This window comes from Theobroma cacao, chromosome 1 (assembly GCF_000208745.1).
Source record: "Theobroma cacao cultivar B97-61/B2 chromosome 1, Criollo_cocoa_genome_V2, whole genome shotgun sequence".
Taxonomy (NCBI): domain Eukaryota; kingdom Viridiplantae; phylum Streptophyta; class Magnoliopsida; order Malvales; family Malvaceae; genus Theobroma; species Theobroma cacao.
The window spans coordinates 6,679,207-6,748,372 of record NC_030850.1 but is presented as its reverse complement, the minus strand read 5'-3'; the positions used below and the strand labels follow the sequence as shown (position 1 = coordinate 6,748,372).

General features: G+C 32.8%; 5 protein-coding genes across 8 annotated transcripts; 3 read left to right on the top strand and 2 right to left on the bottom strand.

The window, feature by feature from the left end:
* LOC18611776 (sugar transport protein 8) lies at nucleotides 13,632-39,450 on the top strand. 4 transcript variants are annotated; one of them, XM_007048206.2, is made up of 13 exons: nucleotides 13,632-14,345; nucleotides 14,419-14,490; nucleotides 14,580-14,684; nucleotides 15,130-15,204; nucleotides 18,494-18,568; nucleotides 18,750-18,836; nucleotides 20,500-20,571; nucleotides 20,749-20,811; nucleotides 24,111-24,191; nucleotides 27,124-27,202; nucleotides 37,844-38,163; nucleotides 38,269-38,895; nucleotides 38,982-39,450. In XM_007048206.2, the coding sequence occupies exons 1-13, from the start codon at nucleotides 14,337-14,339 to the stop codon at nucleotides 39,201-39,203; spliced, it is 1,887 nt and encodes a 628-aa protein (XP_007048268.2). In that variant the 5' UTR covers nucleotides 13,632-14,336; the 3' UTR covers nucleotides 39,204-39,450. The 4 variants fall into 4 exon arrangements, with proteins under 4 accessions (XP_007048268.2, XP_017969925.1, XP_017969927.1 ...); XM_018114436.1 differs by having other exon boundaries at nucleotides 24,108-24,191; XM_018114438.1 differs by lacking the exon at nucleotides 18,494-18,568 and having other exon boundaries at nucleotides 24,108-24,191.
* LOC108661114 lies at nucleotides 46,212-48,182 on the top strand. Its single transcript, XM_018117000.1, has 7 exons — nucleotides 46,212-46,373; nucleotides 46,473-46,559; nucleotides 46,741-46,980; nucleotides 47,094-47,261; nucleotides 47,346-47,399; nucleotides 47,507-47,656; nucleotides 47,734-48,182. Exons 1-7 carry the CDS (start codon nucleotides 46,212-46,214, stop codon nucleotides 48,112-48,114), a joined length of 1,242 nt encoding a protein of 413 aa, XP_017972489.1. The 3' UTR covers nucleotides 48,115-48,182.
* On the bottom strand, nucleotides 51,581-52,551 carry LOC18611773 (autophagy-related protein 13b). The gene is made up of 2 exons (XM_018129474.1): nucleotides 51,855-52,551; nucleotides 51,581-51,767 (listed from the first exon to the last, which is right to left on the bottom strand). The coding sequence occupies exons 1-2, from the start codon at nucleotides 52,092-52,094 to the stop codon at nucleotides 51,582-51,584; spliced, it is 426 nt and encodes a 141-aa protein (XP_017984963.1). The 5' UTR covers nucleotides 52,095-52,551; the 3' UTR covers nucleotide 51,581.
* LOC18611775 lies at nucleotides 58,706-60,671 on the top strand. The gene is made up of 7 exons (XM_018116995.1): nucleotides 58,706-58,867; nucleotides 58,967-59,053; nucleotides 59,235-59,474; nucleotides 59,565-59,732; nucleotides 59,817-59,870; nucleotides 59,960-60,109; nucleotides 60,187-60,671. The coding sequence occupies exons 1-7, from the start codon at nucleotides 58,706-58,708 to the stop codon at nucleotides 60,565-60,567; spliced, it is 1,242 nt and encodes a 413-aa protein (XP_017972484.1). The 3' UTR covers nucleotides 60,568-60,671.
* Nucleotides 60,866-67,237, bottom strand: LOC18611770 (autophagy-related protein 13b). Its single transcript, XM_007048200.2, has 4 exons — nucleotides 67,010-67,237; nucleotides 65,074-66,534; nucleotides 64,805-64,986; nucleotides 60,866-61,602 (listed from the first exon to the last, which is right to left on the bottom strand). The coding sequence occupies exons 2-4, from the start codon at nucleotides 66,445-66,447 to the stop codon at nucleotides 61,191-61,193; spliced, it is 1,968 nt and encodes a 655-aa protein (XP_007048262.2). The 5' UTR covers nucleotides 66,448-66,534; nucleotides 67,010-67,237; the 3' UTR covers nucleotides 60,866-61,190.

The window sequence follows — 69,166 nt, the reverse complement described above, 5'->3', positions numbered from 1 at the left end:
AATAGATAAAATAAAAATAATAATTAAGGAAATCTAGTGAAATTAAAATTAAAGCCCAATAGGATAACCTAAAAATGGTACCGTTCATGGAACGGGCGTCTCGAGGGTGCTAATCCTTCCCCGGGCGCAACCGTACTCCCGGACCTAGATCCAGAAAATTGTAGACCGGTTTAAGGTTCTTTTCGGTAGGCTTAAAATTAATTTAAGTTTGCATCGATTAGAATCGAGTCAATAGGTGGCCAATCACACCTAGTAAAAAAAAAAGAGATTGGTGGCGACTCCTAGTTAATTTTTTTTAGTGAGTTTTCACACCCACGTCTAGCGGTCGGATTCCCGGACCCGCACGTTACGACAATATATAAAAAATAAGCTGACTTAACTCAATTTATATTTTCTCAATTCACAAAGACTTAGGTTGAGCTGGGCTGGATCAGCCCATATTAACACCTCTAATAATAAGATGAAGTCAGACTAGTAATTATTTCCCACGTAATCCCACCTGTTGGTCAGGAATAAATGGAAGGCTCAATTATTCATCATCCTGCTGATTAATAGTATCGCACACTTGCGGCTAATGGTCGCCAGCACACTTTGCTCCACCATCACCACCACAATCTTTTTCAGTAGTATTTGATTTTCGGGTTTTCCAAGGAGGAGACTTGAGCACTAAAACCCACGTAAATGAGAACCCTAAGACCAGGGGTTTGCCCATATATAGCTTGCATTACCCCAACTTAATTTGCACTAACATAAGTATGGGAAGAAGACAAAGAGGAAATGGCACTTTTACTCTTTTAGTGGGAGCAGTAGCTGTTGCTGCTTATCTTGCTTTGATCCCAGACGCCACCCATATTCTCCACCACCATGTGAGCCTAAACCAAGTTCACCAAGACGGACTCAGAAATTTTTTTAAATAGTGTTATAATTAAAATAATAATAATAATTAAAAAAATATAAATATATTAAAATTTATAAATTAAAAGTTTTAATATTAAATTAAAGAGTATATAAATTCAGTACATTCATTTAATACAAGCAAAATATTGAAACTAATTATAATTTTTTATGATAATTTTTTATATTTTGAAAATGATACATGATAACATAAGTAGAAACATTATCAAATATATTTGTTTCAATATATATCACAAACTAATCATTCGCTCTCTCGTCACTCATTCAATATAAGATTTGAATTTTTAGATAAGAAAAGTGATAAATGCAACCAAAGAAGCGTCAATGCGGGTCTCAAGAATAGGATTGGCAAAGAGAGTAGTTTGGGTTTTGATTTTTTTTAGTAAAATCTTAAATTATAGAAGAAAATTTTATTTTATCTTTTCGTGTAATATTTAAATATTAATACATAAACTACTTGTTAATAAATTTATTTTGACTTGAAATCTTGGATCCCATTCCTTACAAAATTGTAAAAAAATTAATGGGTTCAATAATATTATTAACTATATAAAATTTAATAAAACTCTATAAAAATTATATAAAAAGTAAAAATTTTTGCTAAATCAACGATGTCATGTGACATTACTCTTTTCAAGGTGAGTCCGCTCATGATCACTGCCACAAACAGCCACACCACCTCTGCACACTGAATTGTCTCCACCACCACCACTGCCGCTGCCGCGACGTAGGTGCCCTCCTCACAATATTAGAGATAGATGCCCATGTCGTTACGATGTCGATGACTATGAGTCTATGACCACGACTACTGCCCTGTTTTGCCTCCTAGAACCACATAACAAATAATACTAAACCTTAAAGGCGAGGAAAATCAGTGCGCCTGCCACATACATGCCTTATGCTATATACATATGTGTCTATATATATGTGCTGGCTGTTTCTCCCTTGTGCCAAACTACTTGTACCCACGATAAGAAATTAAGTGCGACGAGTATGTCACTCATTAACAACAGTTGTACGCATCTTTTCGGTCGAGTCAGTGGCGTCGGAACTAACAACTTGTACAAGTGAAATCAATATAATAGTACTATTTTTTTTTCATTTATAATATTCTTTACTCAATATAACATATTTACGTAAAAATAATAAAATTTCAAGAAATTGAACAAAGAAACTCACATGAACATGGTTATAGCAAAAGAACTTACGTGAATATATTACTTACTCAAATATTTTTTTCTCTGAATCAATTTTTATTTTATTAACTATAAAAGATCACAAAGGATCAATAAGTGAATAACATTGCCTTGACCAATAAAGTCCAACAATATATGCTTACACTTAACAAAAAACACCATAAAGTAACCCAAATACTGGATCTATAAAGCAAAATAATGTAGCCCAACAAATCTTCTTACCAAAACAAGGCAGAACAATATATTTAAATAAGATATATTATACCCGAACATTTGATTTATTAATTGATGTATTATTCACCTGTCTAAAGAGTAAAATTCGAATCTCTCATTCTTTAATTATAATATATATATATATATATGACCAGTCATGCTAATCAACACTGCCCCAAACTTGTTAATGTTACCACCATACGAAGAGCATCTTTTCTTAATCAACCCCAAACTTTGTTAATGCATCCGGAATTGGCTTCCTGTAACGTGTATCTAAATTTATAGTCCCCGATCAAGCTTAGATAAACAATAATATCATTAAAAAGCTGTCAATGAGCCTAAGGCTTTTGTTGTCGCTTCCTCTCCATGATATTAATGTCACCCTCGAGTTGGATTCGATCATCAATCTTAATTTTCAAACCCAAATAAGGTGATGTTGTAAATATTTTTAATGCATGAAGGTTTCACCTACTATCCTATATCATCTGCCATTTCACAATCTTCACAAGTTCTCACCCAATACAAAAACCTCATTTTTTTCTGAATAAGAAAAAAAAAACCTTTTGTTATCACACAAGTCAAATTCTCTCGATATCCGCATTAATAACATTTTCTATCTTCATTTTTTGGATGACTAGAAACTCCACCTTATATTATAATAAAAGGCTCAGGTCTTTGATAACTATATATTATAATAAAAGGCTCATGCATTGCAATGCTTTTATAATTTTTTAAATAAGATGGACGAATATCTTTCTCTTTTTTTTTTCTATATTATGTGCATGATTTATTTTTTAAAAAAAGACAATTAAAATAAGAAATACAGATTGACCGACCCAATCATTAAAAAGAAAATGGAAACGAAACACTAAAAGAGAGGAAGCAAAATGGAGTATAAAGGGAAAGTATTAAAAAAAGTATAGATCATGTTGTTGTTCAATTTTTTTTTATTTTAACTTTAAATCCAATTTTTATGTATTTGGTTTCAACTTTTTTTAATGTTTGGCCATTTTTCTTAATTATTTTTATAGGTAAAATAAGAGAAAATATATGCTCTTGGAATTGGACAATGAAAAATGCTTAATAAATGACACATGTCAAGCGCTGGTTGAGTTGAGTCAACCAATCATGTCTTCACTTTTCATCCCATATCGCTTAAACTATTAACATTTTTTTCCATCATTATATTTAAATCTTCAAATTTTATAATAATAACATGCCATAAGAAAATTTAAATTTTTGAAACAAGTTTACCAAAATTTAAAATATACCATAAATAACGCTAGTCAATAATAACAAAATATTAAAAAATAATAAATAAAAGTTTTCGTTGAGTCAAATTAAATTTCTTCAATTTGCACCATCTTTATTTTTTACTGTGATATTTACACACCTGCAAATTTATATAAATAAGTCATTTTCATTTATGAAAATTATGAATTAATATGTACATACTGTTATGGATATCACATTAATAAGAGATAGAGTGGATCTTAGATATATAAGCATAAATTTTTTATACTTATCAAATATGTCTTTTGGGTTGAAAACGTGGGCTCGTGATTTATAAGTTTACTTAAAACTTTATTTTCAAAATTTAAGGTTGCACGAAATTGGACTTAAATTTGAATCTATGATAAGTGATATCAGAACAAACTCGAATCTTTATTGATATGGGGCTCTACGAGAGATACAAATATCGAGATAAACCTGAACTAGTATAAAAGTCTTCCTCCTCTACGAGTAAAGAACCAATACAATGAGAACGTTGCATAATTAGATAGAGTAGAATATCACAGATCCCATATCAGTAAGAAATGGAGTTTGTCTTAGGTATATAAATATGGATCTTTCACCATCTATCAGACATGTCTTTTGAGTTAAGAATATAAACCTGTGATTTATAGGCTTACTTAAACTCTATTTTTAAAATTTAAGAAGTTGGACTTAGGTGGAACCTTGGACTTAGGTGGAACCTGTGACACTTATACTAAGTGGTAACTTACCTTAATTAGTAATATCTAATTATTAGGATCAATCTTCTTATATTTTGATTGAAAATTTAAATTCAAATTAAAGTTGGGCTTAGGTTCCAACCTGTGACACTTATATTAAGTGGTAACTTACCTTAATTAGTAATATCTAATTATTAGGATCAATCTTCTTATATTTTGATAGAAAATTTAAATTCAAATTAATAAGAGCTTTTGTTAATAAAAAATTAAATAAGATCTGATATCATTTATTATGGGCTCATATTGTTAACTTAAAAAGACATACTTGTTAAATAAAAGAAGAACTTACTTATAAGATCAAGATTTACTTCATCAATTTGGTGATATCAGTTCATAACATGTGCCCTATGTACCCACATACACTTGCACAAAAATATGTTTACTTATTTTTCCCATTTTTTTAGTAACTGGGTAAATGCAGTCGTGCTAACTAGTAATTATTTACCACGTAATCCCACCAATTGGTCAGGAATAATGAAAGACTCAATTATTCGACATCCCGCTGATTAATAGTGCCGCACACACTTGCTACTAGGTTTTGTTTAAATCGATGGATGACAATTAATGGTCGCCAGCACACTTTGCTCCACCATCACCACGACTACCATTTTCAGTAGCATTATTTGATTTTCGGAATTTCCAAGTAGGAGACTTGAGCACTAAAACCCACATAAATGAGAAACCTAGGATCAGGGGTTTGCCCATATATAGGTTGCGTTACCCCAACTTAATTTGCACTACCATAAATATATATGGGAAGAAGACAAAGAGGAAATGGAACTTCTACTCTTTTAGTGCTAGCAGTAGTACTTGTTGCTGCTTATGATCTTTCTTTTATCCCAGACGCCACGGCCAGAAGCCATCCATATTCTCTACCACCATGTGAGCCTAATCCAAGATCACCGCCACCAGCACCACCAGCAGTCACACAACCTCCGCCCAGTGAGTTGTCTCCACCACCACCACCGCGACGACGGAGCCCTCCTCGCCATGGACATGGATGCCCACATCGTCGTCATGAAGACTGCCCATGTCGTCATCGTGAAGACTGCCCATGTCATTACGATGTCGATGACTACGACGACTGCCCTCCACTGCCCTGACGCTTTTATGCTTTGCCTCCTAAGACCATAACTAATTAATACTAAACCTTAGAGGCAAGGAAAATCAGTAAGTCTGCCGCATGCCTGCCTTATGCTTACTATAAATATGTGGCTATAAATATGTGTTGGATGTTTCTCCCTTGTGCCAAACTACTTCTACGCACGATAAGAAATTAAGTGGCATGGCAAAGGTACTGATTCGGATATGTTACCTAATCAAATATGGTGAATAGAGGTGTTCATGACTTAAGTCTAGCAGGGTTTAAATCAGACTTCCCTTTTTAAATCCAAGGTCAAGCTCGTTTGTTTTATTTTACTATTATTTTCTTATTGAAATAATAAAAATTATTTTTATACTAATAATTTAGGATTATAATTTAATAAAAATATAATATTTATTAATAAAATAAGTTAATCAAATTAGATTCAAGTTTCAAAAATTATGTCCAAACTCCGATCCTAAGCGGGGTAAATAATCAAAATAATATCACTTATAAATATTTGTGATTAAAATTTATTTTTCAAAATTGAATAACCAAAATAAAAATCTCAAAATATTAAATGATCAAAAAAGTAATTTAATCTAAATAACAATCAATTATAAAAATAAAACATGATAAAATTTTTTGATAGATAGATCATGTTATGACGGTCAGTTTTGATCCTCACTAAAAAAAAGTTTCTTCATTCTTTATGGATTTAGTGAGGTCACGTCCCTCATTATAAATTACATTTTACGAATTTAGTTCTGAATTCTTACCTCCTACTAAATGGATTTTCTATAGATTTGAGGTTTTTATAACTATATATTATAATAAAAGGCTCACGTATTCCAATGGTTATTAAAATTTTTTAAATAAGATAGACAAATATTTCTCTCTTTTTTTCTATATTATCTACATGATTTATAATTTTAAGAAGACAAGTAAAAAAAATACAAATTAATCGACCCGATCATTGAAAAGAAAATGGAAACGAAACACTGAAGGAGAGGAAGCAAAATGGAGGACAAAGGGAAAATATTTTACAAAGAAAAAGAATAAATGATATTATTGTTCAATTTTTTTCTTTTGATTTTTAGAGCTTTTTTAGCCTTATTTTTTTAACTTAAAAACTATTATTAATCTCTTATGAAAAATAAAAGTTTTTAAAATTAAATTAAAGCTGTTTGTTAAATTTACTTTTATAAATTCTTTTTTATAGATAAATTGTTTTGTCAAACAATTTATATAAGTTTTAATTTTAGTTAAAATTACCCTAAAAGGTATTTAATAAATAAGTTTTTATTAATTACGAAAAGTACTAAAATTAATAAATAAGTTTCTTAAGCTGTTAATTTTGTCTAATAAAATTACTAAAATACTCTCAATTTAAAGTTAGCCTATTTCTTCATATTTAAGGATATATTTGTTACTTTACTACTCAAAATTAACAACCTAATCCCTTATGGAACAGAAATTATCCACAAGATGTTAATTGAAAATAAAAATATTGAACAAGATACTAATTTAAACAAAAAAAAAAAGAAATCATAAGATGTCACTTAAAAAATTGAAATCATAGGAAAATTTGATGTAAAATTAAATTTAAAAAAATAAATAAGACAAAACAAAAGACAAGAACATGATTTTTTTTAACAATTAAAAATTGGACATTTTGCATTCGAACATTTAACTCATTAATTAATGCATAATCTCTTACCTAAAAAATAAGATTCGAATATCACTTCTTTCAATTATAAAAGTTGAATATTGATTCCAACATGCACCGCTGCTTATCAAACAAATTTTAAAGGGTCAAATTACGCACTAATCTCGACACCTAGAAGACTCGATGACTTGCTTTAAAGTGCTACTGTTACGAGCACTAGTAAATTAAATGGATGCTCCACTACCTTCTTTACATCACAGCTTGTTCAAGGAAAGCAAGAGAAGTTGCTTTCAATCAATAGCTTCGCAATAAACGTGTTAACTAGCTAGTAAGTTGTAGAGTGAAGATCAATCATTCAAAGTCAAGAGGTCGCAACTACGTAGACTTTCAAGAATTTGAAAAATGAGTTGTCAAAGGACAATGATAAATACGTTTGGTGTTAATCTTATTTAACATATATAATTGATTAACATTTATCAAAAAAGAAATACTAAAATCATCGATTTTGAATATAGTACAAGAATCGAAAATCATCAAATTATAATTAATTACCATAATATTATTTATTGAAAAAAATATTATTCGTTCCAATACTCTTATCTAATTAATTATTTATCTCATTTGATGCATATTGATCTGTGTATTTGTAAATAGTTGACATGTTTCATGTTTTCATCAATTTGTCAACTGTATATAATGGAGGCGAAATCATTTGAATCCTTAGATTTCTAGCAATCAATTACTCACACTACATATATACCGATGTCAACTTATAGCTAGTGCCATTAATATTCCTTCTTTGTGGACGTCAACTTACAGCTAGTGCCATTAATTTCCTTCTTTGTGGATGGATTTGGTGACCGGCAAAGTTTGCAGCACCACTATTGACTATTTTTCATCCTAGATTTTTTCAGTATTCCAGGAGGTTGATGTAACTAAAACCATTGATATATAAGACTCTGGGATTTGCCCTGGAACTGTAGGAAAAAAAACCAAAAGAATTGCAGTAAATTAATATGGGAAGGCAAAGAGGAAAACCAATTACCTTTAGCCTTTTGGTAGTTATTGTTTGTCTTACTTTGTTCCCAGATGCCATAGCGGCAGTGTGTCATGTACATTATCCACCTGAGAGACCCGTGCGACCACCGTGTCGGTACCACCCCAAATTGCCACCTCCACCGACTGACTTGGCTTCACCACCACCTGCTCCAAAGCTTTTACCACCACCACCACGACCATGCCTAATTTACCCTCGCCGGCCCTGCCCTCCAGTGTCGCCCAAACGTGGACGTGTTTATGCTTCTCCTCCAAAGCATAACTAATTAGTAAGCTTTATCGAGGAGCGAAACAGTAAGTCCGCTATACATGCATTTTCTCCTTAAGTTATGGAAGAACTGACAAAATTAATTTATAAGTGTAGTTTTTTAGTTTAAGTTGACAAGATTCTCAGTAAAAGATAAAAATAAAAATTTTTAATTCAAATCTATAAATTAAAAGATATTCGTAAATATTTCAAATATATAAAACTTGAAATAATTTTAATGAGTTTTATTCATGTTTTCAGTTTGAGAATAATTGATCAAATTTTTGTATACGGATAATATTTTTAATTAATTGCTTACATATTGATTTCTTACGAAACTCTACCAATATATCAATTGGGTTTTTATATTTAAACTTAATTTTTATTTTGATTTTTTTTTGAAAAGCTTATTTTGATCCTTTTTTATGAAGAATTTATGAAATTCGTTTGAAAGAACTTTATCTAAATTATGTCTTGAAGAAAATTGTCATTTAAGTTTATTATTACTATTAAATTAGATGAATTAGGTTTGATTGATACTTTTCATTACTTGTGTTTTACTAAAGAGAAATTAATAAAAGGTAAAACTAAACTTAAAATATTTACACACACAAAAAAAAAAAAAGAATTATTATATTATCCTATATTTTGGAAACTCCATAGACGGAGTTAAAAAAGGACCATATGTCTCCTTTGACTATATTTAAGGAAATTAATAAATTAATACAATAACTAAATAGACATGTGGTAATTAATATTTTATAATTATAAAGTTAAAAAAACTCCATTGTGGGTATATAATTTTAATACACTACTAATTAACTATAACCATCCATTTCATATAATTTTTGAAGGTTACTAATGAATAATTTTGATAATAGGACAAATTAAGTTGTGATTCAATATATACCAATCTTTTTAAAAAAAATTAAATGCTAATTGAGATTAATGAGCCGGCGCCTTTGATGATTTCACCAGCTTAATTAGACAAGTAGATATAAAGCCTGTGATTCATCTCTATTTATGCATGAATGCATACAAAGTGTGTAAAAGAGTCCTGCCTAATTAAACCGAACAGTAATTGGTTGGATAAACAGAATTTGAGTGTGCATTTTTGTCCTTGTCTTCTTTTTCCATGCAGGATGCGTGCAGCTAGACGATTAGAAGAAATAAAGAGAACTGTTGATGACTACGGGTAAATAAAGCCTATGTTTGGCTATTTATGGTTTGCTTAATTAACCTTGTAAACATATACAATACTATAAATATATATAAATGCAAGTCGGTGCAAATATATATATATATACGCACAGCTCACCCATCCTTATTTGGGCACCCAAATTGAGATAGTCATTAAATTGTTTTTCTCTTTGAATGCATGAGAATATATGGGAGTGCAAGCGTATATGGCGATCTTACCTAGCTAGATAATAAATTAAGTTTGATGATTGATATCTTTTGCTTAAATAGTGCAATTAAGTGGGATAAAGTATTTTGTTTTCAAGCTAATATTCTAATTACGTCCTGAGACCAAAAAAAAAATGCACACTAATAAATTAGCAAACATTTGAATCTAAAATATATTGAATAACCGGCTTCCGGTACTGTTCTTAATTTGCTTTGAAGCCATAAAACCCAAAAAAACTTAAGATATTGGGAATGTTCGAGGACCTCGGGACATATTCTCTGATTCAATATTTTCCATTCTTACCGAATAAATTAAATGATCATTTTGTAATCAATGGGAAATTATAGTTAACATTAATCTATTGACATGTTGGGAATTATATTTTGATGTAGGTGTAGTATGCATATTTTATCTATTTTTAGGAAAAAAAATGCAAAATTAGATGATTTAGAGTGAAAATAAAGTTTATCTAACTTGTGTAGAAATAAAAAAATCATTGAAATAATATAAATAAAGATACTAAAATGCCTCTTTTAAAACAATATATTAAAATGTCTACTTGTCTGAATCATCAACCAACAAGCATTCTTTTTCTTTTTCAATTATCAACCTGCTTTCATTAAATCCAAGAGAATGAATTTGTTCCCTTCTTCGAAAGCTACAGCAAGACAAAACCAACACCTATGTATCGGACGATATACAATCACAATGCAGCCAAGTCTCCCCCTCCAGTACGTACTTTTTCAAAGCATACACACCCTATCAAATTTCCTTAGGCCATCATTAGAGTCAACGCCCATAACCCAACTCCTGATTCCATGCAAAAACCATCCGAGATGTACATAAACTGAGAATGTGATATGAATTTTCAGAATTATTTTTATGTATAAAAATGTAAATTTAATATATTTTTATGTTTTTTAATGTTAATTTTTATATGATATCATTTTTAACTAAATTTTTAATTTTAAATATTTTTATTTTTATTTATTATTAAAATAAAAATTTAGTTTATATCTGATATGTAAAGTTTTCTTTAATATGTAGTTTCTAAACATGTTTTATTTTATCATTGTTTTTGAAAAAAGACAAGTATGGCAAAAGTACTTGCAATACTTGAGCTTTAAATGTCATGCTAATCCTTTATTCTTTTTTGTCTCATTTATTTATTTATGTCTTAAAATTATGTAATTTTTTTAACACTTAACAGTTTTACTTTTTAATATTTCAAATTTATTTTTCATGTTTTTCTTAATTCTTTGGTATTAAAAAGCATAGAATTCAATGGAAGAGTTGAAGGTCGATGTGCTTATTGAAATTTGTTGGTGGTCTAGGATTTCTTGACATGAGTATCTTCAATCTAGTAATGTTAGCCAAACAAGGTTGGCAATTGCAAATGTAACAACCAACTCCTGCGTATAAGATACTAAAAGCAAGATACTTTCCAAGAGTTGGTTTCATTGGAGCATCGATAGGACCCAACCCAAGCTATCTATGGAGGACCATTAGAAAAAGTCAAGTTGTCTTGGAAAAAGGTTTGATATGGAGAGTTGGCAACGGTTAAGATATAAGGGCTTTGGAGGACTCGTGGATACCATATGATACTCCAAGGTCTGCAATGGCTTATGAGGGGAATGTTAAAGCTTCAACGATGGTGTCACAATTTATAGATGAGGAAAGGGCAATGTGGGATGTCGAGAAAGTAACGAGCTGATTTCCCCCATATGAGAGCAACCTAATTCTATCAATTTCACTTAGCTGGAGGCTTGCACCGGATAGACAAGTATGGGGTGATAATAAACATGGTGAGTATACTGTTAACTCTGGATATCGCTTGTTGGTGTTGATACTGGTTTATTCAGAATCGGTACTTTGGATGGTAATTATGATGATTTTTGGAAAAAAGCTTTGGAGATTAAATATTTCGAGAAAAATTATTTTCTTTATATGGAAAGCTGTGAAAGGAGTCCTTCCTACAAGACAAGCTTTAAACTAGTGAAAGGGTAGTGTTGATAAATAATGTGCGTTCTGCCAAGTAACAGAGAAAAATGCATTTCATATCCTATGCTGCTGTCAATTTGCGAGAGCAATCTGGTTGATTTCCAAGTGAGGATTTAGAGATGTTGAAGCACACTATCATTCGGCTTTGGGCTAGCTCATTCCATTAGGAGGCATCATTAGATATTTTTAATCGATTTTAATATTAATATCGCATGCTAAATGAGTACTCTTTTTTCTTATAATCGATTTTTCCTACAGGGTTTTATGATGATAAGGTTTTTTAGTGAGGCTATTTGCATGGGGTAAGCGCCAAACTGGGTGGGGAGTCTTTTTGTGGGTTATAGTTGTTGATCAAATGGCCCCACTCTGTATGACCATTGCTAAAGTAATCAAAGGTAAATTTTTATCTCCAAAAAAAAAAAGCATAGAACTTCTTTTAAAATTAGCTAAAATACTAAAAATGCCTTCGTAATTTTTCAAATTTGATACATTAGCATTTGTTTTTCTATTGTAACCAATCGATCCTCTAAAGTATTAATTTTGTTTAATACAGCTGTAGTTAAAAATCCATTAACTTTATCTCATCAACATCAATGTGGCTTGCCATATTATTGTTCACATGACAAAATGTGAAAATTCACATGCATGTTGAGTCGAGGGTTACATGATTTACGGCATTGACTAACATGACATACCACATCAACGTTTATACAACCCTTATTTTTTTCATTTATATTCCATATCGACGTTGATGTGGTAAAGATAATGGCTACAAAGACACTAATATATCAAAGATTAAATAATAATACTACTTTAAAGACTCAATTGAATAATAGAAGAGCATAACTTTATCTAGAAATTTTTTAAAATTATTTTAGATATATTTAATATTTTAATATTAATATTTTTAATAATATTTTTTAAAATTACATTTTTCAAAATTTACTACAAAATACAATAAAATTAATAATTTTTTAAGAACTAAATACTCAATTAGAGGTTAAAATCATTGAGTTTTTGCTAATTTAGAGTCGAATATCTTAATTGTAACAATCAATGGTCAAACATTTTCGATTCTTTACAATTAAGGGCTAAGGTGAGAGATATTAGGACATGTAAAAAACGTGCATAATATGGATGTTGATTTGAAAGGGTAAGATATAGAAAGATAATTTTGTCAAAAATTTTTTTTGTCAAGTTAAAACGATTCAAATTATGACATAATGTGTAATAACTTTTTCATCATGATATATAAGAACTAAATTTTTTAACATAGTATGCAACAATTAAATGATGTGTAACAACTATATTTTTTAACATGACATGTAATAACTAAATTTTTCAATATAATGTGTAACAATTAAATTTTTAATATAATATATAACTATTACGTTTTTTAAGATAGTGTGTAATTATTTAATTTTTAATATGATGTATAATAATTATATTTTCAATGTAATTTTTTATGGCATGTGATACACACTCTATCCACATGTCAATTTAACTTTTAATTGTAAAAAATCGAAAGTGTTTAACTTTTAATTATTACAATTAAAAATATTTGATCCTTAGTACTCAAATATTTAACCCCAATTTGAACATTTAATATTTTTTTTAGTGCCTGAAAGTATATAGAAATAAAGAAAATTAGATGAAAGTGTATAATTATATAATTATGTAGAATCTTCGTTGCAATGTATATTAAATTAACATATAAATAACCAAATCATTAATTTTTAAATTGAAATATTAACTTTTTATAATTTAGAATTAAAACTTAAACCATTTTATTTTAAATTCATTTTAATTTCTTTTTATTTTCTTTTCTTTCCTATCGTTGGCCGGCCACATCATAAGGGAGCTCCGATATGCACTCCCTGTGGCTAGGCCGGATATGGCCGTGGAGTCCGAGATCGGCCACCGGAATCTGGCGAGGGAGGGCAAGATCAGGCCCTTCCCACTCCCGGATTTGACCATGGAGCGCCGGATTTGACCGAGGAGCGCCAGATCCGGCGCTTCCAGTGGCCAGATGAGACGGGAGGCGCAGGATCCGGCGCTTCCGCGGTTCGATTTGGCCGGGGAACACCAGACGGCACTTCCGCCGGCCAATTCCGACCTTGAAAATACCGATACTGCCCGACGCCGCAGCCCGCCGTCACCACCGCCTTATGCTGTCCACTGCGGTGGAGAAAATTAAGTGATAGAAGGAGAGAGACAGATGGATAGAGAAAAAGAAATTAAGAGAAATAAAATTATAACTTATGGTAATTTTTAAAATGATGGAGGATATTTCTGTCTCATAATATTTTCAGCTTCAGGATAGCCATTGCCGGGAAATGAACCAAGCATTCTGTTGCAGCAAAATACTATAAAAACTATTTCTTGTCACCTTGAAGTAATTCTATATTTGTCTTAGAAAAAGCAGGAAAAACACCTACTGCATATAGCAAAAAATAAAAATAAAAAATCAGCTATACAAATGGAAGGAGTGCTGCTAATCCATTTTGATCTACTCTTCTTTCATCATCCACGATGCTTCAGGTTTATTAGAATGTTTAATTTGTTTTGGAGGCCTTCGCTTTAATTTAAGTGTAATCCTTCTTTGTTTTTGTAGGGAGGAGGAACAGATAGAAAGGATTCCAGTCAAGATGCAGTTTGTACTTGCGGCACCTGCCCTCCACCTCGAGTAAGATGACATTTTAGATTTTTTTTTTGTTTTAATTCAAACATAAAATCTGTATTGTTTTTTCACTAAAACTTGCTTTGAACTTGTAGGTTCTCAATTATGGACGCTTTGTCAAGTTACAAAAGAAGTATGAGAAGAAAATACGGAAGAAAGAAGAACCAACTGCAGTTTGCACATGCGGCACATGTCATTTGGTAAGATACTAATGAATAATTTTGTGGATGATATTTTCCATTTCCCTTTATTTTCTTTTTAGATTTTCAGATTAGTCTGAGAGTTTCTATAAGTTTGGTTTATTTCTTGCAGTCCAAGATTTGGATATATACCTTTTCACTAATGTGGTCTAGTTGCACCGATATTGATCATAGACATTCTAATTTAAGAATTATCCTACAAATTCCTGTAACAACAATCCCTTCAAGGTTTGTGTTCATTCAGCAGTAGAGGTTGAGGTTGCTAGTAGAAGCTATGCCACTTTTAGTATAATGCCAAGGTGACAATGATCCCTGGGGGGTTATATTCATGATCAACTAAGGAATCTGTGTTTATATGCATCATGATTGTGTCTGGTTTAGTATGAGGACAAATATGCTGTTTCTAACGTGGAAGGTTGATTATTAACGCTTTTATTGCATGCAGGAGACAAGATCCAACCTAGATGTTAAGAATGATACTGGACACGGTTCAACTTCAGTTTCTGCCTCTACTTCACAGGTTAGTCACTATCTAGTTGACTCAGTTTTGCCACTATCTAGTTTGTTACTTGTGGAGAAAACTAGTTTTGAAGATCATGAAATAGTGATGGCAAAGCATTTGAGTTAGGGTCTGCTATAGGATAGGTGTTTTGCCAATAAATTCTTGCTTATCTTTTCTAAGATGCATTTTTGAAAATTTATTAACTTTAATGTCTTACAAGAAGGAGACAAATCTATTGCTCCAAGGGTCATCAAGACTAAATTGACAATAGGACCGCTTCTAGTTTTGTCAGTGCCTCTGGTTCTGCAGTAGGTGTTTTTCAATTTGTTAATTTTGAAGCAACAGACCTATAAAGATCATATATAAAAAATGTGGAAAATTCTGCATTAAATATGCTTTATTTTTTATTTTCTGTTTGGTTGAGTTGAGGGTTTTCAAATTACTGCTTTCTGTTGATTTGGTGAGGAATGATTAGGGATGGTGCAACCTATGAGAAATGTGATGATCCTTTGTTTGCTGTGTCCTTCTCACTTTTCCAAGCTAGACTTGTTTCTATAGTTGCTTTGATTGAGAAGAACCAACCTCTGTACAAGCCAGACCTAGGATTCCCAGTAATGGCCTTCATTATTCCTAGCAAATTTGGTGGGAAGGGATGGAAAAATAATTCACATCAATCTTTTGCTCCAAAGAAATGTTCAAGTTCCTAAATTATTGTGTTTTTCGCAATCCAAAAGCTCAGCATTGATGGTTCTTCCGCTTCAACACTTTAAAAGTTGAGGTCAAGGTTTTTCCAACCAGGGTAGAAGGTTGCAGATGTTGAAGAAGAAGCTTTATTGCTTTCTTAGAAGTCCTGTAAGCAATTTGGGATTTTAATTGTAAATTCTGGCCACTTTTTATAACTGGGGCAGGTTTTAAATCTCCAGTTCATATCCTAAATATTAAAGTTTGTTGAATTTAGATTAGTCCGGCAGTTTCTAGATGTTAGGTTTTATCTTCTTGCAGTCAAAGTTGGTTATTTACTTGTTTTCTAATGTTATCAGGTAATCTTTACCTGCAGTCCAAACCTTTTATTTGGGTTCTATTCTGGTTCCGACATGTGAATCTCTAATCTTTTTAAAATGGTAGCAATGTGATCTTTCTATTAATTTGGTTCATTAAATCTAACTGAATTTACAAATTTCAAAAAAAAAAAAAAAACCAAACTGAATTTACATGTTATTGCTGCATGTCAACATCCATGCGGCACTGTTCAAATGTCAAGACCTATACGGAACTTTAACTTGTGGATACTGATATCAAAAAATATTAGAGATAAAAAGAAGTGAAAAAATGAAGGAAAAATTTCTTTGATTTTCTTTTTCAAAGCAAATAAGCCTACTTTTGTTTTTCCTTTATTTTTCTCTCTACATTTTTTTATCTTTTCTTCTCTTTCTCTCTTTCTTGACCTCTCTCCTCCCACCTCTTTGGTCTCAAAACCCACTGCTGTTGAGGCAGGGGTCTCCTTGAGCCTAACAAAGCAACAAAGGACGAGAACTGACCCTTACTAGGGCCAGAACTGGTCCTAGTTGGTGTAATAGGGCCAACATGGGCTACATAGCAGGGGCAGATCCAGCCTTGGCAAGCCAGATTGGCACCAGGCAAGGCTGGATGTGGCCTCATGCCACATGACCTATAAAATACTAAAAGTGCCAGATGGTTGCTGATTTGTCTTGCTTTCAAAATCTCCTTGAATTTCTCAAGTGCTTCTTAAATTTCACAGGTTGGTGAGAGCAACAGCTAAAAGGTAATCAAAAAAGCTTCTTACTAATCATATCTTGAATGAATTGATAGCACAACTCAACTTGCTTTGATCTTACGTAAAACATTAGAGTTATTATCATTGTCATATGACCATGAAGGATTGAAGTAGGTTCCAAAACCTTTAGAGCATCATTAAGAGTTCACCTTGACCATATTGTCAAGGTAACATTCTTATTTCCTTTTCCAAAGCCATTGGTATGGGTGATGCTAACAGAGCTGAACTTTTTGATATCAAAGAAGCTCTTCTCATCTTCGTAGCCTCTAGGTGGGTCGATCATCACCTTGTCTTAGAAAGTGACTCCATTACGGCTATCAGGTGGGTTGAGCATCCTGATACTGCACCATGGAAACATAGGAAACATATTCTTCACATCATGAACCTGACTGGTAAGCTTAAAGAATGGCATATTCAACATATCCCTAGATTGGTGAATAATGTTGCGGATTCTCTTGCCAAGGCAGGGGTTGAAAGAGAGATTGATACGCTGATGATCAATCACATTAATGAAATTTCTTAACGGGTGACTTCTGTTTTTGGTCCTGCTTCCGTTTCTTTTTCTCTTGGGCTGTTTGAGGTGTGTCACCTTTTGATCTGTTTTCATTTTCTTGGTATTCTGGTGAGATTTGTTGTGATCCTGTTTTGAGTTGGGTGGATGTTTGCGCTTGCTTTTTGATTTCTCCTGCTGAGTCATTTTTGCTGAATTCATCTCGTTTGATGTGGAGTTGTGGTTGTCTTTGAGTCTTCTCTGGCCCTTTTGACTGGCGTGGTTGGTGCTCTGATTTGTGCTGATTTGCTTCTTGATGATGGAAAGGGTGGGTTTTGTGTATGGTCTCAGGGGAGGGAGTGTGTGTTTTGTTTTTTGCTCTTCTTTGTTACTTTTCCAGACAGGTGGGAATCCAGTTTATGGCTGGTTCATGTATTTTTTATTTTCCTGAGCTTTCTGCGAATTGCTCTTTGCTGTCACAAGTCTTCATCTTTCCTTGACTAAGGACTTTTTGCAGCATGTTTGTTTATTTTGGTTGATGAATATACATTTCTTGCTTTTACAAAAAAAAAAAATTGTCTCATTTGCTTCTATGTTTTTAACTTCATCTGATGTTAACGCAACACACTCTTTCTTCCTTGTCTTCAGGAGATTAGATTTGAGCCTAAGCAAAATAATGTATCATGGTCTGATCTTCCAACCATCTACTTTTACTTTAAGTGAATGTGGTCGACTTTCACCCATATTAATCATAAACATTTAAATTTAAGCTTTATCCTACAATTCCTTGTAATGATAATCCCTTCAAGGTTTGTGCTCACTCAGTAGTTGAGGTTGCAAGTAGCAGCTAGGTTACTTTTAGTACAATGCCTAAGTGACAACAATTCTTAGGGGTTATATTCATGATCAATTAAGGAATCTGTGTTGAAGATATGCATCATGATTGTGTCAGTTTTAAAATGAGGATAAATATGCTGTTTCGTATGTAGAAGGTTGAGTGTTAATGCTTTTATCGCAAGCAGGAGACAAGATGCAACCTAGATGTTAAGAATGACGTTGCACAAGGTTCAACTTCTGTTTCTGCCTCTACTTCTCACGTTAGCCATCATCTTGTTTGCTACTTGTGGAGAAAAATAGTTTTCTAGATCATGATATGGTTGATGGAAACATCTTTGAATTAGGGTCTGTTGTGGGATGCGTGTTTTGCCAAAAAGGTTCTTGCTCCTCTTTTCTAAAAAGCATATCTGAAACTTATTAACTTTTATACTTTTTAAGCAGGAGACAAGTCGATTGCTGCAAGGTTCATCAGAGATTGAAATTGACAATGGCACCGCTTCTACTTCTGCCAGTGTCTCTGGTTCTACGGTAAGTGCTTTTCAATTTGTTAATTTTGAAGAAACAGACCTACAAAGATCTTATATAAAATAACGTGGATAATTCTGCATTAATTATGCTTTATATTTATTTTTTGATTGGTTCAGTTGAGGGTTTTCAAATTGAAAATGCTAATTATTGCTTTCTGTTGATTTGGTGCGAATGATTAGGAATGGTACAACCTATGAGAAAGGTTGAAGACATGGAGGAAGAAGCTTCATTGCTTTCTTATTTATAAGTTTTCTTATAGCAATTTGGGATTTTAATTCTAAATTCTGGTATACCGGGGCAGATTTTAAATCTTCAGTTCATGTGCATAAATATGGAAGTTTGTTGAGTTTAGATTAGTCTGGGAGTTTCTAAATGTTAGGTTTTATCTTTTTGCTGTGAAAGTTGGTTATTTACTTGTTTACTGGTTAGTTATTGGGTAATTTTTACCCGCAGCAAACCTTTTATTTGGTATCTATTCTGGTTCCAAACCTTTAAATTGTTCCCTGTGAATTACTTACCTTTTTAAAATGGTAGCAATGTGATCCTTGTATTTGTTTGGTTCATTAAAACTAATGGAATTTACATGTCAGCTTCCTTGTGTAACTGTTCTAATGTCAAGACCCACGTGGAATTTTAAGTTGTGGATGTTGATTTTAAAATGTTAGAGATCAAAAAGTGAAAAAAATGGGGGGAAGAAATTCTCTGTTTTTCATTTTCAAAGCAAATAAGCCCAATTTTGTTTCCTTTTTCTTTTTTCTCTCTCTTTACATTTTTTGCTTTTTTTTTTCTCTTTCCTCCAACCTTGTTGGTGGCAAAATCCAGTGCCATTGAGCCAGGGGCCACCATCAAGCCTTGCCCAAACCAGCAAGGATGAGAACTGACCCTTTCCATGCAGTTACCTGCATGCCGCAAGGGCCAGAACTGGTCCTACTTCTCAACTCTCTGTTTTCAATCTGTTAATTTCAAAATCTTGAATTTCTCAAGCTTCTGAAAATACAGAACTTTTGTGAGAGCAACAACTTGAAGATAGTTATTTTTGATGAAATAAGTGAGGCCACTTCCTATCAATCACATCTCTAATGAGATGATGGTACAGATAAATTTGCTTTGATTTTGCATAAAGCAATAGGGGTAGTACTCATGGACTATGGTCATATTGTCTTGAAGGATTGCAGTAGGTGCTAAAGCCATTTGATGCAGATTGTTAAGAACTCCCCTGAACTATATAGCTTCATTTGCTACCATGTATTTAATTTCATCTGATGGTAATTTAATAGACTCTTGCTCGTTTGAACTCTATGAGATCAGGTTTGAGCCTAAGCAAAGAATATATTAGTGTGGTTTTCCAATCATCTGCTTTCGTTTCAGTGATTACGGTCTACTTTCTTCAATATTGATCATGAACAAACATCTATTTAGTATTATCCTACACTTTTCCTATTGACAAGGTCTGTGTTCCTTCAGCAGTAGAGGTCGCTAATATAGGTTCTGCTACTTTTAGGACAATGCCAAGGAACAACGATGCCTTAAGAGCTATTGTTTTTTTATCAACTGCAGAAACTGTCCTGAGTATATGCTTTAAGATCATCTGTGGTTTAATATATGTATGAGTATGCTGTTTCAATTGTGGAAGGTTAGGCATCAATGCTTTCATTGCATGCAGGAAACAAAATTCAACCAAGATGTTAAGGACGTTGGGCAGGGTTCTACTTCAGTTTCTGCTACTCATCCTCAGGTTGGCTGCTTTCTTGTTTGCTGTTTTAAAGAAAAGTAGGCTTAAACATAAAACAAAAGTTGGCAAATTCTTTGGGTAGGGTCAGCTTGTCTGGTTTATGTTTTGCCCAAAAATTGTTGCTTATGTTTTCTAGAATGCATCTTTGAAAATGTAGTAAGTTTTATATTTGCCAAGCAGGAGACAAACTGGTTGCTTCTAGGGACAACAGAGATTGAAATTGACAATAGCACTGGTTCTCTGGTACGTAGTTTTTAATTAGTTAATTTCTAAGAAATATACCTGTCAAGATCTTAAGTAAAAGAGTGCAGACAGTTCTGGATTAATGATGCTTGATCTTCTTTTCTTTTTGTTTTCTTGTTGAGGGTTTTCAAATTTGAAAATGTTAATTACTGCTTTCTCTTGGTTTGGTGAGTGGTGGTTATGATGTAGAAAAGGTAATCTCATACAAAACACTCAAGAAATGATATGAAAATCTCAATAAAATTCTCCAAAATCTTAAACATCAGAAGCCAACCTCTCTCACAAAACCCTATTTGTACGAACTTCATAATCCAAAATTTAAGCCTATATAAACAAAATAAAGCCCATCTAAATAAATAAAGCAAAATCAAATAAAAAAAATTCCAAACAAGCCCATATAAGAAAACCCCTATTTTCTAATTTTGCACCTACTAAATATTCTTTCAAAATTTGGAAGAAGGTCCTCTGTCAGATTAGGGATGGCACAACCTCTGAGAAAGATTGGTGATATTTTCTTTGCTTTTTTCATTTCAGTTTGTCCGCCTGTACCTTTTTTTAATAGAGTTGCTCTGGTTTAGAAGAATCAACCTCAGTTCAAGTCAAACCTAGGTTCCATAGTAGGGCCATCATTCGTAACCAATTTATTGTCAAGGAAAGAAAGAAAAGTTGCTTCATATCAATCTTGTGCTCAAGAGAGATGGTCAAGTTTCAATAACTTTTGAGTTTTTCACAATCAATATAGCAATTTAAAAACTTGATTGGTTCTTTTACTTCAACACTTTAAAGCTCAAGGTCAAGGTTTTCTTGACTGGGTGAGAACCTTGCAGCCATGGGAGAAGAGCTTTATTTTTTTGTATTTATAAATTCAATACTAGCAATTTAATTTAATTGTAAATTCTGGACTTGAGTAGGGATGGATTAAAATTTTTCATATCATTTGTCCAAATATTGAAGGTTTGTTGAGTAAAGATCAGTTAGAAGTTTTTAGAAGTTATTTTTGTCTTCTTGCAGTCAATGCTGGTTTTTTACTTGTTTACTAGTTAGTTTACTGCTAGGAATTGTTATTCTAGTAGGTTTATGAGTCATCCAAGGGTCATTATAAAATACCTTTTCAATCTTTGGGATTCAGTATGTTTTTTTTTTGGTTATTTACTTGTTTACTAGTTTGCTTACTGTTAGTAATCATGATTCTAGTAGGTTTATGAGTTCTCTAAGGATCATTACAAAATACCTTTTCAATCTTTGGGTTTCAGCGTTTTTTGTCAATGAAAAACCTCTTCCTTTAAACTAGTTTCTTCTCTTTCAAACCTAAATTATATCTCCGTTATAGTACAGTTCAATGCTCATTCTTGCTTCACATTTTCATAACTGAATTTTTAAAAATTCAGGCTACACTTAATCTAATTAGTCATGATTTGACAATTAGCTCTTTAAATTCTCTGGCACAATCATCTAAACAAGAATATTCTTGTTTAAAAGATATAACTTGTCAAGTGGATATACTGTAACTTGTTCTGAATCAGCTTACTCCTTTTAGTGCTACCTATCACTTATTTACTTGTAGAAGATCTTAGTGATAGATGACTGTTTTAAAATTGAAAGATAATCATTTAAAGCTGAATGTCAATCTGAAACAGAATAGAAATCCAAGGAACCAAAAACCTAATAGCAGAAATGAACCTTAAATAGGACCTTTAGACTCTAATTTTGCAATTTCCTGCAAATCTGGGAATTAATAGAATATCCCCGAACAATAAACTGAAGAAACCAAAAACTGATACCTCCAACCTTATTCCCTAAGAAAGATAAAAATCTGACAATGATATCTATTCTAGCGCAAGCAGCATCCTATAAAAGTCACATCAAACAAAGTCTGTATATTCAAATTTTCTTTACTTTGATTTCTTAATTGCTTTGTTTTCTGTCCAGCACTAAATTTGCAAATAAAAAAAGAAATGCCTGTGGTGAATAGTTAGTGTTTAAAATCCAATCAAGTAGCATTTTGGAAGTTACCAGTTATATGTATATGCAATTAATATATATTAGATATGACTCTTTCTTTGAAGGGTAATTTGGGTTGAAAAAGTATCTTTTTCTTTCTACAACCAAAATTACATTTACCTCCACTTTCTTTGGCTTTATATCAAAGCATATTCATGGCTTTATATCAAAACATATTCATATGAATGCTTATGACCTTTAGACTCTAATTTTGCAATTTCCAGCAAATCTGGGTATTAATAGAATACCCCCGAAAGTTAAACTGAAGAAAAGCAAAAACTGATTAATACCTCCAACCTTATTCCTTAAGAAAAAAATTTGACAATGATATCTATTCTAGCGCAAACCGCATCCTATATAAGTCACATCAGATCAAGTCTGTCATTTTTAGGTTTTCTTTATTTTGATTTCTTAATTGCTTTGTTTTCTGTCCATCACTAAATTTGCAAATATATAAAGAAATGCCTGTGGTGAATAGTTAGTGTTTAAAATCCAATCAAGTAGCATTTTGGAAGTCACCAGTTATATGTACATGCAATTAATATATATTAGATATGACTCTTTCTTTGAAGGATAATTTGGGTTGAAAAAATATCATTTTCTTTCTACAACCAAAATTACATTTACCTCCACTTTTGTTGGCTTTATATCAAAACATATTCATGGCTTTATTTCAAAACATATTCATATAAATGCTTATGCAAAAACTCCAGTGTGCATGTGAGCAACATGCTTAGAGATTAACAAACAGCCAAAACTAGCTTGACTGAACTCACAGAATTGAAACCTAAGGATTAAATAAACCTAATAAAATTTTATGAGCTTTAAAAAATGACTTTTAGACTCCAATTTTGCAATATCCGGTAATTCTGAGAGTTAACAGAATACCCTTGAACTTTAACCTGAAGAAAATAAAATATAAAATATAAAATACAATGTTCTGAAATAAAATATAGCCTCCAAAATAATATCTCATGAAACACAAAGATAAGACAATGATATCAATTCTAGGTCAAATAGGATCCTAGATAAGTCTTGCTCCAATTAAAGACTCTGATTATATGTTTTCTTTGACTTTCTTAATTGTATTGTTGTCTTTATAAGCAAGGCTGATCTTCTCTCTCTTTCTCCCTTTGGAATTTCCACAATGCCCCTACAAAATATAAGCAAAAGCATGTTTTGTTTAAAAGTTGTATAAATGTAATTGTATCTTTCCTTTGATGATCTCTGAATATTTGCTTAGTCATTCACCAATATATCTGAAATGTAGTAACTTTTTTTCTATGTATTAAAAGCAGGAGACAAATTCGTCGTTGGCACATCACTCTCTAATTGATGTTTTGGAGGGCCCTGCAACCATTGGTGCTTTTCGTTCTCGGGTTAGTCACTTTCTATTTCTTCCGAAAACATTATGGATCTCTCTTTAGCAATTGTGCATGTTCTTTAAATACATTGGAAGCTATTGAAAAATAGCCTTTTGTATCTGTAGCTTGATGTAAGGCAGCTATGTGATCGGGGTTCCATGGTAAGCTTGAATTCTTAAGAAATGGATAAAAAATTGAAGATGACAAAGAAGAAAACCGTAAGCTTAACACCTAGGATTACTCATAACTCATGCATAAGCTTGGATCTCAAAGCAAGTAATTGGGTACTCTCAATAACTGAAAAGTTTATCATGCCTAAATCTAACCAAAAGCCTTCTTTTGTGTCACGTGATTGAATAATTCACAACTGCAACAGTAATAAAATTTTTCTCATGACAATTCTATAGCTCAATAGAAACATTACATTGATAGGTATAAACTCTTAGCATTATCGTCGAATAAGTTCTTGTACTTCAAGATGGACAAGGACATTAATAAATGCTTAGGCTCTAGTTAGGAAACTAACAAACTCAACCTAAAAGAGTATTAAACAATAAGCCCATTTCAGCGAACCAGAAAATTTACAAAGAACTGCTCATGCTTAAAACTCAAGAACATGTAAAAGAACCTAAGAACTTAGCAACTAAGCTTAAGTTTAATCTGTAAAAGCAACTAATAAAGCCTTCTCAAGCTCCCATTATGCTTCTCATAATCAGGAAAATCAAGGACATGAGTATTCAGGTTAATTTTCTTGAGAATCTTGTAGTGACCTGCAGTCCTTGAATGAAGTTTCTTATATGCACCTTTAAAATACCTTTTAAGTGTGGTCCTCACCATAACCATGCCTTGTTCCTTGAGTACAGCAAGGTTTTTTCTTAAATCAGCATGTATTTCTAGCTCTTATTGCTCAAAGCTATCACTTTCCAGTTTTCATCATGTCTATCATGAATGTGCTTCGCAAAAAATCTGCTTCCCCCTCAGGACAAAATATGAGTAAAGGAACCAAATCATTATGGACAAAATATGAGTATGGCCTTCAGTGCGGAGTGTGGTGGAGTCGCTAACTTGTGATGCTGCATGAGCAAATTTAGAGGGGTCCTGATACTACTGCTGTTGTTGTTGTTGCCCCTGTGAAGGAGATTGATAATGGTAATTTTGTTGTCCTTGCAGGGGTTTAGAGCATTGATTCCTGAGGTGACCTTTTTCACCATTAATATAATGTACTCTTGGACCTCCACGACCACTCGATCCTTTTCCATTACAACCTCCTCTAAAATTGCCTCTTCCCCACTTGATCCTCCTCTATATACATTGCCAAACCCACTAGTACCCTATGAGACTATGGCAGATCGATCAGACACATCACTAGTAGTAAGAACACTTTCCTTGGTAGCACTCAGGATGGTGGTAATCACATCAAACAATGAAGAAACATCCTTGTCAGCCAAGAGCTGAGAACAAATCACGTCGTACTCTGAATCTAAACCAGATAGCCAACCAAAGACAAATAGTCTTTCACACTATACTTTCATCTTAGCCACATATGGCAGTGTAAAATCTTCATTAGCATGCTTATAATTATAGTAATAATCCATAATTGTCTGTCTAATCTGACTTGGACGACTAACCTCCCGTGATAAACCATATAAACTCTTCATATTCTTTGTAGTTGAAAAATACTCATGCAAAAACTCCCATAACTCTTTAACTATTGTAGTATGTTGCATTGAAAGAATCATCTTTCTATCAATACAAGTAACAATATGAGAAAACAATCTTCCATCATCTATCATCCATACCTTGGCAACATCTTTATTTGGACGAGGTTTTGTAAGATTTGCTTCTTTCCCAAGTCCTCTTACAACAACCTTCACTAGAAACTTTCATTCTACAAAATTAGAACCATCTCCAGCTGGCATAACATCAACTATTTTGTGATGTGAGGACACAACCTCCACACTCTTACTACTTTCTGACACCATCTCACTGACCCTTAAACACCACTATTGAAACAATCAAGTAGCACAATGCAATAGTTAATGGCAATGGATTATAGATGATACTAACAACCTAACAAAAACAAATCAACTAATTGGAACCAATGAACTGCATATTCAGCTAACAGGGCCTACCAATCTTAGTAGAACCCGATCCACATAGTTACAAAGATCTGAAAAGTACCTACTTTTTTTTAAGGGTTTTGGATAGGTAGGCTCTAATACCATTTAAACTTCTCCTTTCATATATTAGACAAAGTTAATTTCCACACTGTGGCTATTTTATTCATAATAGTTTAGAGAATATGAAAAAACTACAACAACCCTAAACCTACATAGCCCTAAACCTACATAAGCCATAACAATATATATTAGTCTTTAACAACCATAACTATATATATCAGTCTTTAACACCTTACAACAGTCTTATGCTACCCAGCTAATAAGCACATATAAATGATGGGAAGTCCCTCTTAAGCAACTCCTGATTTCTATAACTAAAGAACTTCTTAATAATGTGCATGTGCCAAAATAGGCTTGCGTATTAGAACCTTCATTAAAGTGCCTAAACAGCTTTAGAGGCAGCTGCCAGTATGCTCTATCATAATTCCTTTCTCACACTTAAATAAAAGTCTTGTGGGGCTGTTGATACATTGGACTAGCCATTGTTGGTGTTTTGCTCCTTATAAGTTAATTTGTTTATGTTTAACCATTTATTTAATTTTTTTTTTACATTGACTATATTACTCTAACCACAAAAAGAATTTATTACTCTTTGTTATTTTCCTGCGTGTCTTGTGTATTTAGGTTAAATACACCATATATACACAACCATGTACAAATACTGCAGATGTCTTTGACTACTAGTCCATTTCCCCTCCACCAAAACAACTTTCCGCTATAAGATCAAAATTCAGGGTTGTTGAATTTGAAACTTTTCTCTTGACCAGGTAACTGGAGCTATGGTTATCTGTTGGGCAGTTGTGATTTTGAGTGGATTCATCCTTGGTTATGATATTGGAGTTTCAGGTACTCCTTGAAGCTTTATTTATGACATTTTGAATTTTCAATTCTTATTTTAATTATTAGATACCCTTTATATTCATCTTTATCCATATATCTTATGCTTTCTATTTATATAACTCTAGAACAGCTAGACTGAAGTGAATTAATTTGCACGGGAAAGAAGCAAGAATTATTTGGGTTAAGGGTGGTTGATGAATAGTGGTAAGAGGTATGAAAGAACATGAATGGCATGATGACACAAATGAAGTGCTCTAGCTTCATATGTTCCCTTATCTAAAGGAAATGGGTTCATAAGACTTTCTGAAATTGAAGACTGTATCCAAATTGAGAAAAGTGTTAGAAATTTTATCATGATTCATGAAGAATAGAACAATTTTGTGTAAAAGGCATGTATGGAGCTACATAAACACAATTCATCAATATGCACAATGATTCGAATTTGTTGATGGATGAAATAAGAGCTATATAACTGAAAGGGTAAAACTTTTATATCACAAATGTAGGGTTTCAAGAAACTGATGTATGACAAATTTAGAGTCTGCTAGGGCTTGATAATTAGGAAATAGAGCTTGATCTGATTAAAATTGATCTTAAAAGAAGGCTGGAGCTGAAAGGAAAAGGTTGCTAGGAATCCGGGTAGCAGGAAGAGTCCTAGAAGCTCCTACAGCAAGCTAAACTCAACAAAAAGTTGCCCCTAGGGAACATGAATTGAAAATTAGACTTCTGACCTCATAAAGTAATTCATAAATTGCATGTACTAAAAATATAAAAATGAATGTGATAAATTTTCTTTTTCTTTGGCTGCAGTAGAAGCTCTTTCTATCAGCATTAAAACCTAGTCATATATGATACTTCCATCAAATCCTTACTATTCCATCCGGATATTGGTAGTGCCAAGTAATTTCCATTGGTATTCATCAAACGTAGAATGATTACTAATTCATCTTGTTATTCCCTCTTTGATCAGTTTCTTAGCTATGTCATGTTTGACCAAATTCGTGATTTGTCTCACAGTGATCCTTGTAGATATTTGATTTTGGTTAATAATGTTACTCTAAAGAATTATGTTACAACATAATATTATACAGAGAACAACCAAAACAAGTGAAGTGCTATTTCACGCAAAATAACTAGAACAAGTGAACTACAACATAATATTATACAGAGAAAAATCAAAACAAGTGAAGTGTTACTTCACGCAAAATAAAACCTAGTCATATATGAATCTTCCATCAAATCGTTACTATTCCATCCAGATATTGGTGGTGCCAAGTAATTTCCATTGGTATTCATCAAACGTAGAATGATTACTAATTCATCTTGTTATTCACCATTTGATCAGTTTCTTAGCTATGTCATGTTTGACCAAATTCGTGATTTGTCTCACAGTGATCCTTGTAGATATTTGATTTTGGTTAATACTGTTACTCTAAAGAATTATGTTACAACATAATATTATACAGAGAACAATCAAAACAAGTGAAGTGCTACTTCACGCAGAATAACTAGAACAAGTGAAGCGCCACTTCGCTCAAAACAACTAAAATGAGTGAAGTACTACTTAAAGCAGAACAACTAGAATAAGTAAAACACTACTCCATGGAACAATTAATACAAGTAGAACAGCTACTTCGAATATAATAACCACTTCACTTGGGTGATAGTGAAAGCGACTCGAAATAAGTGGCAGGATTCATGGGTTACTTTCATCTTGGGATATTCCAGAGAGTTTGGCTTGGTGGCTTGGTGGCTCAGATATGGAGGTAGTTAAAAGGTCTTCCTCTTAACCCTTTCCTTAAGTACAAGTGTTTCACCCTCTTATCTTGTTTTCGTATACCTATTCATGTACAGCTTCTTCTCTTGTACCTATTGTCGTACAGCTTCTTTTCTATTACCTTTTACTTGAGAACAAGTATTATTACATCCAATTACAGTAACGGTTACTCACATTAATGTTCCATAATAATGTCATTCATTAGGCGCATTAAAACCTATTCTTGAGTAACCGTCACTTTTAGCACTATATATAGAGCTTCACAAGTCATTTAGAGGGGCTTCTTTTCCCCTAAGAGCTAACACATTCTCAGCTTGAGAGCTTCTCTCTCTAATTCTTTTCTACTCTTTAGTTCTTTTCTTACTTTATTCTACCTGCCACTACACTCAGTACTTCAGGAACTGCTTCAATCTTCTTCTCCGTCACCTCCGGCGCATCTTTTTACTTGTTAATGTAATGGGTACTTAAGTTTCCTTGTAGCAAAACCATCTATATTTTCGCTGGCTAGAGCATGTATGACAGATCTGGGGGAATCTACTTACTTTGGGTTTATGGTAGGCTAGGAATAGAAAAATAGGGATTTTAAGTTTCAAAAGTATTGTATAAATCAGGTTCAGGGCTTATTTTAGATGATACTTGGTCTCATGAAAAGGCTGGAATGCAAGAAGAGGTTGTTGGAAAATTTTTGGCAGCAGCAGAATTAGATGAAAACGATTTTCTAGCCATTGTTCTTGTGCAGTGAATAGTAAGCTGAGACATCATATAAAGAGAGAAAGATGGAGGGAAAACTGAATGACAATAAGGGTCAAGCTAAAATATTTTCCGGAATTCAGAGCTTATGCTTATTTGGAGACAGAAAATTTATTTCAAATGTAAAGCATTTTACAGGTCAACCAGAAAAACATCTATTGACCACTTAAAATGTCTTACACTTTTAAGAGGCGTAAGATATTTTTCGGAAAACAGAAAAAATGCTCTTAGACTAAACCTAGTAGTATTGGTTTGATGAATATTAATATTTAACTTTAAAAAAATATTTTTAATGAAATCATTTAATGCAATTAATATTTTTATTTATAAATTGAATATATCTTACTAATAATTATAAAAAAAAAATATTTCAATGATGGTCATTTGATGAATACACATTTATAATTATAGGTTTTAAATGTTTTACACAATTGATAAATATTGATGTTATGGTAAAAAAATGATGAGATGAATTTTTTTTCGAAAATTAGAGTTTACTTTCATTACCATATGTGGTTAAATGTTTTGAAAAATATCATTATTAATTTTCTCCATTTTTATTTTCATTCTTGATTTTAATGTGAAAACCAAATGAAATCATTATTTGGTAATCAACTTCGTGCCTGTCACATGAGTAACTTGGGTTTGATCCCTGCAACGGCGGATTGTATTTTTCCCCTTCCTCCAATTAAAAAAAAAAACTCTTATTTATGATAGGTCAAAATATCATTGACAATCAACTCCTATTTAGTAATGGTCAAAATACTCGGGACAAGTGGTCTCCAAAATAATAAACTTATCATCATATCTAAACCCATACTTCTAATAATTTTTTACTTTTTTTTCTTTATTTCTTTCTTATTTTTTTCTTAAAACGACTTTTTGAAGCCTTCTTACACCCTAAAAACCCCTAGCTAGAGGAGAGAAAAAAAAAAAGAGGTAGAGAGAGAAGGGAAGGAAATAATGAGAAAAAGATCTTTTTATAGTTAGTGTTTTTAAGAGTGTACAAAGGTTACAAAACAACGTAATTTTTAAAAAAAAAATAAGAAAGAAAAAGAGTAACAAAACATGAAAGTAATAAATTATTAGTAACAATGGGTTTAAGCATAATGGTAAGCGTCTTAGTGTATTTGTTAGTGGTTTTTGGTTCGAATTTTGGTGAAAGCACATCATATTTTGGAGAAGAAGAGAGTGATGTGGCAATATCCTAACATGCTATGTGGCAGTCTCTTGGCATGCCAAATGGTAGCCTCCTAACATGCCACCTCACTTTGACATGATGTGGCAGTGCCATGTTAGTAACCTAAGCCTTAATGTTGATGTGGTAGCGCCACATCTACCCATGCTATCATGTTAACATTGACGTTATTTTATTTAACGGCTAAATTGGATGCCATTAGGGAGAGAATTAAATTGGAGAGCAATTTCCAAAATTGAGAGACTAAATTAAATAAAATGTATGAGTATAGGGATCTCTCGAGTGGTTTGATCATTTATCATTTTAACACTCAACTCCACTAGTGTTGGTGAAAAATATTTTCCATAGGATGACCCAAATAATAGAAAATGTTTTCCACCGTATCCAAATATCATAAAACATTAAATTTTTCTATAAAATATTTTACACAGAAATTTTCCCACACCAAGTTATTTTCTTATTACCAAATGGATCTTAAAAAATTCTACAAGAACTTGCAATAAATCAGATCCCCTACGATTAGGAATATGAAGAGACATAAAAAGGTTAATACTTTCTTATTGGAACTAGTATTCTATATACAATCTGATTGAACTCTCAATTAGATTGGAGACCTTTATCTCTTGATTAATGGTTGCCTCCATATTTTTCTCTCTAAAGCTAGCATTGGGTAGTTATTAGAAAGGTCCCTCTACCTCATTTGTAGCACTCCCTCTGTCTTATATATACTAGAAATGAACTTGTGCGTTGCAAATGGATACAAAAATACATGTTGTAATAGTTGTGTTTATCATATTTTTTTTAAAAAACTTTTTATAGGTATCACAACAAATCAAAGATAATTAAACAGTGGATATCAAGTAGATGTCACAACAAATCAAAGATATCAAGCATAATTATTTGAATTGTATCACAATAGATGAGGATATCAAGCATTATGCTTGGAAATGTAACACTACAAATCAATGATATAATTAAGTAGTATTAAGGATATCATTTATTATGCTTGAAATCGTAGTATCTCAAATCAAGGATATCAAACATTAGGCTTGGAAGCGTATTATTACAGATCAAGGATATCAAGCATAATGATTTGAACTATATCACTATAGATCAAGGATATCAAGCATTATGCTTGGTACCACAATACCTTATATCAAGGTTATCATCTATTATGCTTGGAACCGTAATACCTCAGATCAAAGATATCAAGCATTAGTTTTGGAAGCGTAGCACTACAAATCAAAGATATCAAGCATAATGATTTGAACTATATCACTATAGATTAAGGATATCAAGTATTATGCTTGGTACCATAATACCCTATATCAAGGATATAATTTATTATGCTTGAAATTGTAGCACCCTAGATCAAGGATATTTAGTGAATATCAAGCAGATATCATGACATAGTAAGGATATCATTTATTATACTTGATACCATAGGACCCCCAGATCAAGGATATTGAGCATTATGCTTGGAATCATTACACTATAAATCAAGGATAATTAAGCAGTGGATATCAAGTAGATCTCACGACATATCAAGGATATCAAGAATTATAATGGGAATTGTAGTACCTTAAATCAAGAATATCAAGCATTATCTTTTGAAATGTAGCACTACAAATCAAGGATATAATTAAGTAATATTAAGGATATCATCTATTATGCTTGGAACCATAGTATCCTAAATCAAAGATATCATCTATTATGCTTGGAACCATAGTACCCTAGATCAAGAATATTAAATATTAGGCTTGATAGAAGAAGAGAATGACCCCTAAAAGAAAAATCTACCAAGTGATGTTTTTCCATGTCCATCAATGAGTGAAGTATATTAAATTGAATTTCGTGTTAGACTTTGATACGGCCACGTTTCAACCAATTAAAAAACTAGGCAAACTAGACTTTGATAGTCCGATTTGTTAAACATTATAAACTTCACTGTGGAGCTTCCTTTATTTATCTTAAAGATAAAAATATGAAATTTTGACAGAATAAGAATCATGAGCTTTTAACAAAAAGAACGGAATTTAGTTTCAACATTGTCTAGATAAAGATAAATATTTAATTTGGAACCCAAAAATAATTTAATTTCAACAATATTTGTTGGAGAAACAAAATAAATTTTGTTTCATCTTCCCATTTGAACCCTACAGCTTCCTTTCTGTTCACATCCAAGTGGCCTTTCAAATCTTTTCACATTAAAGTGACCTTTCAAATCTCTACCAACTATCAAATCTTTTTTACTATTCATGCAAGTATCCTTCCTCGCTAAGTTCCTAACTGCTCTCACTAGGTCCGTTCTTTGCAGATAGCTATCTTTTTTTCTTTTGAGTTGCAGATAGCTATCTGTCTCAATATTATCTTCATCATTTTGTCTACCTCCTGGCTCTTGCTGTGACTCTTCCGCGTCAGCACGTCCTTCCTTATTAAGTTTTTCAACATCAGTGTTCAATGCCATGTCATCATCTTCTTCCTCTGCTTTTGATACGTAGTAGGGGCTATACAGTGGTTCTATATCGACATTATTAAGTTAAAGCAATTTTATTTAGAAAATATCATGATAGCCTCTTTAAACCTTAAAGCATATTCAATATGATTTTAAAAAATAAAATAACTTCCTCTCACTTAAACCCTAAACCCTAATTCAAATAAAGTCTATTGAGTTAAGTAGATTTCAAATTCAATATTTTGAAAATCTCTAGAATTGTCTACAATGTGTTATAAATGTGAAATTTCTTGATTAAATATATTTATCTAGATTATTAACAATTTTAACATTATATTTTGTCGAGCTGAATTCGATCGAAATTAATTTTAAATCATTCTAACAAATGATCATTTCATGAAATAAACAATTTTATAGAGAGAAAATAAAAAATAAGGAGGAATGATAGTTTCATTCTCCGAATTAAGCATGTCATTCATATTTGGATTTCTAGATTTGAAATAAATTATATGATAAAACTTTGGTTGAAATTGTTAACTTTATTGATACAAATGAAGTTGAAATTTAAAATTTTTAATAAAAGCTATTAAGGTATTGAATTAAGATCAAGGAACCAAATCAATATTATAATCTTGTAATATTTCTCTTTAATTCTCTCATTATTTGAATTATTTCGAATAATTTCCAGCTTTACAACTCCTTTTTTTTTTTGGCAATTTTACCTTTGAATTATGGTATTATTAATAATCATTATCAATGGTGATGGTGTAATTTTGATTACTTTTAAGTAGAAAAAGTAAAGGAGATGAGATGTATGTCAATGGAAAGAGACACTCTTTTAATTAAAGTTTTTTTAGTTTATTACGATTTTACAATTAAATTTTTTTTTTGTTACTTCCACCTCTTTGATCTCATATAGCAATATAAAACTACTATAACTAATAAGGAAAAGCAATTTCTTTCCTTCTTTTCTGTATCTAATATAGAAAACAATTATTCTATTTTTATAATTAACTCTATCCATTTGTTAAGAAAAAACAAAAAGAATGAAAAGAGAAAGAGAAAGGCTTTCACCAAAATTATAATAATAAATAATAAATAAAAGAGGGAGAGGCATGATTAGAAATACATGGGACCCTTGAGTTCAATCCGTTTGAATCCCCATTGGTTAAGGTAGTTCGACATGATTCTTGTCCTTTTAGACCATTTCAATTATAAGTCCACTTTCATCTGTCATGAACTCTCACTCACTGGATCCCCACCCCTTTATGATGATGTGGCCAAAATGGAAAGCCTTGTTGGGCTTCCTTTTATATAGAGTAATAAATTCTCATTTTGGTCAAATTTTTTCAACTTTTACTCCATTTTATTTTCAAATGATCATTTATTAAAATTTTAAAAATATCACATTGAAAACTTTGAATAAAGTAGTTTTCAAATGTTAATTATTAAGATTTAATTTGATAAATTATTCAAAATAATTTAGATCACAATTGAAAAAATGAAGGAAAAAAGTCAAAACAAGACAATATGAGCTTGTTTGGTCTAGTTTCTTTTTTTAAACTTAATAGCTATTATTAAACTCTTATGAAAAATAATTACTTTTAAAATTAAACTCAAACTGTTTGACAAAATAAATTATATAATTTATAATTTTGGTTAAGATTATCATAAAGCAGAATAGAATAAATTATAAAGGATATTCATGCATCTTCAATCACCTAATAAATCAAAGTAGAACAAGTCTGTTTTAAGTTTATATATGATTTTAGAAGTTAAAATCAAAGAAATCTATAAAGAAACAAAACAAGTCTCAAACTTGTATGGTTGTATTAGATTTTTGTTGATCTAACAAACAATCAGACCATGATGCTTCAATTTTCAAAGAAATAAAAAAAAAGAGGAAACAATGTATTTGACATTAAAATTTTTTTTGGTGAATGTAGCTTTGAATTTTGGTCTTCTTTTCTTTTAATTTTTGTAAAAATAAAAAAATCTTAAATTTTACTGTTCTGTTGTTGAGTCTTTTATTTTTTTTTAATAGTGTTTATAGAGAAAAGTAGAGGAGAATGAGGTCGTGATTTACATTGGAGAATAGTGATTTGTAGAGGGAAAGATAGAAGAGGGAGATTGATTGAGAGGGATATTTCTTGAAAAACTAGTGTGTTTTTAAAATAAAGAGAAAAGGAAGCACCTTTCGAAAGCTCTGTTTTTTTAAATTTTGTTCGTTAAAAAAATAAATTTTTTAAGAATTTTTTAAAATTTTATTTTGATTTGATTTTTACTCTTAAGAGATAGATAAGTTAAAAAAAAATCAAGTCAAATAGACATTATATATAGAGAGAAGGGAATAGTTTTTACACTTATTGCGCCTACTTCACCTTTGGACCATTCAATATCCTTGACAGCTTCATGATCTTGAGAAAAGCCTCAAAACTTTTTGACAGTTTCAAACTTTGATAAAAGTTCAGTTGGTTACCACAACTCTGTAGAATAAAACAGAGATGGATGATTAGGGAGATGAAAAAGGTTGTGGGATCTTCAGCTTTGAATACCAACTGATGTAGGACAGAATAGGGAAGTCTGTCTACTTAGTTTATATATGCTGTTCTTGTGCTGCGAACAGTAGCCCAGGGTACTATATCAACAAAGGGTGGGAAATTCAATCACTTAGATCACAAACTCTTCAAGAAATCTCTATAGCTCAAATGTTTATTAAAAATTAACCCTCGTAAGACTAGCAATACATCAGGCCAAGAAACAAAGACCAGCGATACAAAGAGATATGAGCAGACAAACACTAATTTGCCCTACTTGAGTTAAGTTTCCTAAAACCACTAACCTTGGGAATAAAATTCAACGAAACCCAAAATAAAACCCAATGGACCTTTGAATATGGCCCATTCCTACAAAACAGAAAATTTCCAAAATCCCCCTTGACTACAACTTAATCAAACTGAGATAAGATAATGTTAATGAACTTCAATCTACCGGGGACACTTCCCTTGGGACGTATGGGCATCTTTGTTGATGAATAATTAGCTTTTGGCTTTTTAAGAACATGAAGTTTATCTAACCAAGCCATTGATGTGCTATCAGGAGAGCTCTAATGTATAGAGTTTGTGACCCAAAAAAACATATTTGTAGTCTCATCTGAAAGCTCTCAATTTGTTAATGATAATAGTAAGGATTGTGTTATTCTTGAAAGAATTTCTTGTTGATTGTTGGGAAATTGATCTTAAAGTTTTGAAAAATGATCAATGAATACGAAGAAATTCAAATTGAAATTAGGGTCCTTATAGCTGCATCTGGATTTGCTATTATTATGGATAAGTTAGGTAGCAAGATAATTAAAGGACATGCTAAAAGGTGCTGTGTTTCTATCAATTATGTGTCAGTTACTTGTACTGATTTGGTTATCTTTGCACCAAAATTTTGCCCATTAATTTGGGATTGACTTTAACTTTGGCAACTAAGCAGAGACATGTAAGATGCATGATGAGCATTTATGCCTTTGTTTATCAAAGCTACGTTTATTTAATATGACAACATTGAAACAATATCAATAGACCTTTTCTTTGTTCATCTCTGCTTCCCAAGTACTCGATTCATCGACTTGCTTGAATTTTGATAAAAATTATGGGTTCTGCACTTGATTTCTAAAACTGGTTATCGGTTAAACCTACTGAACTAATTAAAAGATTGGGATTGTGGTTATTTAGTAGATGCTTCTTAATGTTTCCCATGGATGACAAATGAATATTTTGTAAGCTTTCTTATCTTTTGGTGCATGTTTATGGTTGCTCACGGTCTTGCATTTCTGCACATGCATATGTGTGTCATTGCCCAAGTATAGGTATTCAATTTCATGCATGCATGTTGTTTTTGTGTCATCTATTTCTGCATGCATGTAAAAGTCTTTTTTTCTATCTACAAATAAAAGGGAAGTTTGCTATTGCCAATCTATTGCTGTAACTCCATGCTTGCTACTGTTTGCACGTTAGTGCCAGATGTGCTTTGATCTGCTAGAACCTCTTAAGAAGAACCTTAGATTGCATGTTAGATTTACTATCACATACATGATGTTTTATCTACTTTTTCTACTTAATGGCACGGAGAATGATTTGATTATGCAAAGTTTAGAATTGTGAAGGGATGGTATTAAGGTTAGACTTTGGAGGGTTGTAAACGTGTTGTAACATATTTGATCTTTTGTTGTATTTATTTTGCAGCAAACTGGAACATTGTTTTAAGCATGCATTGTTATGTGTAGCTCATTTCAGCACTAGTGTAGCTCGTTTTTCATTTAATTATTGGTTGCTAAAATTGTTCCATTTTAAATTTTTAATGTCTTATATGGTTGGTTTTCTATGCTTTAGTACCTTGTTCATTGTTCAAATCTTATAGGCACACCTGTTCTTACATGAATCCAGATTTATTCAATGCATAAATTTAAATTTGATGCAGGTTTGATAACAGTAGAAAAGAGCTTTTTATGGAATAATATACATGGCCTTTCACTTGAGAAGCGCCTTTTTGAAGAAAACAATTTCTGCAAGTATAATGATCAGAGAGTTCGCCTTCTAATATCATCATCATACCTCATCGCATTGATAAGTGGGCTGATCTCTATGGCATTGAACTCCAAATGGGGAAGGAGGCCTCTCTTGCAAATAGGATCATTCTCCTTACTTGTTGGGGTCATACTTAATGCTGCATCAAATAATATTTTCATGCTAATTGGAGGAAGAGTGGTGCTTGGCCTTGGCTTTGGCTTCTGTAGTCAGGTAAAGTATTTGACAATTTCATTGTAAAAGTTTGAGTTTCTATTTTCATATACATGATTTTGCTTAGGTATGTGTAACTGATGAATTATTCACTTTATTTTGTAGGTCATTCCTCTATACATAGTAGAGTTTCCTGACTCAGTAAATCAAGATCGTATATCTGTTTTTCATTCTTTTGCTAATTATTTAGGAACATTAGTAGCCAACATTTTAGGACAAGTACTTATGAGTCGTAGTGGAAATGGTTGGGCTATTTTAATGGGATGTCTGAGTGTTCCAACTTTGTTTTTGTTCATCTTTTCGTTTTGCATTGATGACACCCCTGTTAGTTTAGTTTTACGTGGAAATTTGAGAAAAGGGAAAGAAGTTCTTAGGAAAGTTAGGGGTATAGGAGATGTCGACACTGAATTTAACAAAATTTTGGTGGATTTTGGTCCAGCAAAGAGTCTAAAGAGTCAATATCAATACATGATAAAGCAGTCCTCTCGTCCAACTTTAACAATTGCACTGTTGCATCTAGTATTCCAACAATTAGGGGGGCCGACAATGATTCTGTTTTTTGGACCAGTTTTTTTTGAGTCTATTGGCTTTAGTAATGAGTTCTCCAAGATTTCTGCTCAATCTGTGTTGGTGGCATGTGCTGTTGGCATCTTACTTTCTCCCTGTCTAATTTCAAAATTTGGAAGGAGAAATCTGCTTCTTGGGGGTTGTGCTCTCATGTTCATCACTGAGGTAATTTACTTTGCCTCAATTTGGCTGTTATCAAAAATAAATGCATACAATAAGAATTGACAGTTATGTTATTATTTTCATTGCAGCTATTGATGGGAGTTATGTTGCACTCCTTGGAGCCTTCTGGTTATCTCAAAAAGAAGGCAGCGATTGGACTTATTATCTTGGCAATCATTTATAGTATAAATTTTGCCTCGACATCAGGTCCATTAGATTGGTCGAGTAGTACTTTCCCTCCAAAATCACAAGTTATGGGTAGCTTATTATCAACGGGCTTTACCATGATTTTGAGTTTTATAATCTCATAGGGATATTTGTTTGCTACTTGTTGGTCCCATTTCTGGATTTTTGTAGTCACTGCCATATTTATTTTCCTGTTATGGATGGTAATATACTCTTTAATTCCAGAAACGACCAATATTCCAGCTGATGAGTTATTGCAGAAGGTGTGGAATAAGCACTGGTTTTGGAAGAGGTTTACCACTAATAGTATTGAACATGGCATGTAATAGTTATTTTTCAATTTAAATATTTGTTATTGTAATTCTTAGACAAAACGTGGATGTTTGGAAATTGAATGCAATCAAAACTTTCATTGTTTGCTCTTGATTACTCCTTTTCTTCCCTTTCCTTCTCTTTCCTCCTTTCTTCCTCCTTCTGCTTTGTAGAAATGGATTAGTTTCTGAACATTTAGATATTCTCTCCTTATGCTTAGCAGGTGTTGACTTTCCAATTTGTTATTTGCTTATAAAGCAACAAATCATCTAAATAGAATTATTTGGTTCTATTGACTGCACTTTCAATGTCCAAGCTTCCATTGGAGTTGGCTGAAAAAGGAGATGCTTGGTGATGAATCCTGTGAATCTTGATGGGAGTTTGAGGTTGTAAAGGGTTTTTGAGTTGCGAAGGTTTAGAAGAATGAAGGTCACAGAAATATTGGCTGGGGAAGTCTTTGTCCTTGTAGATTGGCCATTTCAAAGCTACTGATGGCTAGTGATGCACAGAGATTCAAAGCATTCCAGAGTTGCAGAAAACAAGGTAACCTGAGTTTCTTTTGAAGTTGCTTTAATTTTAATGGTTTCATCCTCAATTCCTCCACAGTTTAATTTGCAATGCAATTTTTTTAAGCAGCCTAAAAGTTTGAGATACGTCATTCTGATCTATTTGACCTAGGACTGAACCACCTAACAAGCAAAGAATTCAGCAGGAAAATTTTCAGGTAACCATTACTAAAGCTGCATCTTAGAGTGAGTGAGTTATTTGTGCATTATTTTTTTGTTATGGCTCTTCAGATAGCAACTCTATAGAATTGAATATAATGGGAATAAATTACAAAAAGATCACAAACAACAAATACACTTTTTCTAAGTTCATAAAACAAATATTGCTTTGCTTTGCTTAGATCTCGGGGTTCTGTCTGTCTCCCTCTCTGTCCAGGGCCCGTCAGAGCCTATTCTGTCTTCCTCCTTTTTGTCTCTTTTTGTTTCTCAACACCCGATCAACCTTCTTCATAGCCAACCTTGTGAACAGTGGAACCTATAGTGACAAGGCAGTCTCTCTTTTCCTATTTTGCCTTTTTTGTTTTCTTTTGCTTTATTCTTTTCCCATTTCATTCAAAACTATATCCAATTTTAGATTTGAGATTAAAATCTCAGATCTCTCTGCCATTATAAAAAGAACCTGCAATGATGACTATATCTCTTAAGTCTCCCCTCTCCCACTTCTTTTTCCCCTATTTTTCTTTTTCTCTTATTTGAGATTCAGAACACCCCCAGCTTTCACGTAGACAAATTTGCTGTAGATTTCAAAAGGAATCGAAAATGCTTCAATGTAGCAAAGGTATGAGAAAGTTGATATTTTTCTTTTTTTTTGTGGATTTTGTTGTTGACATTATTAGTTTTGTCACCATTTTGGCATGTCCTTCATTGTGACTTTGACAGAAAATGTAGGTTCTTTGATAACATAATAAACAACAGATTGACCGGTCTTTATTCAATGTTTGTCTCTATAAACTAGGTGATACTGCATGTATCAAGGTATGCTCTCTGCCTATTTTGTTTTCCTTTTTCCCCACTGCTGTCTCTATCCTATATGTATGTGAATAAATGCTTATATTGACAAGGGTTTGCAAAGTTGGTGCTTATCATTTTTTTCCTTTTGGGTGTTATATTTGTAAATGTTTGTCTGTGAGGCTTAGTATGCATATATGGTACAAGACGACAGGATTACTTGGAATAAAGAAAGGATAAAAAAGAAATGGGGAACAGACACTACAAGAAATACGGGAAATAGGGGGCATATTTATACCAGCGTTACTGGTATTTTATTAAACAAAAGAAATATTCACCAGTTGGCAGCATTTAGCATGGTAAACATTTTTGTGTTAAGGAATTTTCTGCCATTTCAGGTCAAAGCCCCGATGTCCTTCACACTGAATTTTTAGTGCTGTACTTGCATCACAACAAGAGTAAAAAGGAGTTATGACTGTTTTAACGCTGGACACTTCTTTGGTTTGTGTGCTGGCATATAAGGAATTCTACACTATTGTCACTCTGCACTGTCTCACTCTCTCTTGCTGTCCTTTCACTCTTTGGCTTTGCTGGTACTTTTGAGCTTTTGAGCTTTTGAGCTTTTGAGCTTCGTTTTCAAGTTTTTTGCTTCAATTGGGTTAAGCATTTAATATTTTATGTTTGATCTTCAATTTCTCTTCTTTGTTGAGGCAAAAGAGGTTAGGGCTTTGAAAGCGTTTGCATCAAATTTTTTACTGGTATTGTTGGATCTTTCCTTTTGTTCATAAATCAAAGGCAAACTTGGAGAATCATGAGCATTTGTAGAAACTCCAGTTTTCGACAACGATGCTTTTTTAAGAAATCCTCGCTTTCATCTTTTGTCCTGGTAATATTTTTTTTTTCTGTTGTTCTACTTAACTAGTAGCAATTTCCTTCTCTGTAGTGTTTTCTTTGTCAATTTTGAAATATAAACCAACTGAGAGCATTGGATCATTGGAATTTTTTTCTTTTCTTTTTCTATTTCTTTGTTCTGGGTAAACTGAAACCTTTTTCAGTTTGAGCTGATTCGCATAGTTATCATTTATATTGGGTGTAGAAATTGTCTGTTCGGTAAAGGTTTTATGCTCAGCGTGAAATTTTCTTCAATGAGATGATAATCTAAAATGTAATTTCACATTGTGGCACCACTTGCTTCTCACCTAACCATCTAGTTTTACTTTTTTATTCTTGAAAATGACTTTCAGCAAGGTAGTACTTAAATTCTGTGTTAGACATACACACACATATATATAGAGGGAGAGGTAGACTTGTTTATCATGTGATAGTTGAGTCACTATAGCTGAAAAGAGATTGAAAAATGCTAAGAAGATTCCAATCAATACTCGAGAGTAAGAGGATCGGTTGAGATATCTGCAATAAAGGCAAAAGAGATTGCACTCCTTCCTTGTAGGACTTTGTCTTTCATCTATTCCTCTTCTCCACACAAGTAGCTGTGTTAGAATCTGGCTTGAAAATGGTGGGGGATTTTTAATATGATACAATAAGCTTTGTTGCTTCCAAAACTAATTTGTCAATAACACGTCTTTATAGTGGCAGCCTGATCATATGATAGTGTTTCTTCAAAACAAAGGGTTGTGTGCAAAATAAGGTCAAATCCTCTGATACAGTTGAAATGAAAGCAGGGTAGCTTGCTATACATTCTTGCAACTTACATTCGTTTTGATATAACATTACATCAGATTAAAGTGGTTGGGTCATATCCTACGAGACGTCCTTCTATGCATTAACATCTGACCTTAAACTTGGAACTGATAAAGTTAAACAAAAATATGATTCGACTGCCGTATGCACCATAGCACACCTTATTCATTTATTTCTAAACTTACAGTGAAACTGCTTGCTTTTAGCCATGTTTATGATGAGAAGAAGAGAGAGAGCAACAGAACCAAGTTAATATGCATTGTTAGAATGGTTTTAGACTTGGCCATGTCTTTTCTATTATTTCATACTATGAACGCGCTTTTCTGTTGTTTGGCTGGAGAAGTAGTGGCTTCTAAGAAAGCACCTAGTTATGGAAGCAAAAGGCTAGTGGAAGATACCAAAAAAAGCAAGTTGTATCTACTGAGATGTTTACGAATTTACTCATTTGTTTCCCAAAAGGTGGTCGTCCTCTCTACAATGAACATGTTGAAGCAAAGGGTTTTTCCTCTCTGTAAGCCCCAACCATATAACCCCTTTTCTTTTGAAAAAAATGCTGTAACTTAAATCCACAATATAATAGTTTATTAAGAGTACAAATTTTCCATTAAAAATATTTAAGATGTTAGTGATTTATATTCATGCCTAATGCCTTGAACTTCTTGTGGCAACATGAGACAGAAGCCACCCCATTGCATTGAAATGTTTGAATAATAACTCACAGGAAGGATGGGTGTTTCATGAATGCAAAAACAAAAGGAATGGCAGGAATTGCATGAGCTAAAAACTGCAATTATTTTATGTTGTGCATGCTTTGATTTCAATCATTGCCTGTTGATTTTAAAATTTGATTTGTCTTAGGAGAAGGCAAAAAGTTTAATAGTTGAGCACTCTCAGTCATCTTAAAAAAACATGGCTTATATGGTAGATAAGATATTCACACAAGTAATGGCCAAGGAACGAGAAGTGGAGCCTATGGCTGACCCTGGCCAACTAGTTTTAAGGCTGTTCTTTTGGAACTTGTGAAGTATACAGCAAGAGCCAAAACTTGCCCAAATAGTAGACTGATAGATCTTACATGGAACAAGGGAATAACATCTGTCCAAGCTTCTAAGCTTGGTGAAGTAAAATTGGTTAAAGGCTCTAAATAGTTCTCTATCTGTATGTTTTCATTAATTTAGTCCTTGTACTCAAAATCTAATCAATCTATTCTCTCAATTTTGAAAATTAGAATAATTTAGTCTTTTCCCTTACGTTGTCAATATTTATTATTCGAAGTGATGATATCAGAATTGAAGTGGTAATACCATGTCACTTTAACATGTTAACGTGGTAATGTCACGTGACATTGACATGATTATATGACAATGCTGATATAATACTGACATGATAACGTGGTAACACTGACGTGACAGATTAAGAAAAAAATATTTTAAAAAAAAATCTATATCATGTTATAGGGATTAAATTGAATAAAAATATACCATACATGAATTAAATAATATTTGAAAAATATAAATTTTTGAGTAGATGGTACACATACTTATAAATAAGTCAAATTTTTAAATATAAAAGGTTTACGGTGTTAAGAAAAAAAATAAATATTTTTTTATTTGATTATTTAATTCTAGATTATGTATATTAATTTATTTTCTTTGCAAAAATTAAGTTTAAATTGTTCTCTTATAAAGAAAATTTCAATATGTTATAAAGTTATATTTTATAAATATCATGATTAAAATCATTATTACTTAAAATTTCCTTTTTTTATTAAACTTAATATTATTTTTAATGAGATAATTTCATAATCCATTCATAAAAAGAAAGAAAAAGATTTAATTATCATTTTTAATATATGTATAAAATCAAAGTAAAGCCATTAAATGTGTTAATGACAAAATAACTGCTCAAGAAATCATCTAACTTAATATATGATATTATATTATATATATATATATACTATATATNTATATATATATATATATATATATATATATATATATATAAATCAATTGACTCAATAGATCAATTGGATCAAACTGTTTTATTCAAATCGCATTTGGATAAAATAATTCAATTCAAAACGTATGATCCAATTGATTTAATTGGTCAGTCCTTGATTTTAAAATTTTGAATTAAACCTACCAAAAAACTAAATTAATTTTGTATATATTAATATATAATATATATTTAATATTTTTAATTTTAATTACTATTTACTAAGTTACATTCTCCATTTTCACTTCTTCATTTTTATTTTTTAACCACCTGTCCCTTACTCTTTCTTTTTTTTTTCACCTAGTCACCTTTACACTTTGCTCTTTCTTTTCTTCAAAACCTAAACCTAAATTCTAAACTCCCTAAGCAAGCTGCAAGCCCTAGTCAACTGAATCAATTTGATTACTTATATACAGTAAAATTTCTATAAATTAATACGCTTGTGACTATGAAAATTTATTAATTAATCAAGATATTATTTAATCAATAAATTAATAATTTATTAATTTAAACATTAATTAATAAAAATTAATTTATCAAAGTATTTTTTATTTATTTTTTAAAACATTGAATTTAATACATATTGTGTGTTGTGATTATATAAATATTACCTAATTACCAATTATGAATTATCATTATTCTATATATTTGTTTAACCAAAAAAAAGTTCATGAATGTAATTAGTCTTATTAAATACAAGTCATAAATCTATCTATTTTTATAATAAATGAAAATTACATTCGATGTATATTTAATTAATATACTCATGAATATTAAGTGAAATAAAAATATTTACAAAAAGAACATACAATATCATAAATATATAACTAAATACAATGACTTCTTAACTCAAAGGTGTGAATAAATAAAAAATGATGAATGAAATGCATAAAGTATTACGTGAATACAACATAGAAAATCCAAATGCATCCAAAAGCAATTGCAATAATGGGTGTCGGAAAAGTTTAACTTGCAAGTGAGTCAAGTAATAATATCATATACGATTAAGAGGTCATTAGAGCATTTATCAGCCAATATCAATTTTCTTTGTAATACGAAAACACTACATTAGAACTTTTTATTGTATTAAAAAAAGTTAAAGAAAAAGTCTAAAAACACATCAATTTAAAAAAAAAACATGAATTATTAGATTCATGTACAACTAAGTTCATGATTATCTTAGTTCATGAATTCAATTTAATTCCCAAGAATTCAAGTTTAAGTTTCAACATCCTTATCATACATAGAAAAGGAAAGAAACAAACTAACATGAAAAATGTTGCACTTGCCCAAATAGTAGATATTGACAGAGCTTACAAGGAACAAGGAAATGATGAACTTTTAAGGAAAAACAAGGGAAAAAAAAAAAGAAACGGTTTATTGAGAAATAAAATCAAATTCTGGATTTCTTCTCTACATTTAAGGCTGTTAATGAACTTTTGCTGGCAATGACAGCAATGAGCCAGCCCCAATACCAAAATTGTACAATCATTAAATTTTGCAAAGCTTTTGAAGGAAAGATGCAGCTGATTATTGCAATCATTGCCATATTTAACTATTAATATACATACATATACACATATGCCATCCAGAATATGAGTATAGAGAATCATGGATTACAAATCACTCACAATCAGTATTGCAGTCACCATCGCAGTTGCCATATTGGCGAACCATGTAGTTTCAACGAGAGGCTTTTCTGGACAGAAAGAAACAGAGCAGATGGCAGAGGTCAAAACCATTAATAAGCATGCTACCACCAAGACTATAAAGGTTAGAGAAACTAAACAATTTATATATCCATGTACTTCAAAATTGAAATAACTGATCAGATAGATCATGTCAATGCTAACATAATATTCGTTGTTGCAGACAACATTTGGGGACATCTTTGATTGTGTGGATATACACAGACAACCAACTCTTTTACATCCTTTGCTTAAGAATCACAAAATTGAGGTTCTTGATCCTTTTTTCAATAATGTTTTTCCTCATATATCTGTTATATTCTCAGTATTATTTCTTACAAAGATGCATTAGCAACAACTAAAGTTTTCTTTAGTTTTTGTTGTCGTTGAGATGCAATTCAATTTGTTTCCATGAACTACATCTACTAATATTGATCTTTATGCCAAAACAGATGAGGCCTGGTTCAGCTTTGCATAGAAATTTGAAAAATTCTTCATTCAGCACCGAGTCTTCCTCATCAACTAATGTTGCAAAACTAGTTGGGTTGGGAAAAGGGTGTCCTAAAGGAACCGTTCCCATCCGAAGGACAGTTGGGAAAGAAAACATGATCAGATCCTTTGACTATAATAAGTTTGGGAAAAACCTATCAATAGATTTTCCAATCAAAGAATCGGGTGGCACTGGTTATGATGTATGTATCCTTGCTACTATATGTAATTGATTATGGCTAAATCTTACAGCAGTCCATATTCTTTTTTCTCTTTTTATTTAGTGTAGAAATGATTCATATAATTGAATTCATAGAATGCTGGAATCGTTCTGCGCCCGGAGAGTGGGAAGTTGATTAAAGGCGCGGCTGCAAACTTGATTATATACCAACCAAAGGTGAAAGATCACCAATTTAGCGGAGCAATCATTGAGGTTTCAAATGGATTGCCTGGTAATGCAGGCGCTATCCACCTAGGTTGGATGGTAAGTTCAAAGTTATCCAAAGGCCAACTTAATACTTGCCGATTTGCAACAACGCCAATTCTAAACTAATACTATTGATTCCAGGTCAACCCTCTGTATTTCGGAGACGGTCAACCAAGATTGTTCGCAGCTTGGGCTGTATTTTCTTCATCCCATCCCATCCCACTTTTGTTCGTTTGTAGTCTACTATTACTATTACTATCACTATTGCCTTACTAATACTAAAACCGTTTTGTATCTCTCAGCAATTAAGCGATGGGAAAATATCAGGATGCTATAATATGGATTGTCCTGGCTTTGTTCAAGTAAATCGCTACGCCACTTTTGGTTCTACTTTTAGCCATGTTTCAGTAATTGACGGGCCGCAATATGGAACCCACATGAGTTTGACCGTGGTAAACCCAAAACTTCATATGATTATTAAATAGTAATTTTCTAGAACAACATCGATTTATTTGTTCCATAACAATAGGAACCAAGTGGAAATTGGTGGGTCAACATTCGAAATGTTGGGATTGGCTACTTTGCGAACGAGTTCTTCACTGGATTAAGGGCTGGTGCCGATTTGACGCTCTGGGGAGGAACGGTGTACAGCCCCTTCCCTTCTTCTCCTCCGATGGGAAGTGGTCTTGAATATGCCGGCGGTCCTTTCCGTCGAACATGTTTCATGAACCAAGTTGGGTATGTTAATCAAGATGATGGTCATCGGTACAGTGATCCCAACCCATCTTCTGTGCTGAGAAAGTACTCTCGCTGCTATCTTGTTAGCAAAAATCGTTATGTAGATGATAAGTGGCGCTACACTTTCTTCTTTGGGGGTGAAGGTGGTGATTTTCACAGTTGTCGTTATTGAAGGATTAAATAGGAAAGAACCATTTCAATAAAATGACAAATATCACCTAAACAAATGCAGTTTGGTCTCGTTTAATTCCTTTTCTTTTTTCTTTTTGAAGCAAATTGTGATGGCATCCTGGCGATACACAGTTTCCCCTTAGATCACTATAATCTAAATAAATTATAATTAAAAATAAAACAGAACAACGCACTTAGATTTCCTTTCAATTCTGCTGGTCAGGCAATTGCACTCCCCGTCCAGAGCAGACTCCAAAGGGTGCAATGTTCTTTACCTTGAGCTTTCAAGGAAGAACAAATGGACAAACAAAGGAAAACATTAGAGACAACAGCATCAGCGAGCTGGATGTTGTACTACAATGTCAATATGTAGCCTGTATATCTGCATGTCCACGAGTTCTATACAGTTATGTAGGACTAAAGGAGAAGAACAAATGTGCTTTTTACAATGTTTTCTAGGCCAACAGATCACTCATAAATCTTATCCAAAAAAACCTGTATCATATATACTTTGATATGCAGATAACGAGGAAAATGGCTTCAGCTGTAAAAGCATGTAGCAATCTCTCAAACCATAGAGCTATACATATATGCAAATATACCAATATTGAACGAGTTCAAAACTCTCATGAACCTCTGCTGGAATGTTCAGCTTCAGAAGCATAATTGGCAGATGCGTAAGACCTACCACCTTCACTAAGCAACAATTTTTTCATCTCTCTGTAACCCCGAAGTTCCTCTAATGCATCAGAAGTTGTCTTTGATGCAACAAGCCTAGAAGATGCGATACATGAAGACCTCTAAAATCTGGTTTTGCTCTTGGATACTTTTGCTCCAAATTTCTGGCCTGGATGCTTCTGAAAAATTAGTTGAACTTGAAACGTCTTGGCGAAGAGGAGGGGCTCTCTTCAGCATACGTACAAGAGCACCAACTGCAGCATCTTGGGATTTTCTATTCATAAACAATCCCTAATACTAAAAACAAAATAAAGCAAAACACTAACTAAAAGAAATAAACTGATCTTCCCAAAAAAAAAAAACTAAAGGAAATAAACTGAACGGTGAGTGTCTGTGTGTGCCCTTAAAATATAACAAAGTAACAAAATAAAATCTGCAGTTTGTTTAATCCTTCAAGCGGATTTATAATATCCAGCATTACGGGAAAGCAACTTAAAGACTGAAAAAGTTCCATGTTGTAATAAAGGATGATAAAAGTTATTGCAACTACAATGGCAAATGAGACCAGCTACTCAGCTATTGTTTGCTGCAATTTTAGAGGTCACCATTATCCTTGCAAACGGCAAGAAGGATAGATAATTCATGAAATGACTCCTCTGGTTTTGGTCTATTAACATGACCTAGCAGTATAAAGCCCCAATTTCAAAAGGCTGCTCACTCCTGTTCTAATTAACTATTCATTAGCATAGAGTGCTTCATTACTTTTAAACCAGTTGAGTCTATCAATTGGGCAATTTCTAAAACAAAACAACATCTTTATTAAGTTCAGAGCAATTGCTTTTACACGTCAAAAATAAACTTCTTTGGTGTTTGCATTCACAAATTACCCAAGAAAAGTAACAACATAACTTAACTGAGGTTTACATGAGTTGAGTTGCATTTATTTTCTTCAAAGCTTGTGTTACTGTTTTATAGTTAATTAGTTGAGCTCGAGACATATTGGTGCAGAGTCCAAAGGACAATAGACCATTAATGTTAGAAGAATACAGTTTGAACGGGTTCTAAACATCTTACGTACAGATTCTGACATCCTTAACAAGTTCAACATTTCCATCAGCTTCCATGCTCCATAAACTTTGGTCATCATCCAAATGATCTAATACAAGCAAGAGAAAGTACACGACATGCAAATAAACTGCCACGCAGTCTTATCAGCCATTAGAAGTTTAAACCCATGCAATCTTTAAGGCCTACAAGGCTATGGCATTCAACTTTGGCTTCTACGTTAAATTAATTCTCATCCCCTACCAAAAAAAAAACACAAACAGATAAAGAGGAATCCATCCATAAATCCCAAGAACATAACCATCTACAAACCTAATGTCTAAGTACTATCACCATGAAGATCTATGAAATGGTCAAAATATGATTAAACAACAACATTGTCAACTGATTTCAAGAATCAATCTCAATTTATTATTCTGCTTCCGAAACTTCAACAGTTAACACCAGGAAAACTCACCATCAATCTAGCAACTCTAAGCCTAACCTTCCTGTCAATCAAGACTTTCTCACTGTCAGATATCTGTTCAACAATCAATTAAGATCCATAAGGAATCAAGCATCAACTGATAGTTTTCGACAAACCTCTTATATTCACTACCGACCCTGACAGATGGCCCTATTAATTAATTAAACCTAAATTTGTATTGCTAAGCACCTACACCAACACATTACAGCTCACAAACATTGAGCCTTACCTGCAAGATAAACTAGCACAAGAGTGCTGCCCTCAAAAAGGTGAAAGAACCTACATGAATATTGTCCTTTAACAAGCTATCCTTCCTATAACTCAAAACAAATCGAAAGGATCAAATTACAGCAAGAAGGAATGTGTACAAGGCTTCTGCAACCACCATGTCCTTCAGTCAATAACACATCTTCTTAATCACCCATCTTTAGGTTAATTTATTTATTCACCAACTGACAATGAGAATAAGTAAGGCAGCTTTTGTTAGAGACTTGCTCATTAGACAGGCCAAGTCAGCTAAAAAGTGGCCTCCAATCCTACCCTGTGACTTAAAGACATACTCCTACTTTCCTTACCAAAAATTATGTTAAAATAAAAGATATCTAAACAAATATGATGTAGACACCAATACTAGTTGCACGTTACAAGAAGCAGCCGAAGTAGGATTAGCACTATTTTCTGCTAAATACAACTAACACTAGAAACTTCAGCGTAGTAATATGATTGAACTTCCTCATATCTATTAAATATTATAAAGTTAACCAGTCAGGTTGTCTTTCTCAAAACAGGAAAGCAAACCTTCTTTGCTAGCTCTCCATAGATGATAAACAAATACTTATCCCAATCCCTGAACCATGATTTTCCACTACTTAGGCTACTACCTGAACTAGATATTGATTATTCAGTTCCCCAGAAGCACCACATCATGATGCTTACATCAAATCTTGAGAGATCAGAACTAGTTCAAGAAAAAATTCGCACACCCAAAGGAAAACTACTACTTTTGGCAAAAACATGATATGTTGATTCTAAGCTTTTTAATAAGTTTATACCATTTTGAGCAAATAGGACATAACAACATAGAGAAATTAGTCCAGGGTAAGTTAAAACAACCAAATCAAGTCCTGAACCAACAAAACGAGGATAAAAACAACACAGGTAGTTAAAAGTAGAATTAGTAAGTTAATCGTCTGCATTGAAACAGTGCACAAATGATGTGATGGGGTTAATTTTAAAGTAAAATTTACTTGATCTGTGCTTTACCTGCTACCTGGGTCCGTCATGTCATCATCCTCCACATCAAATGGACAAGGAAACTCAGAGTCATCAAAATCATCCTTTAAAGACCTACTAGAACTTCGGGAAAATGAAATTCGCGGTGAGCTGTTGGAAGATAACTTCACTCCAGAATATTTCCGATTGTCTTCTTCCCCAAAGGAGAACAGCTACAAGAGACAAAGAATAAATAATTCCAAGTGGCAAAACAAAATACACTAGAAACCACAAGATGCCATTATGAGTATATAAAATACCTTCTCAATAGTTGCACCAGTTTGAACTGGACCGATATTATCACTAGAAGTACCAGCTTTTGTAACTTTAAGGGGAGGAGATGGTGGCAAATTTTGTTTGCAGGACAATGCGGGGGAAGTAGCAAGCCTTGGAGCAGGTATGTTCACTGGAGCACTTTCAGAACGCAAAAGAGCTTTGGAGAGATGATACACAAAATTATTTGGTTCTATTGACTGCACTTCCAATGTCCAAGCTTCCATTCGAGTTGGCTGAATGAGAGATGCTTGGTGATGAATCCTGTGAATCTTGATGGGAGTTTGAGGCTGTGAAGGGTTTTGAGTTTTGAAGGTTTAGGGAAGAATGAAAGTCAAAGGAATAATGGCGGGGAAGTCTTTGGCCTTGTAGGTTGGCCATTTCAAAGCTACTGATGGCTAGTGATGCACAGAGATTGAAAGCATTCCAGAGTTGTAGAAAAGAAGGTAAACTGAGTTCCTTTAAAGTTGCTTTAATTTTAATGGTTTATTCCTCAATTCACGCACACTTTAATTTGCAAATGCAATTTCTTTTAAGCAGCATAAAAGTTTGGGATACACCATTCTGATCTATTTGACCTAGGACTGAACAACCTACCAAGCAAAGTATTCAGCAGGAAAATTTTCAGGTAACCATTACTAAAGCTGCATCTTAGAGTGAGTGAGTTATTTGCGCATTATTTTTTGTTATGGCTCTTCAGATAGCAACTCTATAGAATTGAATAGAATGGGAATAAATTACGAAAAGAACACAAACAACAAATACACTTTTTCTAAATTCATAAAGCAAATATTACTTTGCTTAGATCTCGGGGTTCTGTCTGTCTCCCTCTCTTTCCAGGGCCGGTCAGAGCCTATTCTGTCTTCCTCCTCTTTTTCTCTTTTTGTTTCTCAACAAGCAATCAACCTTCGTCATAGCCAACCTTGTGAACAGTGGAACCTATAGTGACAAGGTAGTCTCTCTTTTCCTATTTTGCCTTTTTTGTTCTCTTTTGCTTTGTTCTTTCCCCATTTCATTCAAAACTATATCCAATTTTAGATTTGAGATTAAAATCTCAGGTCTCTGTGCCATTATAAAAAGAACCTTGCAATGATGACTATATCTCTTAAGTCTCCCCTCTCCCACTTCTTTTTCCCCTATTTGTCTTTTCCTCTTATTTGAGATTCAGAACACCCCCAGCTTTCACGCAGACAAATTTGCTGTAGATTTCGAAACAAATCGAAAATGCTTCAATGTAGCAAAGGTGTGAGAAAGTTGATATTTTTCTTTTTCTTGTGAATTTTTTTGTTTACATTGTTAGTTTTATTACTATTTTGGCATCTCCTTCATTGTGACTTTGACAGAAAATGTAGGTTCTCTGATAACATATTAAACAACAGATTGACCGGTCTTTAGTCAATGTTTGTCTCTATAAACTAGGTGAAACTGTATGTATCAAGGTATGCTTTCTGCCTATTTTGTTTTCCTTTTAACCCACTGCTGTCTCTATCCTATATGTATGTGAATAAATGCTTATACTGACAATGGTTTGCAAAGTTGGTACTTATCATTTCTTTCCTTTTGGGTGTTATATTTGTGAATGTTTGTCTGTGAGGCTTAGCATGCATATGTGGTACAAGAGGACAGGATTACTTGGAATAAAGAAAGGCTAAAAAAGAAATGGGGAACAGACACTACAAGAAATGGGGGGCATATATATACCAGCATTACTGGTGTATTATTAAACAAAAGAAATATTCACCAGAAGGCAGCATTTAGCATGGTAAACATTTTTGTGTTAAGGAATTTTGTACCATTTCAGTTCAAAGCCCCGATGTCCTTCACACTGAATTTTTAGTGCTGTACTTGCATCACAACAAGAGTAAAAAGGAGTTATGACTGTTTTAACACTAGACACTTCTTTGGTTTGTGTGCTGGCAAATCTACACTATTGTCACTCTGCACTGTCTCACTCTCTCTCGCTGCCCTTTCACTCTTTGGCTTTGCTGGTACTTTTGAGCTTTTGAGCTTTTGAGCTTCGTTTTCAAGTTTTTTGCTTCAATTGGGTTAAGCATTTAATATTTTACGTTTGATCTTCAATTTCTCTTCTTTGTTGAGGCAAAAAAGGTTAGGGCTTTGAAAGCCTTTGCATCAATTTTTTTACTTGTGTTGTTGGATCTTTTCTTTTGTTCATAAATCAAAGGCAAACTTGGAGAATCATAAGCATCTGTAGAAGCTCCAATTTTCAACAGTGATGCTTTTTTAAAAATCCTCACTCTCATCTTTTGTCCTAGTAATATTTTTTTTTCTGTTTTTCTACTTGACTAGTTGCAATTTCCTTCTCTGTAGTGTTTTCTTTGTGAATTTTGAAATATAGACCAACTGAGAGCATTGGATCATTGGAATTTTTTTCTTTTTCTATTTCTTTGTTCCAGGTAAACTGAAACCTTTTTCAGTTTGAGCTGATTGGCATATAGTTATTGTTTAAATTGGGTGTAGAAATCAAATCAATTGTCTGTTCAGTAAAGGTTTTATGCTCAGCATGAAATTTTCTTCAATGAGATGATAATCTAGAGAGTAATTTCACATTGTGGCACCACTTGCTTCTCACTTAACTATCTAGTTTTACTTCTTTGTGTTTTTGAAAATGACTTTTAGCAAGGTAGTACTTAAATTCCGTGTTAGACATGCACACACATGCATATAGAGGGAGAGGTAGACTTGTTTATCATGTGATAGTTGAGTCACTATAGCTGAAAAGAGATTGAAAAAGGTTAAGAAGATTCCAATCAATACTAGAGAGTAAGAGGATCGGTCGAGATATCTGCAATAAAGGCAAATGCGATTGTACTCCTTCCTTATAGGACTTGTCTTTCATCTATTCCTCTTCTCTACACAAGTAGCTGTGTTAGAATCTGGCTTGAAAATGGTGGGGGATTTTTAATATGATACAATAAGCTTTGTTGCTTCCAGAACTAATTTGTCAATAACACGTCTTTATAGTGGCAGCCTGATCATATGATAGTGTTTCTTCAAAACAAAGGGTTGTGTGCAAATGGGGTCAAATCCTCTGATACAGTTGAAATGAAAGCAGGGTAGCTTGCTATACATTCTTGCAACTTACATTCGTTTTGATATAACATTACATCAGATTAAACTGGGTGGGTCATATCATACGAGACGTCCTTTTATGCATTAAAATCCAACCTTAAACTAGGAACTGATAAAGTTAAACAAAATATGATTCGACTGCCGTATGCACCATAGCACACCTTATTCATTTTTTTCTAAACTTACTGTGAAACTGCTTGCTTTTATCCATGTTTATGATGAGAAGAAGAGAGAGAGCAACAGAACCAAGTTAATACACATTGTTAGAATGGTGTTAGACTTGGCCATGTCTTTTCTATTATTTCATGCTATGAACTCTCTTTTCTGTTGTTTGGCTGGAGAAGTAGTGGCTTCTAAGAAAGCACCTAGTTATGGAAGCAAAAGGCTGGTGGAAGATACCAAAAAAAACAAATTGTATCTAATGAGATGTTGTTTACTAATTTACTCATTTGTTTCCCATAAGGTGGTCGTCCTCTATACAATGAACATGTTGAAGCAAGGGTTTTCCTCTCTGTGAGCCCCAATCATATAACCCCTTTTCTTTTGAAGAAAAAATGCTGTAACTTAAATCCACAATATAATAGTTTATTAAGAGTACAAATTTTCCATTAAAAATATTGAAGATGTTAGTGATTTATATTCATGCCTAATGCCTTGAACTTCTTGTGGCAACATGAGACCGAAGCCACCCCATTGCATTGAAATGCTTGAATAATAACTCACAGGAAGGATGGGTGTTTCATGAATGCAAAAACAGAAGGAATGGCAGGAATTGCATAAGCTAAAAACTGCAATTATTTTATGTTGTGCATGTTTTTGAATGCAATCATTGCCTGTTGATTTTAAAATTTGATTTGTCCTAGGAGAAGGCAAAAAGATTAATGGTTGAGCACTGTCAATCATCTCAAAGAAACATGGCTTATATAGTAGATAAGATATTCACACGAGTACTGGCCGAGGAACGAGAAGTGGAGCCGATGGCTGACCCTGGCCAACTAGTTTTAAGGCTGTTCTTTTGGAACTTGTGTAGTATACAGCAAGAGCCAAAACTTGCCCAAATAGCAGAGACTGATAGATCTTACATGGATCAAGGAAATAACATCTGTCCAAGCTTCTAAGCTTGGTGAAGTAAAATTGGTTAAAGTCTCTAGATAGTCTTCTATCCATGCGTTTTTGTACTCAAAATCTGATTAATTTATTCTCTCCATTTTAAAAATTAAAATAATTTAATCATTTTCTTTACATTATCAATATTTATTTTTCAAAGTGATGATGTCAGTATTGACGTGGCAATACCATGTCACTCCAACATGTTAATATGGTAGTATCACGTGACATTGACATGATTATATGATAATACTAATGTGATATTAACATAATGATATGATAATGTTAACGTGATAGATTAAGAAACAAATATTTTTAAAAAAAAATTTAAATCATGTTATAGGGATTAAATTGAACAAAAATATACAGTATATGAATTAAATTTAACAAATTGAAGTGTTTAAGGACTAAATTGAATTAAAAAATATTTAAAAAATATAAATTTTTTAGTAGATGGTACATGTATTTATTAATAAGTCAAATTTTTAAGTATAAAAGACTTACGGTGTTAAGAAATAAAAATAAATATTTTTTTACTTAATTATTTGATTTCATGATAAGTAAATTAATTTATCTTTTTTGCAAAAATTAAGTTTGAATTTCTCTCTTATAAAGAAAATTCCAATATGTTATAAAGTTATATTTTATAAAATCATGATTAAAATCATTATCACTTAAAATTTTTCTTTTTTTATTAAACTTGATTATTTTTAATGAGATAATTTCATAATTCATTCATAAAAAGAAACAAAAAATTTAATGACCTTTTTAATATATTTATAAATCAAAGTAAATCCATTAAATGCTTTAATGACAAAATAATTGGTCAAGAAATCATTTAATTTAATATTATATATTATATATTAATATATATATATAAACCAATTAACTCAATAGATGAATTGGATCAAACTGTTTTATCCAAATTGCATTTAGATAAAACAATTCAATTCAGATACAATTAGTTTAATTGGTGGATACTTGGTTCTAAAATTTTTGAATCAAACCTACCAAAAAATCGAATTAATTTTATATATATACATTAATATATAATATATATTTAATATTTTTAATTTTTAATTACTATTTACTAGGTTACATTCCCCAGTTTTACTTCTTCATTTTTATTTTTTAACCACCTGTCCTTTACTCTTTCTTTTTTTCTCACCTAGTGACCTTTACACCTTACTCTTTCTTTTCTCCAAAACCTGACCCAAATTCTAAACTCCCTAAGCAAGCTACAAGCCATAGTCAACTGAATCAATTCGATTATTTGTATACGATAAAACTTCTATAAATTAATACACTTATGATTAAGAAAATTTATTAATTAATTAAAATATTATTTAATTAATAAATTAATAATTTATTAATTTATACATTAATTAATTAAAATTAATTTATCAAAGTCTTTTTTATTTATATTTTCAAAATATTGAATTTAATACATATATTGTGTATTGTGATTATATAATTATTACCTAATTATCAATTATAAATTATCATTATTTTATGTATTTGTTTAACCAAAACAAATTCATGAATGTAATTAGTTTTATTAAACACAAGTCATAAATCTATCTATTTTTACAAAAAACGAAAATTACATTCCATGTGTACTCAATTAATATACTCATGAATATTAAGTCAAGTAAAAACACTTACAAAAATAACATACAGTATCACAAACATATAACTAAACACAATGACTTCTTATTTCAAAAGTATAAAGAAATTAACAATGATGAATGAAATGCATAGAGTATTACGTGAATACAATATGAAAAATCCAAATTGCATTTAAAAGCAATTGCAACGATGGGTGTCAAAAAAGTTTAATTTGCCAGTGAGCCAAGCAACAATATCAAATACGATCAAGAAGTTATCAGGGCATTTATCAACCAATATCAACTTTTTCTTGCAATTCGAGAACATTACACCAAAGCTTTTTAATGTAATGAGAAAAGTTAGCAGCAAGGTCTAAGTACACGTCAATTTCAAAAAGAAACATGAATTACTAGATTCATGTATGACTAAGTTCATGATTTCATGAATTCAATTTAATTCCCAATATTCATGAATTCAAGTTTAATTTCCAACATTCTCATCGTTCATAAAAAAAGAAAGAAACAAACTAACATAGAAAATGTATTCATAAAAGTTAAAAATAAGGTCTAAAAATACATCAATTTAAAAAGAAAACGTGAATTACTAGATTCATGTACGACCTAAGTTCATGATTATCTTAGTTCATGAATTCAATTTAATTTCCAACATCCTCGTCATGCATAGAAAAGGAAAGAAACAAACTAACATGGAAAATGTTGCACTTGCCCAAATAGTAGATATTGACAGATTTTATAAGAAACAAGGAACTGATAAACTTTCAAGGAAAAAAAAAGGGAAACGGTTTATTGAGAAGTAAAATCAAATTCTGGATTTCTTTACATTTAAGGCTGTTAATGAACTTTTGTTGGGAATGACAGCAATGAGCCGGCCCCAATACCAAAATTGTACAATCATTAAATTTTGCAAAGCTTTTGAAGGAAGATGCAGCTGATTATTGCAATCATTGCCATATTTAACTATTAATATACATACATATACACATATGCCATCCAGAACATGAGTATAGAGAATCATGGATTACAAATCACTCACAATCAGTATTGCAGTCACCATCGCAGTTGCCATATTGGCGAACCATGTAGTTTCAACGAGAGGCTTTTCTGGACAGAAAGAAACAGAGCAGATGGCAGAGGTCAAAACCATTAATAAGCATGCTACCGCCAAGACTATAAAGGTTAGAGAAATTAAACAATTTATACATCCATGTACTTCAAAATTGAAATAACTGATCAGATAGATCATGTCAATGCTAACATAATATTCGTTGTTGCAGACAAAATTTGGGGACATCTTTGATTGTGTGGATATACACAGACAACCAACTCTTTTACATCCTTTGCTTAAGAATCACAAAATTGAGGTTCTTGATCCTTTTTTCAATAATGTTTTTCCTCATATATCTGTTATATTCTCATTATTATTTCTTACAAAGATGCATTAGCAACAACTAAAGTTTTCTTTAGTTTTTGTTGTCGTTGAGATGCAATTCAATTTGTTTCCATGAACTACATCTACTAATATTGATCTTTATGCCAAAACAGATGAGGCCTGGTTCAGCTTTGCATGGAAATTTGAAAAATTCTTCATTCAGCACCGAGTCTTCCTCATCAACTAATGTTGCAAAACTAGTTGGGTTGGGAAAAGGGTGTCCTAAAGGAACCGTTCCCATCCGAAGGACAGTTGGGAAAGAAAACATGATCAGATCCTTTGACTATAATAAGTTTGGGAAAAACCTATCAATAGATTTTCCCATCAAAGAATCGGGTGGCACTGGTTATGATGTAAGTATCCTTGCTACTCTATGTAATTGATTATGGCTAAATCTTACAGTAGTCTCAGGGTAGAAATGATTCATATAATTGAATTCATAGTATGCTGGAATCGTTCTGCGCCCGGAGAGTGGGAAGTTGATTAAAGGCGCGGCTGCAAACTTGATTATATACCAACCAAAGGTGAAAGACCACCAATTTAGCGGAGCAATCATTGAGGTTTCAAATGGAATGCCTGGTAATGCAGGCGCTATCCACCTAGGTTGGATGGTAAGTTCAAAGTCATCCAAAGGCCTACTTAATGCTTGCCGATTTGCAACAATGTCAATTCTAAACTAATATTATTGATTACAGGTCGACCCTCTTTATTTCGGAGACGGTCAACCAAGATTGTTCGCAGCTTGGGCTGTATTTTCTTCATCCCCATCCCACTTTTGTTCGTTTGTATTCTACCATTACTATTACTATTGATACAAAAACCTTTTTGTATCTCTCAGCAAGCAAGCAATGGGAAAATATCAGGATGCTATAATATGGATTGTCCTGGCTTTGTTCAAGTAAATCGCTACGCCACTTTTGGTTCTACTTTTAGCCATGTTTCAGTAATTAACGGGCCGCAATATGGAACCCACATGAGTTTGACCGTGGTAAACCCAAAACTTCATATGATTATTAACTAGTAATTTTCTAGAACAACATTGATTTATTTGTTCCATAACAATAGGAACCAAGTGGAAATTGGTGGGTCAACATTCGAAATGTTGGGATTGGCTACTTTGCGAACGAGTTCTTCACTGGATTAAGGGCTGGTGCCGATTTGACGCTCTGGGGAGGAACGGTGTACAGCCCCTTCCCTTCCTCTCCTCCGATGGGAAGTGGTCTTGAATATAACGGCGGTCCTTTCCGTCGAACATGTTACATGAACCAAGTTGGGTATGTTAATCAAGATGATGGGCATCGGTACAGTGACCCCAACCCATCCTCTGTGCAGGTAAAGGAATCTCGCTGCTATCTTGTTGGCAAAAATCGTTATGTAGATGATAAGTGGCGCTACACTTTCTTCTTTGGGGGTGAAGGTGGTGATTTTCACAGTTGTCGTTATTGAAGGATTAAATAAGAAAGAACCATTTCAATAACATGACAAATATCACCTTAACAAATGCAGTTTGGTCTCGTTTAATTCCTTTTCTTTTTTCTTTTTGAAGCAAATTGTGATGACATCCTGGCGATACACAGTTTCCCCTTAGATCACTATAATCTAAATAAATTATAATTAAAAATAAAACAGAACAACGCACTTAGATTTCCTTTCAATTCTGCTGGTCAGGCAATTGCACTCCCCGTCCAGAGCAGGCTCCAAAGGGTGCAATGTTCTTTACCTTGAGCTTTCAAGCAAGAACAAATGGAAAAACGAAGGAAAACATTACACACAACAGCATCAGCGAGCTGGATGCTGTACTACCATGTACATATGTAGCCTGTATATCTGCATGCCCACAAGTTCTATACAGTTATGTAGGACTAAAGGAAAAAACCAAATGTGCTTTTTACAATGTTTTCTAGGCCAACAGATCACTCATAAATCTTATCCAAAAATACCTGTATCATATACCCTTTGATATACAGATAACGAGGAAAATGGCTTCAGCTGTAAAAGCATGTAGCAATCTCAAACCATAGAGCTATACATATGTGCAAATATACCAATATTGAACAAGTTCAAAACTCTCATGAACCTCTGCTGGAATGTTCAGCTTCAGAAGCATAATTGGCAGATGTGTAAGACCTACCACCTTCACTAAGCAACAAGTTTTTCAACTCTCTGTAACCCCGAAGTTCCTCTAATGCATCAGAAGTTGTCTTTGATGCAACAAGCCTAGAAGATGCAATACTTGAAGAAGTAGCATGTTCAACAGTTACAGCCTCTAAAATCTGGTTTTGCTCTTGGACACTGTTGCTCCACATTTCTGGCCTGGAGGCTTCTGAAAAATTAATTGAACTTGAAACGTCTTGGCGAAGAGGGGCTTTCTTCAGCATACGTACAAGAGCACCAACTGCAGCATCTTGGGATTTTCTATTCATAAACAATCCTGTCTCATGTGGATCAGACATATGTCCTCTTCTATCATAAGACTCGGGCCTACATAATACGCAAAACAGGCCAATTCAGTTAACCCAAGGTTTCACAAATATTTAAGCAGCAAATTCATTTCAAAGATAAGAGATATAGCAGTTTTCAGCAAAACCCATCCATGCCAATAAAGATAACAGGTTGACAAGTGACCATGATGAAAAAATATATGGTGTTCTCTCCAATTTCAGAAAATCATAAAATGACTCATTGGGGCTTCTGAGATGAACTTCATTACACATTTGTTTAACTTCTGTTCAATGATCAAAGAATTTTCTTGAGGGAACACTCCAACCAACGATTTCAGAAACAAAAGGCCAAACACTCAAACTACCTTTAGAACATTTGGGACCTGTGATAATTCTAAGATTAATAAAACAAAAATAGGAGGAAAAAGAAAATCACTTGTCATTTCATAGGAAACTCTCAAAAACAGGGAAGTAGGATGATGCAGAACAGGGGACTGGGAAGGAAACAGAGAAAAAAGAGTAACTGAAGAAAATATGAGGAAATGGGAAAGAAGTAGAAGAACTTAGGGAGAAATGAAGAAAGAATATCCAATTCTGATAACTCAAATATAAAAGTCTCATTCATCCATAATCCCGACATCTCAATCATGCAAAAACTTGTAGAAGCCAAAATAAAATAAGAAGATGAGGAATTCCATAAATCCAAGTATCATGAGAAATACCAATCACAACCCTAATACCCTAATACTAAAAACAAAATAAAGCAAAACACTAACTAAAGGAAATAAACTGATCTCCAAAAAAAAAAAAACCCTTAAGGAAATAAACTGAATGGTGAGTGTCTGGGTGTGCCCTTTAAATATAACAAAGTAACAAAATAAAATCTACAGTTTGTTTAATCCTTCAAGCGGATTTATAATATCCAGCATTACAGGAAAGCAACTTAAAGACTGAAAAAGTTCCATGTTGTAATAAAGGATGATAAAAGTTATTGCAACTACAAAGGCAAATGAGACCAGCTACTCAGCTATTGTTTGCTGCAATTTTAGAGGTCACCGTTATCCTTGCAAACGGCAAAAAGGATAGATAATTCATGAAATGACTCCTCTGGTTTTGGTCTATTAACATGACCTAGCAGTATAAAGCCCCAATTTCAAATGGCTGCTTACTCCTATTCTAATTAACTATTCATTAGCATAGAGTGCTTCATTACTTTTAAACCAGTTGAGTCTATCAATTGGGCAATTTCTAAAACAAACCAACATCTTTATTAAGTTCAGAGCAATTGCTTTTACACGACAAAAATAAACTTATTTGGTGTTTGCATTCACAAATTACCCAAGAAAAGTAACAACAGAACTTAACTGAGGTTTACATGAGTTGAGTTGTATTTATTTTCTTCAAAGCTTGCGTTACTGTTTTATAGTTAATTAGTTGAGCTTGAGACATATTGGTGCAGAGTCCAAAAGAAAATAGACCATTAATGTTAGAAGGATACAGTATGAACGGGTTCTAAACATCTTTCGTACAGATTCTGGAATCCTAAACAAGTTCAACATTTCCATCAGCTTCTATGCTCCATAAACTTTAGTCATTATCCAAATGATCTAATATAAGCAAGAGAAAGTACACGATATGCAAATAAACTGCCACGCAGTCTTATCAGCCATTAGAAGTTTAAACTCACACAATCTTTAAGACCTACGAGGCTATGACATTCAACTTTGACTTCCACCTTAAATTACATCTCATCCCCTACCCAAAAAAAAAACAAGCAGATAAAGAGGAATCCATCCATAAATCCCAAGAACATAACCATCTACAAGCCTAATGTCTAAGTACTATTACCATGAAGATCTATGAAATGGTCAAAATATGATTAAACAACAACATTGTCAACTGATTTCAAGAATCAATCTCAATTTATTATTCTGCTTCCAAAACTTCAACAGTTAACACCAGGAAAACTCACCATCAATCTAGCAACTCTAAGCCTAACCTTCCTGTCAATCAAGACTTTCTCACTGTCAGACATCTGTTCAACAATCAATTAAGATCCATAAGGAATCAAGCATCAACTGATAGTTTTCGACAAACCTCTTATATTCACTACCGACCCTGACAGATGGCCCTATTAATTAATTAAACCTAAATTTATATCGCTAAGCACCTACACCAACACATTACAGTTCACAAACATTGAGCCTTACCTACAAGATAAACTAGCACAAGCCCGCTCCCTCGAAAAGGTAAAAAAACCTACATGAATGTTGTCCTTTAACAAGCTATCCTTCCTATAACTCATAACAAATCGAAAGGATCAAATTGTAGCAAGAAGGAATGTGTACAAGGCTTCTGCAACCACCATGTCCTTCAGTCAATAACACATCTACTTAATCACCCATCTTTAGATTAATTTATTTATTCACCAACTAACAATGAGAATAAGTAAGGCAGCTTTTGTTTGAGACTTCCTCATTAGACAGGCCAAGTCAGCTAAAAAGTGGCCTCCAATCCTACCCTGTGACTTAAAGACATACTCCTACTTTCCTTACTAAAAATGATGTTAAAATAAAAGATATCTAAACAAATATGATGCAGACACCAATACTAGTTGCACGTTACAAGAAGCAGCTGAAGTAGGATTAGCACTATTTTCTGCTAAATACAACTAACAGTAGAAACTTCAGCATAGTAATATGATTGAACTTCCTCATATCTATTAAATATCATAAAGTTAACCAGCCAGGTTGTCTTTCTCAAAACAGGAAAGCAAGCCTTATTTGGTAGCTCTCCATAGATGATAAACAAATACTTATCCCAATCCCTGAACCATGATTTTCCACTACTTAGGCTACTACCTGAACTAGATGTTGATTATTCAGCTCCCTAGAAGCACCATATCATGATGCTTACATCAAATCTGGCGAGATCAGAACTAGATCAAGAAAAAATTCTCACACCCAAAGGAAAACTACTACTTTAGGCAAAAACATGATATGTTGATTCTAAGCTTTTTATTAAGTTTATACCATTTTGAGCAATTAGGACATAACAACATAGAGAAATTAATCCAGGGTCAGTTAAAACAACCAAATCAAGTCCTGAAGCAACAAAACGAGGATAAAAACAACACAGGTAGTTAAAAGTAGAATTAGTAAATTAATTGTCTGCATTGAAACAGTGCACAAATGATGTGAGGGGTTAATTTTGAAGTAAAATTTACTTGATCTGCGCTTTACCTGCTACCTGGGTCCGTCATATCATCATCCTCCACATCAAATGGACAAGGAAACTCAGAGTCATCAAAATCATCCTGTAAAGACCTACTAGAACTTCGGGAAAATGAAATTCGTGGTGAGCTGTTGGAAGATAACTTCACTCCAGAATATTTCCGATAGTCTTCTTTCCCAAAGGAGAACAGCTACAAGAGACAAAGAATAAATAATTCCAAGTGGCAAAACAAAATACACTAGAGACCACAAGTTGCCATTATGAGTATATAAAATACCTTCTCAATAGTTGCACCAGTTTGAACTGGACCGATATTATCCTTAGAAGTACCAGCTTTTGTAACTTTAAGGGGAGGAGATGGTGGCAAATTTTGTTTGCAGGACAATGCAGGGGAAGTAGCAAGCCTTGGAGCAGGTATGTTCACTGGAGCACTTTCAGAACGTAAAAGAGCTTTTGAGAGATGACTCCCAGGAATGTGAATGGGAGGTGATGGTGAGGGGGAAGGGGAGGCAGAGAAATTGGGGGAAGGACAATACTCATCGTAGTTTGTATTCTTCCTATGAGCTAGTAATGTCTCAGGAGGATGAGGAGATAAGCTCATAGGTGGCAAACACCGAGAGCTTGGGTTAGAAACCGAAGCACGTGATTCTGAATGTGTCGGTGATGGTGAGAAAGAAACTAAAGGCGGTGAAGCCTTGTAATGGTCATAACTCCAACTATGTCTTCTTGAGAATGGCAACGATGATGGAGAGCCGTGGGACACAGGAAGAGAGGGGAACCTCCTCAGTGGGTCTGCCAATGGGCTTCCAACATAATCTGGTATAAATTGAGGGGACATAGGGGTTGATGACTCAGAGCTTATATCTGAGATTGATGAACGGTACAAAACCGAAAGGGAAAGCCTTCCACAAGAAGTGTCCACAGGCGTAAACCAAAATCGCTGCATTTCTGCCTCTTCTTTACGAGTAAAGGGTTCAACAAAAGAAGATACCCTAGGAACAAGCTTAATGGCACGAATTTGACCAGATGAATTGAGATCACGAAAAATCTTATATGCAGGTAAAAGCCTAACAGTCACATATAAGGACCTCAACAGCAATATTGATTTCTTATATAACGTACTCAAATTATTACTACTTGACCTTCTGCTCCCTGAACTACAATCCCTACCCTTTCTACTTTCATGCTGCACCAACCATCTTTCTATAATCTTCTCACTTTTTGTCTCACTGCCCGATTCTTCTTGGTCAAAGTTCCAGCAAAACGAATTCTTATCTTTTGATGACAAGTTCCTCACAAGATCCCTCTTGGGGGAAAAAGTCACAGGTTCCCAATCAAGTGGCTTCTGCTCCAATATTACATCAACCACTACTGTCTCAAAATTACTCTGGCGGCAAAGATCAAGACTTTCTAGTGCTGAAGGGCACTCCCTAAGAGCTAAATTGAACCATTTATCTCTTGGTCTCACACTTGACGAAGACGATGAGGATGAAGATGGAGATGAAACAGTTTGTTCACCACTATAATTACGTGATGACACATAAGGAGACCTCGATTCAAGTATTATAAGAACACCTTTATAGAAGAATTCAGTGATAACTTGTTCCATTTTTGCTGCTTCAGTGTGAGTACTGCTATGAGAAGATGCCATTTTCTTAAAATTAGCTAAAGGAGAACAATCAGACCCTATAAGGGAAATTGAGATTGGAAACTTGTGACACCTGTGGGTATAAGCACACTGCAGTAAAGAAATCATTACGAACAATCAAAAGCTCATTCATCCCTACAAACCCAGTAAGAAATAACTCAAAAATAACTAAATTAACCAGTGAAAATAGCGATTCAAGTAGCTAAAAAGCACAAGAAGCAGCTACACGCGTACGCATTAAAGATAAAAAAATCTAAGTTACCGGAAAATCCAATAAAAAGAACAACTTAGACTCCTGCTTTCTTATGTTATCTATAACTAACTTAGTCTGGTTGTGTAAGCAACACGTTTGGGCACATGGGTTTTTTTCATCCTTTTTCTTATATTTTTCATTTCGGGTTTTTCTTCTCTCCATCCATCTTACTTTTCCCAGAAATTTACTTCGCCAAAGTTTAAGAACTTCCTAAGAAAAGCTCAAAATTGCAGAGCCAGACCAACAAAACCAAAGTAAATAAAAACTTTAAAAAGAAAAGGGCAAAGGAAACTGAGAGGGAAGCCAACTCACCAGCTTGTTAATAGAGTGAAAATTGAATCATGGGTTTTTTTGTTTTCCCTTTCTTTGGAATGACTGGCTTATCTCCTTGTTTAGTTAAAATACTGTAGTTTAGTAAAAACTTCTTTGCTCTAGAGATTTTTTCTGAGGGAAAAGAAAGCAGGCCATGGTGAACTTCCTCGTGAAGTTAGCAGGGAGGGGAAAGGATGGGGCCCTCGGGAGCTGGACAGCCCACTCCAGCTTGATCTTGCCATGTCATCAGCGGGTCCCTCTTGCCTAGACTAGCGTAAGACCATGGGTTGCCCCTGTTATCATTGTCCTCGGAATAACCTTAATTCCCTAGACTGGACCAGTTTCCAGTTTGTAGGCCCAAGCAAAGCCCAAATTGTGGTGGATTTGTTTTGTGAGTTAGGTTGTCCCTGTTTCTTCAAGTGGAAATCACAATTCTTTCATCTTACGATAGAGGTGTGTGTCAGTCACACTCACAATATAAATTGGATGTTATAAAATGCAAAACTTAGAAAGACTATTTTGTATTACACCCGAGTATTTATTTAATTGATTGATGTATAATTTTTTTCTTAAAAAATAGGATTCGAATCCTCCCTTCTCCCTTCCTCAGTTATAAAAAAAAAAAAAAACTATTTTGTATTTATCTCTATCCCAACCACTTTCAAACTTGTCAAATTTGGATTTTCTTGGTATATTATCTTTGGTAAATGTAATATTACCTTTTATGTCACAATAAAAGATATAATTTTATGTGAAAATTTTTTTTATAATGCTTTTAAAAGAAAAATCAGCCCATCTTACCATGATTGCAATGAGATTTATTAGTAAATAAAACATGAAAAAGAGAACTTTTTATCAAGTGAGGGTTTGATTATTTGTTATGCATATTTTGTGTTTTAAATACACAAAATATTTGAGGACTTTTATCTATTTACATATTTTGTCACTTGCTTCTTTTGACATTTTGGATTTTTTTCTTTTTTATTTTTTATTTTTTTGAAAATTTTTAAATCAAACCCAACTTGACTTAGGTCGAAAGAAGAGACAACAGGCCCAAAATATTTTTGAAATAAAAATGCCTAAATCATTTAGTCAACAAATAAAATAAAACAAAAAAGAAAACAAATGGAACAAAAGGAAAAGCAATTAGATTACTAGAAAAAAAGGGTTAACTATTAGTCATGCTGGCATGTATTTTGTTATTACAAACTATTTCAAATTACGTCACTCGTTACTAAATAATAAGTTTTGTGATATTTGTTTTTTGCATTCATTAATTATTTTTTATATATTTCTGAATCGTATTATTGGAATTGACTTTGATTTTCGTTTTGATTTTGACCTATGTCATTGATATTATAAATTGACATTTAAAATACTTATAGGATTGTTTAAATATTTTAATTTTTAAAATTATTTTAAGTTAGTTGCTTTACGTTTTAACTTCATGAATTTTCCAAAACCTTGTTCTACATGACTTTTCGAATTCAGTTAAATATTTGGAGTCATGGTCAATTTTGTATATTTAAACCTTACAAGTATATATATGGCATCTATTATGCATCAGGTCAGAGACATGACAATGAACACCAACTATCATTTTATTGAACAATGCGATACGTCACAACTGCATGTAAAATTAAATTTTTTAAAATAAATAAATAATAATACATCAAAGTAATATTTCAACTGTTAAAATTTATAAATTTAATATTTCAAATCTAGAGTCAAAATTTTGGAATGGACGAGATAGATTTATAGCATGTTTGGTTAAAGGAATGGCTAAGCCATTCCTCCTTTATTCTCAAGAAATTTTAATTCCTTTGTTTAGTTAAAAAATGGTCCAAAGAATAGTCATTCCATAGAAATGGCTATTAAAATCCTTCAAAATCAAGGAATAGTTAATACCACCCTCCCCTATGGTATTAGTTATTCCATGGTTGAGGAATAAATTCAAAAATTAATAAAGACAAAAATACATCTTATAAGTTTAAAAAATTATAACTTCATTTGTATAAAATATTATTTCTCTCTCTCTCTCTCTTCTTTCTCTCACTTGATTCCAATTTTTAATAAAATATTAATATTTTAAAATATTAATATTAAATTATAAATAAAATATTAATATTTAAATTATCAATTATTAATAAAATAAAT

Excerpts from the sequence above, each read along its gene's own strand:
- LOC18611776 (XM_018114436.1), top strand. Across the intron at positions 15,205-18,493 it reads TTTCTGCCTCTACTTCACAG|GAGACAAGATGCAACCTAGA; the intron begins GTTAGTCACTAT and ends TATCGCAAGCAG. Across the intron at positions 18,569-18,749 it reads TTTCTGCCTCTACTTCTCAC|GAGACAAGTCGATTGCTGCA; the intron begins GTTAGCCATCAT and ends CTTTTTAAGCAG.
- LOC108661114 (XM_018117000.1), top strand. The coding sequence starts at position 46,212 with ATGGATTACAAATCACTCACAATCAGTATTGCAGTCACCATCGCAGTT. Across the intron at positions 47,262-47,345 it reads CTATCCACCTAGGTTGGATG|GTCAACCCTCTGTATTTCGG; the intron begins GTAAGTTCAAAG and ends TATTGATTCCAG. Across the intron at positions 47,400-47,506 it reads GATTGTTCGCAGCTTGGGCT|CAATTAAGCGATGGGAAAAT; the intron begins GTATTTTCTTCA and ends TGTATCTCTCAG.
- LOC18611773 (XM_018129474.1), bottom strand. The coding sequence starts at position 52,094 with ATGGAAGCTTGGACATTGGAAGTGCAGTCAATAGAACCAAATAATTTT. Across the intron at positions 51,768-51,854 it reads CTGGTGCAACTATTGAGAAG|CTGTTCTCCTTTGGGGAAGA; the intron begins GTATTTTATATA and ends TGTCTCTTGTAG.
- LOC18611775 (XM_018116995.1), top strand. The coding sequence starts at position 58,706 with ATGGATTACAAATCACTCACAATCAGTATTGCAGTCACCATCGCAGTT. Across the intron at positions 58,868-58,966 it reads CTACCGCCAAGACTATAAAG|ACAAAATTTGGGGACATCTT; the intron begins GTTAGAGAAATT and ends TCGTTGTTGCAG. Across the intron at positions 59,871-59,959 it reads GATTGTTCGCAGCTTGGGCT|CAAGCAAGCAATGGGAAAAT; the intron begins GTATTTTCTTCA and ends TGTATCTCTCAG.
- LOC18611770 (XM_007048200.2), bottom strand. The coding sequence starts at position 66,447 with ATGGCATCTTCTCATAGCAGTACTCACACTGAAGCAGCAAAAATGGAA. Across the intron at positions 64,987-65,073 it reads CTGGTGCAACTATTGAGAAG|CTGTTCTCCTTTGGGAAAGA; the intron begins GTATTTTATATA and ends TGTCTCTTGTAG. Across the intron at positions 61,603-64,804 it reads ATGACGGACCCAGGTAGCAG|GCCCGAGTCTTATGATAGAA; the intron begins GTAAAGCGCAGA and ends CGTATTATGTAG.